This window comes from Calidris pugnax, unplaced genomic scaffold (assembly GCF_001431845.1).
Source record: "Calidris pugnax isolate Ruff unplaced genomic scaffold, ASM143184v1 scaffold57, whole genome shotgun sequence".
In the NCBI taxonomy this organism is placed as follows: Eukaryota; Metazoa; Chordata; class Aves; order Charadriiformes; family Scolopacidae; genus Calidris; species Calidris pugnax.
Window position 1 is genome coordinate 252,690 of NW_015090813.1, and position 71,860 is coordinate 324,549.

At 39.7% G+C, this 71,860-nt stretch overlaps 2 protein-coding genes and 1 long non-coding RNA gene across 13 annotated transcripts in view; 1 reads left to right on the forward strand and 2 right to left on the reverse strand.

Moving 5' to 3' along the window:
• Positions 1-2,571: 2,571 nt before the first annotated feature.
• LOC106886531 lies at positions 2,572-15,599 on the reverse strand. Its single transcript, XR_001411670.1, has 4 exons — positions 15,474-15,599; positions 11,589-11,700; positions 8,796-8,934; positions 2,572-4,608 (listed from the first exon to the last, which is right to left on the reverse strand). It is a non-coding gene; the product is annotated as an uncharacterized LOC106886531 (long non-coding RNA).
• Positions 15,600-20,355: 4,756 nt separating this feature from the next.
• CCDC28A (coiled-coil domain containing 28A) lies at positions 20,356-29,632 on the forward strand. 5 transcript variants are annotated; one of them, XM_014939579.1, is made up of 7 exons: positions 20,356-20,438; positions 21,542-21,741; positions 23,504-23,667; positions 25,058-25,212; positions 25,810-25,832; positions 27,152-27,223; positions 28,698-29,632. In XM_014939579.1, the coding sequence occupies exons 2-6, from the start codon at positions 21,581-21,583 to the stop codon at positions 27,204-27,206; spliced, it is 558 nt and encodes a 185-aa protein (XP_014795065.1). In that variant the 5' UTR covers positions 20,356-20,438; positions 21,542-21,580; the 3' UTR covers positions 27,207-27,223; positions 28,698-29,632. The 5 variants fall into 5 exon arrangements, with proteins under 5 accessions (XP_014795065.1, XP_014795066.1, XP_014795067.1 ...); XM_014939580.1 differs by having other exon boundaries at positions 28,739-28,779; XM_014939581.1 differs by lacking the exon at positions 28,698-29,632 and adding an exon at positions 28,632-28,649.
• A 9,101-nt stretch (positions 29,633-38,733) lies between these two features.
• REPS1 (RALBP1 associated Eps domain containing 1) overlaps positions 38,734-71,860 on the reverse strand; it is a 64,457-nt gene continuing 31,330 nt past the window's right edge. The window contains exons 4-20 of one of the 7 annotated variants that reach the window (XM_014939563.1): positions 70,397-70,550; positions 63,701-63,828; positions 63,058-63,220; positions 62,605-62,668; positions 61,539-61,693; positions 56,587-56,726; positions 50,949-51,026; positions 47,792-47,879; positions 47,095-47,196; positions 46,762-46,834; positions 44,663-44,781; positions 43,901-43,965; positions 42,646-42,831; positions 41,273-41,368; positions 40,578-40,726; positions 39,843-39,948; positions 38,734-38,972 (exon numbers count right to left, since the gene is read on the reverse strand). In XM_014939563.1, the coding sequence (XP_014795049.1) occupies positions 39,849-39,948; positions 40,578-40,726; positions 41,273-41,368; positions 42,646-42,831; positions 43,901-43,965; positions 44,663-44,781; positions 46,762-46,834; positions 47,095-47,196; positions 47,792-47,879; positions 50,949-51,026; positions 56,587-56,726; positions 61,539-61,693; positions 62,605-62,668; positions 63,058-63,220; positions 63,701-63,828; positions 70,397-70,550 (1,860 nt within the window). In that variant the 3' untranslated portion in view covers positions 38,734-38,972; positions 39,843-39,848. Of the gene's footprint in view, positions 38,973-39,842; positions 39,949-40,577; positions 40,727-41,272; positions 41,369-42,645; positions 42,832-43,900; positions 43,966-44,662; positions 44,782-46,761; positions 46,835-47,094; positions 47,197-47,791; positions 47,880-50,948; positions 51,030-56,586; positions 56,727-61,538; positions 61,694-62,604; positions 62,669-63,057; positions 63,221-63,700; positions 63,829-70,396; positions 70,551-71,860 lie in introns of all 7 variants that reach the window. The other 6 variants (XM_014939566.1, XM_014939562.1, XM_014939565.1 and 3 more) reach the window with 6 other exon arrangements.

A 71,860-nucleotide genomic window follows, 5' to 3' on the forward strand; every position in this document is an offset into this window, starting at 1 on the left:
GCTATCAGCTCTCCATGGAGATGACGGCTCTAATGGGCTATTCCCCACAGAGCCAATTTAGCCTACTAGCAACTGTCAACAGCTGCTATTTAATTTTAATTGGAAAATGGCCTACTGGCTCCGGGCTCCTGCTATATGATAAAAGAAAGGAACCCAATCCCACTCTTTTTGTGGAAAAAGGGCCCTGGGGAAAAGTGGTTATATGGTCCCTTCTCGCCCCGCTGCAGCTGATGAATCTGTGATGAAAGAAAGAGAATCAGCTGGAGAAGGGAGGACCCAGGGACAGATACAGTGTGCCCTCCCATTAGCATCTTGGGGATGCATAATTTATCACCAAATATTCTGCTTTATAGTAATTCTCATATCTAGCGTTAGCCTCGGTCACTTAAGGGAAATCTGAAGAAGACAATTCCACACTGGAGGAGTTTGGGGACAAGGACACCCCTGTGCAAAGCAAAGGTTCAAAGGCCCACAGAAGAGTTAAGATCTACAAGAAACAGTTAGGGGTGATGCTCATACACCAAAAAAAAATGCAAGTCACTAAATCCTCTCGCACATTAAGCTAAAAAAGGCTTTCATCTAGGTCCTTGGGAGAAAAAAAGGTCCTTGGTTTCCTCAGGAGAAAAAAAGCAATGCAATCTAGTGTTAATAAAATAAAGAACAAACTGAACAAACCCACTTTTCTTCAGACCTCGGTCCAAACAGGTTACCAATGGATAACATTCCAACTTGGAAGGCTCCCACTGGTTTTCCATTACAGACTGAGTGCACATGAGCAGTATTTGTAGAGACTGATGAGAAGAACATGGTGCAAACAGGCTAAATGGTGTTTCATCAGGGTTTTCAGCACGTAAGGAGTCCTAAGGAATAGCGTTGCAACAGGGAAGCTGTCAGGATTGATTAGCAGGGGATGGAAAGCACTCATTTCTCTCCTATTGAATTCTTCTGGTTTTATTTTGGGACATAATGTCTTCATTAGTTCTTAGATGTGTTTGTTTGGGATAGTCGTTTGATAAAAACTACGGCCCGTTCACAGGCATGTTTGAATTGAGAAAGTATCTTCGTATGTTTTCTTTAAATTATGGGAGCATCGTGGAGAAACCAAGTAGGAGGTGGACTTTAAATATAAAGCACAGTAGGAAGAAAAGAAGCCAAGAGCTCAGTTCAGGTGTCAGCTGAAAAGAACCCACAGCAACACAATGTCATAAGACCGTGAGCATGTTTGTTTGATTGGAAATTACTCATGTTTATTTTGAAGTTTTAGTAATAGGTGGATTTGAAAAAAAAAAGATATATTTACCAGTCTAATATCCTTTCTGAAAATTCAGGTCAAATCCCGATATTGCAAGTATTTTTGCATGTTCTTCTCTGTGAGCAGGAAAAAGCGTTTAAAACAGATTTGAGCACAGGGAGAACAATGAAGAGAAACCTAAATTTTAGACATCGCCAAAATGTGGTAAAGAGCCTCAGCTACTGTGAGTGGGTGGAAATTCACTGCCAGTGAAGCCTGCTTTCCCTATTTCACTGGTTCCTGTGTTTGCCAACTGTGAAATGAACTACTGTGACAGCTTGAATAATTCCGGTGGGAATAATGTCTCATAAAAAAAAAAAGAAGGTCTTTTTAGGACTGACAGTTAAACCAAGTTAAGAAATAAATCTGAATTTTAAATGCACTGAGGTTCCTGAAACATTCAAACTCTGTATTATTCCAGAACAAGACTTTTTTCTCATTAATTTACTGGGGTCGATTTTTCTGGGATGGGCTGTTACTATATGGAATATTCAGAAAAAGACAGATGTGAAAGAAATGTAAATATTGAGTGACTGAAATATGAAGATTGGTTAACTGAAACCAGTAAAGGATGGTCTCAGAGCTTGTTTCTTCCTGTGCAAAAGGAAGGGACGTAGGAAGGGAAACGGAGTTTAAATACTGACACAGTTGGAGATTTAAAGCATTCATCGTGCTGGAAAGGAAGCATTTAAAATTTCTAAATTTGGTGGAAAAACTGACTTTCTTAAGGACACACAGATGCCCCCCAGCTACCTATGCATATTTTCTCCTTCAAGTGATTATAGATGGAAAAGGTTTCCTTTTCTGGCGGCACTGTGAGGATGCTCCTGCCCCTTTTTTCTACTCATGTGGGCACAGCTGGTTAGGGGGCAACACCTGGCAGGGCAGTGGTTGGTGACTGCCCCTGTGCTTCTCCCTGCTGTCCATCAGGCTGCTGCCCTTGGGTGAGCCTTCTCTGTGGCTCATGCCATGTCCATGTCAACGCAGTTTGTGGCAGTCGTGGTGTGTAAGTGATGGGATTGAGGGGCTGTGTTCTGTTTAGCCGCAGGGAAGGAGGTCTGCAAGCTCAGTGGGCACCAGTCGCACCTGCAAATGACCTCAGTCAGGTGTGGGAGATCCTCTGAGAGGAGGAACAGAGCCTAGAAAACCAAGATGCAGAGGAGGAAGGCAGACAAAAGAACAGTAGAGACTTTACTAAAGATTGCAAGTCAATATTGATTTCATTTTTAATGAAAGTTCATTGGAAAGTTCGTTACGTCCGAATCGTCGCTTTCTTCCTTCAGCGTTTTAAGCCTCAAGTTAAATTACCACATTAAGGACCTAGTAACTTTCATGTTCTATTTCAAGAAACAGAAGAGGAGTCTTGTGGGAGTTACTCATCACCTATTGCGGAACGAACGCCGCGCTTCCCTCGGGTTGCTTCTGCAATCCGTGTGGGCTCTCAGAAGCAAAGGGCCAGCAGTAGTACAAGAACCACCTGGTCAACCATGAAACACCAAGCAGCTCATCCTGAAACTGTAGTTATGGGCCAAGAGGGTAGTTTAGATGTGGTCAGTTTGGGATCACCAGGCTCCTCCTTCGTAGTTTAGCCCACAGATTCCATCTCTATCCATGTGTAGGCCAGGAAAACCCAACCATGTTGATATATAGGAATAACCAACAGTACAGCTTGGGGGGATTGGAGAAGGCCATTTCTTGGTTGCTCCCAGAGCAGTGCTAATGAGCTCTGGTTTGTAATTTAAAAAGCAAGCTCAATATTCTGGGCACACAGTCAGCTCCTGTATTATTGAGCTACTTTGGCTGTTGAGGTGTAGAAATTTGGTGTAGGCTGAAAATAAGAGGCAATTCTGCAAGAGCAGGATGTTTTCTGACATGTGGATGCTCTCACTCTTGTTGGGGCACTGGGCTCTTTTCATACGTTTAATTTCTGTTTTCAATAGAAAACTTCTTTCAAAGAACTTTGCACAAGATAGGCAGAAAATGGGAGTGGATCTGACTCCTGACAAACTTAAATGGTACCAGATTTTTACCCATTTCTTTAGTGGTCTATCCCTCATGAGTGCATACTTTTTGTGCTTTATATAAAAATTAACAAATCATCAAATTAATAACCACAGGAAAAATGATACCTGTTTTGCTGGGTTTCTTTAAATTTACACGCCACTATGTTAGACTGAAGATCACCTTTGCCTGATGACACAGCAGAACTTCAATCATCACTTTCCTTCCAGCTTGCCAATGCCAGGAACTATTATTATTGTACCCAGCATGGCCCCAAATCCTCCTTTCTTGTCCAGAAATGGAATCCTGTGGATATTCTTTTAAAACTAATAGCAGAACTTCTCTGATGATGACAGGTGTTTGCTTACAAAGTCCTATTTTCCTGGACATTCATTGTTTCAAACTCCTGCCAGCCCCAAGTTCTCCTTGTCTGGCTCATCCCTGGATCATGCACCTGCTTGAAGCCTGGAGCTGAGCTCCCTTTTCCGTTTAGTTCTGTAATATGTTTCCTGATTTTCTTCACCGTGTCATCTTCACCAGTAAACAAAGACAGCAGTGTAACTCCAACACCTTCATCCCTGCTATTCAAAGTACTAGCAGATATATCCACGCTTTCATAGTAGGTGAGTTTAATATTTTCTTGAGCACTATCTTAAAGGTTAGTGGTTTGTTGCACCGGTCCCAGTGATTTTTTCTGTCCCTGCTTTCTTTTCTCAGTCTTAAAATTAAACTAGAATTTATCTTTCGAGTCTGTCCAGCTTGTGGCTTAGACCTTTGGTTGGTCGTTCTGCTGGCTGGTGCCTGAGCTTTTCAGAGCTCCAGAGCTCTGCGTATCTACACAAGTGCAAGAGTCAGCACACTATGTTCTGCCAGCTTAAAAACTCCCAAACCCTTTCTCATTTTTCTATCTTTACACAGTTGTCTTTGGATAAAAGCCACGCTAGCAATGGTGCAGTGGGACAATCAAAGCTAACTGCTGCAGGAGTGACACTGTGGAGGAAACGGTAGTTGTGATGGCCTTAGGATATGATTCAACAGCACACCGACCAGGCGTGACAGCTCTTTGCCACTAAAAGAGGAGCTCTTCCACCCCTGCTTCCTTCCTTCCATTCCTGCTCGCGGATGCACGGTCTGTAGGTTGCTCTGCAAGCAGCTGAGGTCCTCCGTGTGTAACTGCTGCAGCTCTGCTGAATAAAACAAGGCAGCTGACACGCTGGGAAGAAATTGCAGGAAAATGTACTCTTCTCATTATCTGCACCTCAACACACAGCAGCTTGTTGTGCCGTTCTCAGGGGAGCAGAATGGCAGAGGGAAATCTAGAATGAGAATAGGAAAACGAGTAAGAAACTATAAAGCCTATAAAAACGACTATAACACTGCAGCCCCCTCAGAGCTAAAGGCACATAATGATCATCACAGAATAGACCTCCGTGTGGAACTGCTGCAGCTCTGCTGCCTAAAACGAGGCAGCTGACACGCTGGGAAGAAATTGCAGGAAAATGTACTCTTCTCATTATCTGCACCTCAACACACAGCAGCTCGTTGTGCCGTTCTCAGGGGAGCAGAATGGCGGGGGGGAATCTAGAATGAGAATAGGAAAACGAGTAAGAAACTATAAAGCCTATAAAAACGACTATAACACTGCAGCCCCCTCAGAGCTAAAGGCACATAATGATCATCACAGAATCTTCTAGGTTGGAAGGGACCTTAAAGATCATCTTGTCCAACCGTCAACCTAACTGACAAAAATAGACACCCACACAACAAACAAGGAGCATCATCACTAAACCATACCTCCCAGCACTACATCAACCCGTCTTTTGAACACCTCCAGGGATGGTGCCTCAACCACCTCCCTGGGCAGCCCATTCCAATGGCTGATAACCCTTTCAGTGAAAAAATTTTTCCTAATATCCAGCCTGAACCTCCCCTGGCGCAACTTGAGGCCGTTTCCTCTTGTCCTGTTGCCTGTGACTTGAGAGAAGAGACCGACCCCCACCTCTCTACACCCTCCTTTCAGGTAGTTGTAGAGAGCAATAAGGTCTCCCCTCAGCCTCCTCTTCTCCAGGCTGAATCATCAGAGGCTTTTGATCCTTGTGTTCAGGGCAGAGCAAAGAGAAGACAGTCAGTCACTATGGCAGCGTGGGACTGAGGCACAACCCACCTTCAGGACTCCAGTTCATGGAAATGGAAACAACCCCAAGCTGAATCTCCCTCAAGAAAAACCAAGTTGCTGGGAGATTATCTCAATGGGTCGATAATGCGTCTGTTGGAGCTGCTGTACCAATTTGCTTTATTTGGTTGAGTCATTTCTGTGTCTGTTGACACAGCACATTCCTCACTGCCACTTCCTTCTGGCAGAAAGGTCTTCCGATACATTCCTTTTTTCTTGATTGATGAATTTGTTTAGGTTTCTGCTTCACAACGACTTCAGTCATCTAAATATCATGGAATCATAGAACCACAGAATGGTTTGGGTTGGACGGGACCTTAAAGATCATTGAGTTCCAACCCCCCTGCCCTGGGCAGGGACACCTCCCACCAGACCAGGTTGCTCAAAGCCCCATCCAGCCTGGCCTTGAACCCCTCCAGGGATGGGGCAGCCACAGCTTCTCTGGGCAACCTCTTCCAGTGCCTCACCACCCTCACAGCAAAGAATTTCTTCCTAATATCTAATCTAAATCATGTATAATTATTAATTATCACTGAGTTACATAGCTACAGGTCTGCATACAGCCTGTGACTGTAGGACAGGAATATGGGTGTCATCATTTGTGAAAGAAAAATTGCACTTGGAAAAACAAAGGCTGGAGGAATTATCAGCTGAAAATCAGACTCAACAGATGGAGATTTCAGAAATGCTGAGCAAAGTCTTTTGTTGCTGTCCCCAGCTTTAATGAGAACAGCTTGTGTTGAAAGCTTTTGTAAATTCCATATGAATTTTTTTATTTATCTAAGACTATGACCACATTTGTCTTCTCTAATTGTGTTATATGTGGTCTCCTTTGAAGTAATTACACAGTTTACATTTTGATTCATGAACTAAAGATCGTAACAAAAACCCTAAAAGAGTTTGCAAAACAATTCAGTCAAACAAGACTTGAAGTTGTATTTTTTTAACAAGGCTGATTATATTCTCAAATGAATTCCTCAAGACTTGGGGCAAACAATACACCCAACGGATGGGAGCAAAAACCAACAACCCAGTTTTTATCTGAGATAGCAACCACCCTGACAGTCCCCATCCTTTAAACAAGTTGTTCAACCAATTCCATCCATCATTTACTTGTAATTTCTTCACTCCATCTTTCAGAAGCTGGATACTTTTATGTAGTGATTCCGAGCGATCCGATAAATTCATACAACACATTCCCTCAAAGTCTTCACATCCATGTCCTTGGGCTAATAACAGAAAATCTATCACGGCTCTATTTTGTAATGTAGCATGTCTAACACCATCAACATCAGTCAACAAGCCACTCAGTGCAATCGACGTAGCGTTGGTTTGCTTACTCAACCAACATCCCAAGTTCATCAGCTTTCTCAAGGTGGCCGCAGCAGCAACCTCAGGTGCCAATCCTGGGGCAGCTATAATTTATCCAGGTCCCCAAAAGGTGACTGTATCCTCACAGTCAACCTCAAATTGATGGATATATCTTCTGGTTCGTTTTTTGTTGTGAATCCTAGTAAGGTTGGGTGTTAGTAATGTAAGCTGCCCAAGGCTACATGGCCCACCATTAAGTTTCAATGGAATTCCCCCCCATGCTCTAGCCCCACAAATTAAAAAAAATCCCTGCAGGCAAAGCAACTGGAACAGAAAAAGAGCGTGATATATTGGAGGAGGTGTAATTCATAGAATAGAATCATAGAATCATAGAATTGCCCAGGCCGGAAGGGACCTCCAAGGGGCATCTAGTCCGACCCCCCCGCAGTCAGCAGGGACCCCCCCAACTAGACCAGGTTGCCCAGGGCCTCGTCGAGCCTCTCCTTGAATATCTCCAAGGAAGGGGCCTCAACCCCCTCCCTGGGCAACCTGTTCCAGTGCTCCACCACCCTCACAGTGAAGAACCCTCTCCTAATCTCCAGTCTAAATCTGTTCCCCTCCAGCTTGAAGCCATAATTACACCAGGCTGTAGCATTTCTATACACAGGCAAAGTAGCACTTACATTCTGACCCATTCGAGTGGTGTTATAGGTATAGTTAAACATCACACAAGCATCCCTTGTGACTGATCCCAACAACTCCAGCTCTTGAGGTTCTTGTGTTACCTGAGGCAAATGTGCACATACACCATCCCAGTTATCAACACAGGAGCGTGGATTATCGCAAGGGCTGGGAAACCCATGAGACAGAGATGAGTTCGTAGAGTGTTGAGTTTCTCCTTCATCTGGAGGAGGAGGAGGAGGTGGTGGAGCCGACGGCTCTACTGGAGCTGAATTATAGGTGTCAACCGAGGGCACTAGTTCCAGCTCATTTAACAGCTCTGTGGGGGTTTTATAAGCTCTATCACGAGCTGCCAAAGAGCATTTTGTGTACATCTCATCATCAGAATCTGCCCAAAGCTTCACCCTCCTCCGCAGCTCACGGGTTTTAGGGCATACTCCGGAACCTACAATCTTTTCTCCTTCTGGCATTACATTCCCCGTTGTTCCCTTAGCATCCATCATTTGTTTATTCCCCTCAGTCTGTTCTTCTGAAGGAAGTGGCACGGGGGGTGTAAGACTTTGGAAAGTATTAGAAGCAGAGGTGGTGCCCTCTGCCTGATCTCGCTGGGCTTTAAAGTCTTTCAGAGTCTCATAAAGCAGACGCCACGTCGTTAAAAGTTCTGCAGCATCTTTTGCCCCCCGTGTGGCACCGTCAAACAATTTATCACCTAACTCTTTCCAAGCAGAAACACTGAAAGAAGTTACGGTAGTTGCCTCATATCCTTGTTCTTTACTCCACAATAGCATTTTTCGCAATAACAAGTCACAGAATCACAGAATCTTCTAGGTTGGAAGGGACCTTAAAGATCATCTTGTCCAACCGTCAACCTAACTGACAAAAATAGACACCCACACAACAAACAAGGAGCATCATCACTAAACCATACCTCCCAGCACTACATCAACCTGTCTTTTGAACACCTCCAGGGATGGTGCCTCAACCACCTCCCTGGGCAGCCCATTCCAATGGCTGAGAACCCTTTCCGTGAAAAAAATGTTTCCTAATATCCAGCCTGAACCTCCCCTGGCGCAACTTGAGGCCATTTCCTCTTGTCCTGTTGCCTGTGACTTGAGAAAAGAGACCGACCCCCATCTCTCTACACCCTCCTTTCAGGGAGTTGTAGAGAGCAATAAGGTCTCCCCTCAGCCTCCTCTTCTCCAGGCTGAATAACCCCAGCTCCCTCAGCCGCTCCTCAACTCCAACTTAACTCCTCGGTTTTGCAAAATCGTTTTCCATGTAGAAAGGATCATAGTCTCTTCTTTACTTAATGAAGTACCCATGCTCCCGGCAGCTCACCTCATCCAGGTGTCTCTTCCAAAGCCACCTCCGGCAGCTCTACCCGCCGCTCTCTGGGATGTTGGGCTCCGTCTCTGCGGCTCTACCCACCAGCCTTGTAGTCCAAGTGCTGTGATCACCTCGGGATCACCAGATGTCGCTGTTGAGATGGACACGACACACACGGAATTACGAGCGAAAAGCCCAAAAACCCCAAAAGAACCCATTTATTGTTTAAACAAGCCCTTTTATATCTTTCTTAAGAATGTGTGTCCATATACGATTGGTTCACTCAAAGACCAACCATTCACGATTGGATGACTTTGTCCTCTGTTGTAACTTCGATAAGCTTCTTCAGCTTGCAGTCTGACAGTGCCTTTATCTTGTTTACTCAGCTCTTCTGGGGACTGTCTGGCCTCTTCAAGGATACACGGGTATCTGCTTAAGGTCAATGTTAAACATCAATTCTGATCCCTCACACCAGCCGAGGTCTTCCATACCCGAGCTGGTCACCTGAGCTGGTCATCTCCTCCTTAGTGGCTTCCCCCCATCAGTCACTACAGCAAAGGGCTTGTTTAAAATACATATATGTATGTAAGACTTTTTAAAAATACACCACCCTGTTTTGTTTCAGTTGATGGACACAGATCATGGTACACCAGTCAGTCACAAATGATTTTTGACATGTTTTGGCAGCTCCTGTCTCATAAACAAAATACAGGCTTTGGTCACTCAAAAAAAGGCAGGGTGTGATAAACCATCCATCAACCAAGGGGGATTTCCCCATCCTCTTCCTTCTGAGTGACTATGGTGTGTCACTCTCATCTCCACCATGGATGAACCAGTCGCTGGTGAAATGACAGCGGGGCCGTGTCTAAAATCACCTCTCCATTTTTTTTAGAGGATTTGGATTTTTAGCACATCCCACTCTCTGAATATTCCCCAAAAGTTTGTGGGTACCCAACACGTGATTAAAGAGTGACTGTAATAAAGGCAGCTGTGTCCCTTTCATTGAGCAGATCAGACAAACTGCACAAGTTCTCTTGTTCATAAATCAGTAAAAAAAATGCAGCAGAGTGTGCAAGACTTAGACCTTCTTTCTGTTCCAAGTGTTTTCAGACTTGGCAGAGTGTGTGTTCCTCGGAGGACTATGAATATGCCAAGTCTTAAGTATTTCTAGCAAAATAATTTTTTAGTTAGTTCAAGGAAAAAACCCATATAAACAGTTTGCTTAATAGCATCGGAATCAACTTTTAAGTACAGTGAAATACAGCTAAAAAGTTCTGGTTTGTTTTTCTTAAAAGTAGGGTGAAAGAAAGTGTTAAAAAATCCAGCCCAAGGAAGAGCTTCTTTGGAAAAAAATATGCTGATTGTACTTCTGCCTCCTTCCAGGAGCCTCCCTTATCTCCCTGATGGTCTCTTTCAGTTTGCAAATTTAATGCCTGGTTGTACATATTCAGAAAAAAAAAACAAAACACTTTCACAAATATGCCACTTTGGAGCTTCTTTGGAAAAAAATATGCTGATTGTACTTCTGCCTCCTTCCAGGAGCCTCCCTTATCTCCCTGATGGTCTCTTTCAGAAAAGTTTGCAAATTTAATGCCTGGTTGTACATATTCAGAAAAAAAAAACAAAACACTTTCACAAATATGCCACTTTGCTTCTTTAATGTGTTCATTTTTCTATGCTTTTATATTTAATGGCAAGCAAAACACTTTCACAATTATGCCACTTTGCTTCTTTAATGTGCTCATTTTTCTATGCTTTTATATTTAATGGCAGTTATGACTGCAGATTTGAATACTGATACAGTTATTGTGAGCCACAACCAAAACTTGTAAATACATATAGTTACCTATTTTCCACTGAAGTCTATAACTTTTTTACTACACTTTCCTTATAGTTGTTTTTTTTTTCAATATACTTTGAAAAGGAGGGCTCATTTAAACCCATTAAGATCAATTTAAGAAAACTTCAAGATAAAAATCTTCTCACTAATATCTATTGTACCATACTATAATTAACTAATAAGCTTTATTCAGTGAAACAGGGATAGTCACATGCCCACTGTATTTAACCTTAAATGTTTTGCTACAGAAGCCATCATTATTATACAGGAATATATATTATAGAGGAATATATGTGCACACAGTCACAGGTGTCCTGTTTGAACCCGAGACCTCTTGCTGCTATTTCTTTTTAGTAATTCCAATGTAAAGGAAAATGCTTTGGATGTTTAACTTCTTTGGTAATTAGACTTACTGGAGCAAAATCCTATTAAAAAGAAAACTCTAGCATACCATTTAGCATATGCATTGCTTAGATTTCTATACAAACACTTCTGTGTACATTTATTCTCTTTAGGGAAAGGATTTTTGTTTGGTATTAGTTCTGTATTTGTATATGTCTAACAAAACAGAGGCTGAAATGACAAACGTGCTTTTGGATGTCTGTTTGGGAGAGCAGAAATGTAATCAGTGGAACTTCTCAGCAATGTATCTTCCAGCCTGGAAAAAAATATCACTTGATGCTTTTAAAACTTTGTAGCAGTTGTATTTATACTGAGCCACCAAGTGCTAGAGGGGGCAGGGGATTAAACTCCCCCAGCAACACAAAGAACTGACTTGAGGCCAAGTACAAATCTGACCAGGCAATATCACAGAGAGCAAATAACTCACCGTCCTATTTGGATATTAAGACAAAAATCTGAGTTATATATATATTTCTAGAATAGATTTCTATACTATAACTCTACAACTGTAACAATGAAAGCTATATTTCATGCTCTTAACCCATTCAATAAAGGAAGGCTACCTGAGTTCCTGCTTGCCTTCACGGTTCTTTGCAGGCATAATCTTCACAAATCTTCTCACTTCAAAAAATGACTGGATTTTTCTTCAGTTGAATCGAAGTTTCTAAATGAGGCCTATAATTTTGCATATGGAGTTTAAAAAAAACCAAAAAAAGTATATTCAAGTTAGTTTTACATTGTGTGGCTCAAGAAGAAAGTTATAAGTTTACCTGGTTTTCTTTTAAGCCAAAGGATCCATCGACAAAATTCACCTACAAATTCTTTCCTGTAAGCTACAAATTCATCCTTGCCCATGATGCCAACAGAACCTTTGACAAAAATTAGGTCGTTGCCGTGCTTAAACTTTGGTTGATCATGTAGATCCAGGCTGCCTGATTGTTTCCTTTTTCCTTTTCCTCTCTTGTCTTGTATCCATCTGTTGTATGATCTTTGTGGTAGGAATTGCCTCTATCTGCTCCCTGAGTTTGCAGAGTTTGGTGCTGCTGGGGTTCTTGGCCACACCTGAAGATTCAGAGGTGTGTGCAGGTGATTATGTCCACCAGCCCATGTTTGTGCACACTAGAGGTGAGGCTGAAATGGCTTTGAAAGGTTAAACTTTATTTACTGGACCTTTCCAGGCATCACTGGGTCACTCTGTACTAGCAATACTGCTCGGTGGCATTTCATAGAGAGAATGTGAACAGTAGTTTCTCCTACTGGCATTAAGTGTAAGCACTGGCAAAGAAAATAAAACAATTTTTGTAGGCACTTAGCCAAACTATTAAAACAACAGAGCAAGTATTTTATTTCAATTGCTACTTTAAGACTGTTTTGTTTTTGTGTTTGCTTTCTTTTTCCTTCAAGGTCTTACTCCACTATGGTCCTCTTGTCATAAATTGCTGAACAGTTTAAAAAGCAGGTTACAGAAAACAAAAGATGCACTTTGGTTCTTTGTGATATGAGCTGCACGTTCTGTCTTGTACTAAATTAATCATAAACATTATTCAATTTTTAATTATTTAAAAAGGGAAAAGAGCAGGTGCCTGCCAAGAACAGGTGTTACAAATTTAAGGTTAAATAAAATGCAACAATCCTTTCCACGTCTTATTTCCAAAATATACGTCAGAAACCACACTCTGCACTAATACATCCCCAGCTGCGCAGAAGAAAACCTTTTTGCCACTCGTTTTCTGATCTGGTCTTGCTTCTAGAATTTACTTCCCACTTGATTCTCAAGGGTTCAGTTTTGCTGACCTCGATGGGATTCTGTAAACACCGTGTTGCCGAACTGAGAGCGAGCGTAAACATCGTTAGGTTTACACTGAGTAGCTCCATGAGTACCTTCAAAAAGCTTGGCAGGCTGCCCAAGGAGGAAGGATCTGCCCAAGGTTTATTTTGATTTCTTTTAAAAGCAGATATGAAATTCATCACTGTCTACGGCTGAACATGCACGCAAGCATTTGAAGGAGCGATGACGTATCACCCGAGCCTTTCCTCAAGCCTGTCAGTGGGTCATCTGAATACTTTGAGAAAGGTTAGTTATGATAAAATTAGTGAAACACTTTGGTAGATGGAATAATTTGCTTATAATGTATTTTAGGATCTGAACTAGCAGTGTCTGGGGGAGACAATGGTGAGAGCTGGAGATCAGCAATCATCCTGTGCATCACTGACCTCCTTGCTTTCCCTCCACATTTCCTTTAAGTGATTCACAGCTTTACCTTCAGAAAACCCTACTCTTTTTACAACATGCCAGCTTCTAAAAACATAGAAAATGTTGTGAAATAATTCTAAGGGAGAAGGTGTTATACTCTAGCAAACAGCCAATGCATTTCTGGCTAATCTCAGTTTTGCATCCCTGACAAGAGTCTGAAGAATTGTATTAAGTTTGGGAATACACCTGAAATACTGGATATGCTATCAGAGCCAATGACAGAGCTTTTCTTCCTCCAGCTGAAGTATCTGGGTTATTAAAATACCTAATATATAGTTCCAAAGCACTTTTTCCTTAGAGGATCTTAATGCACGTTACAAATATTTAAACCAAATATTTAGAGGAAGGTAAACAGATATACAATCACTTGTATATCTATTGAACAAATATAGAATATTATCATGGATTTTATATAACTAAAAATTGTATAAGGAAAAACTTTTCTAGGACTGTAATGCAGTACTGGAACGAGTTATCTGCAGGGCTGGTGGAATCTCCATTCTTGAAGGTTTCCAGGGATGGGGCATCTACCACGTCTCTGGGTAACGTGTTCCAGGGTTTCACCACCCTCCTCGTAAAACAATTCTTCCTTCTATCTAGTCTAAATCTTCCCTCTTTTAGTTTAAAACCATCACCACTTGTTCTATCACAACAGGCCCTGCTAAAAGGTTTGCCCCCATCTTTTCTGGAGACACCCTGTAGTACTGAAAGGCCGCTATAAGGTCTCCATGGAGCCTTCTCTTCTCCAGGCTGAATAACCCCAGCCTGTCCTCATAGCAGAGGGGTTCCAGCCCTCTTGTCATCTTCGTGACCTCCTCTGGACCCACTCCAAGAGGTCCATGTCCTTCCTGTGCTGAGGTCCTGGGGAGACCATCAGAGTCTTTGAGGGACTTTAAGAGCAAGGGACTAAAGCAGGGGTGGAGAGAACTGAAGATATATTTAAACAAAGAGAAGGAACTGGGGCACGACTAGAGTGGACACCTCCAGAAGTGGTGGACTTCTGGCTGGAACAAAACTGACCGTGAAAGTCCCAGGAGGACATCAGCAAGGAGCTAAAGAGGTAGGAAGCTGGGGCAAAATGAAGGGAAAAGCTTTGAGCAGCCATCCTGCTTCAGAGGCAGGCTCACGTGTAACTGAAAAGATTCTGCTTTCCCAGTGATTCAACAAGTCCCTTCTGTTCTCCCTCCTTCCTCCCCTCGTTACCACATTGAGGGTGCCCAAATTATCACCCTGCTGACCCGAGGAGGCAATTTATTCAACATCCCCATTCTGGCAAAAGATGTGTTTAGTTTTGAAGCAGGTCACATATTTAACGTTTTGGTAGCTAACCAAGAATTGATTTTTTTGCAGGAAGCTGACTCTGGCCACACACATAATACTGGTGGGGGTTTTAAACTACTTGCTCTCATGTGTAACAGCGCTGACTTCAATGGGCTGAATTTCACTGAATTTCACTGAATTTTAGAGTTGGAAGGGACCATAGAGATCATCTAGTCCAACTCCCCTGCTGAAGCAGGATTGCCTAGAGCTAGAGCATGTTACTCAGGAGCATCCAGGCGGGTCTTGAAAATCTCCAAAGAAGGGGACTCCACACCCTCCCTGGGCAGCCTGTTCCAGGGCTCTGTCACCCTCACCGTGAAGAAGTTTCTCCTCATATTTGAGTGGAACCTCTTATGTTCCAACTTGTGCCCGTTGCCCCTCGTCCTCTCACTGGGAACCACTGAAAAGAGTCTGGCTCCCTCCTCCTTCAACCCTCCCTTGAGATACTTGTCAGCATTAATAAGGTCTCTTCGTGTTAGAGATGCAGCAACTGATCAGTAATAGTATAGAAATCTAAATATTTATATATGCTTGTATTCATCCACTCAGCCAAATCATACATCCATACATAGAGATAGTGTTAGAGATGCAGAAACTGATCAGTAACAGTATAGAAACCTAAATATTTATATATGCTTGTATTCATTCACGCAGCCAAATCATACATCCATACATAGAGATACAATGTAATTCTACATGTTGACACATTTTCAGTGACATTTCTTGAGGGCATCTCTGTCGTTACTCTGTAAAGCAGAACACACATGTGCCTAACCCACAGCGTCCTACATCCATATTAACCCCACGTTAATTGATTGATTTTCTTTAGATTCAACTCCGCTGCATTGTTCTGCACATTTAGATACACACGCACCTCGTTATGCTGCTGGTGATAAACCAGAAAGAAGTCCTTTCCTTCCTGGGAAAAGGTACATTCCAGGCTTTTTGGGAAGGTGATGGTACAGCAATGTCATGCTTCCTTGAGTACAAGGTGCCACCCTGTGAAATACATCTGAGATTAATTATAGAAGCGAAAGAACCGGATGCTTTCATCACTTTCTTGGAAGTGTTTAGAACCAACTTGCCATCTCATGTTACCTGAGCAGGGGTTTCAAAAAGGAGAATCTGATATCATTTGCATGCATATCTCAATACAAAGTACAGACAAACTTCTTTGAAGTTCTTCTTCAAAGCGTCTTCAAAGGTGGGCCTCTAGTTTGTAAGGAGATACACACGTAAATAAAATCAGATTCAATTAACTTTTTAATTTGCTTCTTTAACAATAACATTGTTCCTATTAAAACACTGTTACCCTCTGGAGAACTTCAGTCAACAAGTACATACAAACACTACCACTGTAATGCTTGTTGGTGGTGTCAGAATAAAAAAAAACCCTCCTGAAGGAAGAAAAAAGCATTTTCTGAACTGTGAATCATTGCTACAACACAAGATTATGCAAAAGCTCAGCTAAATGGAGATAATCCAAAACACACTTCTTTTTTTTCCCTGGTGAATGTATGATATCTTTATTTGATTCCAGGCCACAGCGTTATCTGCAATAGGATTTGTAGTATCAAATCAAGACCATGTTACCTTTGATTCTTTGCTCTTAACTTACTATTATCTTTTATAAGAAAATAATTATTCACTATAAAATTACTTTAACTATGAAAACATACGATAAAGTCAGACGCTTTCCCAATTATCTGCCCTTGTAGGCTCTGCTAAATCTGATATGGAAGTGAGTAACAGAGACATTTTAATAATAATTCTAATATCATGTAGTGTACGGTGATAACAAATGTACTTGGAGCAAAACTGACTGTCGGCCTTTTCTGGGGTGTCTCAGGGGAATCACACATTGTTTTTATGAAAATAACTAAGTCGGTGTATTTGATACCGAGAAACTAGACTGCAGCAGGATTGACTGTGGAATCTAATTGCTTTCTAATATAATTTTATCTTAAAAATACTTGCATTAGTGATGGAAAATTTTCCCTTTATTTAAAAACAGCCCATAAGACATTCTATTTCAACTGCTTTGGTCGAAACAAAGGATACCAATCACCTTCCATCTCAACTGTCAAACCTCTTTGCTTTATTCTGCACACACAGAACACCATTAATCACTGGGGGAAAAACAAACCACACCTCTATATGCAAACTGCAAGGTGGGTACATCCACTTGCTCATATAGTGTGCAAGAAATGAGCTGAATGAACACAAATATTTCTGAAGTTACCCTGCAGAAACAGTATTTCTCTCATTCAAAAGTATCTACGTTATTATTATCTCTCTGTAAATTTTGCCTTTTCCAGTTTTTGTAGCCCTGAAATATATATATATATGCGTGTGTGTGTGAATGAGAACTCTGCTTGGGCATCCCTGTGGCTGAGAATTCATGCCTGGCTTAGAGCCTGTGTGAATTTCACTAGCTCTTGTTTCCCTGTAACACATGCCAAACTAGATATCAGAAGCCTTTTGTATTAAAGAATCAAACAAATGGTAAACAAATGGTTCTGCTTCTCTACCTTTCCCTTAAATCTTGTACCATCACCTTTTTGTTTAAGGTATTTCCAATGTTAGAGTTTTTCTTTTTTTATTTCTTTTTCTTTCTTCCTTCCTTTCTCTTTCCTTTCCCACCTTTTTGTTTAAGGTATCCCCAATGTTAGAGTTTTTCTTTTTTATTTCTTTTTCTTTCTTCCTTCCTTTCTCTTTCCTTTCTGTTTTTGTTTTTTTTTTTTCTTTCTTCTCACTTGTGCCTTTTTCCCTACAAGACTTTTATCTGACATGTAAAAACCCCTGGACTGTTTATTCCCACGAGTGAACTGCCAGCACATCACTGGCACAGATCTCAGAACGGACTCAGCTCCTCAGACCCAAGCTGTGTCCTGCTACGAGGGATTGCTTTCACTGCAGAATGAACCTTCGGTGGACATTTAGTCCTTGTCCTTCACCTGAGAGTCACTGCAGATGCAATCACCCCGTGAGAGCACCCCTTTTCAGACTCAAAGAGGCCACCGAGTCTCAAAACTGCAATCTCACAGAATCACAGAATTATCTAGGCTGGAAGAGACCCTCGGGATCATCGAGTCCAACCATCTACCCTACTCTAAAGTTCTCCCCTACACCATATCCCCCAACACCACATCTAAACAGTTCTTAAACACAGCCAGGGATGGTGACTCAACCACCTCCCTGGGCAGCCCATTCCAGTGTCCGACCACTCTCTCTGTGAAGTTCCTCTCGATGAGGAACTGTTACACCCAATAGCTCCTTAAGTCTAATTCGAGATCCATAAGGCAGCTCAGGGTCAGGGTAGTACAAATGGAGAATCAGTTTTTTGATATCACGAAAGGTCTAGACAGATGCAGGCAGGCACCTCAGCTGTACATCTACCCATTAAACCAAGCAATGGCTTTATACTGGAACACACCCTTGCAAGTGCTTTCAGCCTGGGTGATGTGGGTTGTACCGCCCTTCACAAGCTGGTGTGTAAGCAACGTCGGAGAGTTTTCATCAGAAAACATACAAATTATGAACAACATGATTCTTGGGTAAACACTAAGCTCTCATTGCAAGTAGAAAAAATTCAAGCTGATGAATTGTAGAGAGAGTCGCTAAGTTCATCTCTCTAAGCAACAAACTTCACAGAATCACAGAATCTTCTAGGTTGGAAGGGACCTTAAAGATCATCTTGTCCAACCGTCAACCTAACTGACAAAAATAGACACCCACACAACAAACAAGGAGCATCATCACTAAACCATACCTCCCAGCACTACATCAACCCGTCTTTTGAACACCTCCAGGGATGGTGCCTCAATCACCTCCCTGGGCAGCCCATTCCAATGGCTGATAACCCTTTCAGTGAAAAATTTTTTCCTAATATCCAGCCTGAACCTCCCCTGGCGCAACTTGAGGCCATTTCCTTTTGTCCTGTCGCCTGTGACTTGAGAGAAGAGACCGACCCCCCCTGGCTACACCCTCCTTTCAGGGAGTTGTAGAGAGCAATAAGGTCTCCCCTCAGCCTCCTCTTCTGTCACACGGGGGAAAAACACCTTGAGCGACCTGCCTTGGCTGGGAAAGATGTGCCAAGCATTCAAGTCCACAAAACCTCAAAGCCAGGGAGCACCCTGACAAGAGACAAGTGATGACCAGAAATGCAATTGAGTTTCTTTACAACAGAAAGCACCAGGAAATAGACTGGGGAGGGGGGAAAGAGCTGAAATTACTAACTGCTAAGGCTAGGTAGGCACGCCTTGCCTTGAAAATTCAGTTCCTGCAAGCCAACTACTCAAGACTGGAACAGAGGTTGGAAAAGACAGAGCTGCATCAGGCTAATTGTGGCAGGAAGGTCCTCCTCATTTAATCTGCACCTATAACCCCCCCGGGAACACCCGTGGCGGGGAGGAAGCTGTATGACAGAAGTGTGGGTCCTTGTTTACCAGACCTGTTATTTCCACCCACTGTTATTTCTGAACAGAGAGCTCAGCCGCGAAGGGAAAGGTGAAGAACAGCCGAGGCTTGAGGAGCTGCGGCCTGCGAAGCCGTGCTGCCACCTGGAGCGCAGGGCCCGCCACTGACGAGAATCCCTCTGGCACCGAACCTCCAAATACCTTCACGCTGGAGCTCCTGTACCTCCGCGGGGGACACAGGCAGAGCTGCAAAAGTCCCGCTTTTCACGGAATCACGGAATTGTCAGAGCTGGAAGGGACCTCTAGAGACCATCTAGTCCAACTCCCCTGCCAAAGCAGGGTTGCCCAGAGCACATCACTCAGGGCTACATCCAGGCGGGTCTTGAAAATCTCCAAGGAAGGGGACTCCACACCCTCCCTGGGCAGCCTGTTCCAGGGCCACCCTCACCAGAAAGAAGTTTTTCCTCAGATTTGAGTGGAACTTCCCATGTTCCAGCTTGTGCCCGTTGCCCCTCGTCCTGTCAATGGAAACCACTGAAAAGAGTCCACTCCATCCTCCTTCAACCCACCCTTGAGATACTTGTAAACGTAGATAAAGTCTCCCCTCAGCCTTCTCTTCTCCAGGCTGAAGAGCCTCAGCTCTTTAAGCCTTTCCTCGTAAGGAAGGTGCTCCAATCCCTTCACCATTTGAGTTGCCCTACGTTGGTCCGTCTCTCTTGAACTGAGGAGCCCAGAACTGGACGCAGCAGCGTGAAACCCACTACTGCCCTTGAGTTGCCCTACGTTGGTCCGTCTCTCTTGAACTGAGGAGCCCAGAACTGGACGCAGCAGCGTGAAACCCACTACTGCCCGGGAGGAGACAACCCCTTTCCCTCTCCTTCCGTATTTCACGTTTCAGCGCCGCGGAACTTCCTATTTTATCCGCGCCCAGCCCGACACGCAGGCGCACACCGCCGAGGGGTGTGTGTGGATGAATGGAGGGGTGGTGGTGAATGGAGGGGGGGTTCCGCAGCGGCGATACGGCCCCTTCCCCCCCGTGGAGGCGCCTAGACCGTAGGCAGCCGTCCCCCTCGGGAGCTGCCATGCCGAGAGAGACCCATACTCCTTCCTCCCCCAGCCACCACCGGGGAGCCCCTCGCCCGTTAACGGCCGAACAGACCCTCTCCACCCCTGCATAGGCCTCACCGGAAGTGTATGTGGGGGCACTCCCACAATGCACCGGGGGGCGGGCCGCAGATCACGTGACCTCGCGCGCCGGCACGGGCCGTTCCCGCCGCTTCCCCCGCGGGGCCGGGGGTCCGCGCGCGCGGGGGCGGGGCCTCCCCACAGGTAGGGGTGGGGGGGGCGGGGCCTGCGGCTGGGCGGCCGTTGAACGGCCCTTCTCCCTCACGGAGCCACGGGCGGTGTCTGCAGCCTCCGGGGTAAGAAAATGCCGGCGTTTAACAGGGGCTGGCCGGGCCTGAGGGCGGGGGGAGCGGGTAGAGCGGGCAGAGCCCCTCCAGAGGGTCGGCCGTGGCGGGGCCTCCCCTCACAGACAGCCTCTGCCGCCTCCGCGGGGCCGTGGGTTGCGGGGGAGGCGTTGCCTCAGGGGAGGGGGTTATCAGGAGCACCCCGTAATAGCAGCGATGTTATTATTATTATTGAATGGCACCCATCGATAGCGGGTCCAGAGAAGGGCGACAAAGATGGTGAGGGGTCTGGAGAATAAGTCTTGTGAGGAGAGTCTGAGGGAACTGGGGTTATTCAGCCTGGAGAAGAGGAGGCTGAGGGGAGACCTTATTGCTCTCTACAACTCTCTGAAAGGAGGGTGTAGAGAGGTGGGGGTCGGTCTCTTTTCTCAAGTCACAGGCGACAGGACAAGAGGAAATGGCCTCAAGTTACGCCAGGGGAGGTTCAGGCTGGATATTAGGAAAAATTTTTTCACTGAAAGGGTTATCAGGCATTGGAATGGGCTGCCCAGGGAGGTGGTTGAGGCACCATCCCTGGAGGTGTTCAAAAGACGGGTTGATGTAGTGCTGGGAGGTATGGTTTAGTGATGATGCTCCTTGTTTGTTGTGTGGGTGTCTATTTTTGTCAGTTAGGTTGACGGTTGGACAAGATGATCTTTAAGGTCCCTTCCAACCTAGAAGATTCTGTGATTCTGTGATTCTCCCTTCAGAGGAGGAGGAATGGCAGCATCCTCACACCACCCGCGCTCCTCAGTGTTTTGATTGGTGTGGACTTGAGCGGACATAGGGTTATTTTCTTAGCAATACTCCATGGGGTGCAAAGCTTCAGATCGTTTTGAGGTACCTGTCGGGCAAAGCTGATGCAGAAGATTTTGATTCCTGTTTGTTCTGCTGATCAGGCAGGCCTGGGCAGCTTCTCCAGAAACTGGATTCCCTTGTTTGAAGAAATGAGTGACTGCTTGTCTTTAAAGAAACTAACGCTGTATTTTCATGCACTATGACCTGTTTTGTCCCTTGCTTTTATTGTAAAAGCCAGTTTTAATGGCTGTTTCTTAACTTTTTTTGCTTCCCGTCAGAGGACGAGGAACTAGTCTAAATGCAGTAAACTGGAAGAAATGGAAGAAAGAAAAATCAAGAGGAGGAGCCCCAAATCATCTACCAGCCACCCCGCTCAGGTTGCGAATTCCAAGAAAAGCTCGGTGCCAGTCAGTAAAAGCACAGCCTTTTCAAATCCCGCTGCACCACAGCCTGCGGTACAAAAACCAAAGCTAAAACGGTAAGTTTGGGAGCATCTTGTAAGCTCAGTGGAAGTGAGAGGCAGAAAACAGCCAGTTTAAAGGGTGTTTAGGCTGGCTGGGGCAGAGTGAAGTGCTTCAGGCTCATGAAAATTTTTGATTACCTGCCTTTTTTTTTTTTTGCAAAGCAATTTGTGTTTAATGCGATATAATGGTTATTTTACAGAAAAGGAAGGTGCTTGATACTCTCCTTGTAAGCTTTATGAAACATTACACGATGCTGTAGCTCATACTGATAATGATTTAGCTGAAGAGATGATAGCTGGATACAAGTGGGGAAAGGCAAGAGTTGGGTGATCAAATGGTGATCAAATATGGGGAACGTAAGCATCGTAGGGGGCTTGACAGAGCCCCAGAAGCACAGCTGAGAGGAAAAAATGAAATATTACATTGCTACAAGGTTGGAACTGACAAGTAGGGCAGGAAATGAAGGATGTAAATTGAACAGGATGAGCTACAACTGGAATTTCCGGGTGTTTTTTTGTTTGGGGAGCCAGCAGTGGTAACTCCCAGGCCATACTCATGTGTGCAGAGAGGCCTTCAGCTCTTCAGAAAGTACCTATTTGGAATAGTCTGAGTGTTATTGATGACATGTCTATTTCAGTTTGAGAAATATATTTTCTAAGGTGCAGGAAAATTAACAGTCTTGGCCGTAGCAGGTACAGAAGATGAATGAGTGAAGAGGGATTTTTAAAGTGAAATGTTAGCAGGGAGAGGCAGCTGAGTTTATTGACCCCTAAGTACTAGCTGAAGATTAAATGCTGAACTCTGCTCTTTGGCTCAGTCTCTTTGAAGGATCCAGTGATCCTGATGAATAATAAATTTCTGCAATGTAAAGCCTGCCTGTATGTTATTCTTCAGGGAAAATGCATTCACATTTTGAGGGAAATAATAATAAATACTAACGTGCTATGAATCGGTGGGTTCTGCAGTTGACTGTACAGTTTACATAAGTCTCACACCATTCTGGAATGTGCTAGAAATTAATTTCCTGTAGCCCACTATATTGGCTAGAGAAGAAAAATCTCCTTTTTTGCCTTAAGTTTTGGAACTTCTAGAGAAAAATGTGTGGGGAATCCAGGAATTTTGATGGTTTTGTTGCAGAGGGGGCGGTAGAGAATTTTTAGCACGTTTAACATCTGTTCAGACAGATGTGTTAGGACTGGGAGATTGCTTTTGATGGTGAGTTTTACCAAATGTGGATGCTACTTGAAAGTGGGAAGAAAGAGCTCGAGGAGAACTCATCTGGAAGCAAGGTCACCTTCCTGTCTAGGTTATAACGGGTTGTTTTTCACACTGGTTGTAGGTGTTTGTGCCAACAGGGGCGTCTGATGGCTGAGGGGTTTTCTCTCTGGCTTAAAGAGAGTTTGCAGATACTTTTTGGGTGCTGTTACGTAGATAATGCCCCATGTGCCATTGCTGGGTAATGATCCTCTTTAAATTATGAAGATGGCCATCACACGCGTGTGCTCCATTGATGTTTCCCACTGTTAATAGGAAAGCAGATTCCTGGAATCCTTTACTTTGCAGTATCAAACTGTCAGTGTAGTGACGTTGTTCTCTATTCTTAGGACAAACTGGTCATCCATTTTTTAACTTAAAAGGAGTGACTTAAAATATGTATTATATATTTTCCATTTCATTTTCAAGACCCAGATGTAGACTCATCGTACATTTCAGATTCTCAGTGAAAATGAAAGCGGGAAGTAAGCTTTTTGTTTTGTTCATTAATTGTTTTTTCAGTGTAATAAAAGAGAAAGCCAAACCTCCAGGAGGGGAAGCGAAGGGGGCACAGGCAGCACCCATCCAACATTCTTTTCTCACCGATGTCTCAGATGTCCAGGAAATGGAGAGGGGACTTCTGAGTCTCCTGAACGACTTCCACTCCGGCAAACTTCAAGCATTTGGTAAATGCGTGAATTGTCTGTATGCAATAATCATGTTTATAGCCATAGGATGGTAACATTTACAACCAGATGTGCTGTATGGACAGTCAACTGGTTTGTTATATCGGTCTCTGCCGTGTGAAATTAAGTTTAATATAAATAATAGATCTTTAGTGCCTTTTAATTTATAGTCCTATTGTAAGGTCTTTGGTGTGTGATTACTCAAATACCATTTCATTGTGCCTTCCAGCGTTGCTCACCAAAGGCAGTACCTTAGTTTATGGATTTAAGATGCCAAATTTAATGCCACTTATTTATGATATTTAGGAATATTAAGAAGCAACTGTATTTAGCACCTGGTTTTGCTGTGTATTAACACTTTAGACTATTTGTAACAACTTTAATGGAATCCCATGCAAGTCACGTTTTCCCAGCTTGCTCTTCTGTTTTAGCATCTTACTATTCTTACTACATCACAGTCGATGGAGTATGGAATCCCATGCAAGTTGTGTTTTCCAGCTTGCTCTTCTGTTTTAGCATCTTACTATTCTTACTACATCACAGTTGATGGAGGTTTCAGAAAAACCCTGACATTCTTCTGCTTCCTTTTTCCCCCCCTGTGCTGAGTAGAAAGAGGCAGAGGTGCTTTTGCAAGGTTAGTGTTAGGTGAGACTGTTACGTTAATTCCACACCGATTTTACAAGAGAACCTGAAACATCTGCATTATATAAAGCGTCAGTTACAAGAAAGAAATCCCTATTCTTACTACATCACAGTCGATGGAGGTTTCAGAAAAACCCTGACATTCTTCTGCTTCCTTTCCTCCCCCCTGTGCTGAGTAGAAAGAGGCAGAGGTGCTTTTGCAAGGTTAGTGTTAGGTGAGACTGTTACGTTAATTCCACACCGATTTTACAAGAGAACCTGAAACATCTGCATTATATAAAGCGTCAGTTACAAGAAAGAAATCCCCAAGGTTAATCAAAATTAGAAAGAAGGCTTATTGTGATCATATTTAAAAATACAGGGGATAAATTCAGAATATAGAAAAAACCACATCTATTCTAAAAAATGAATTTAGTACATTTGGTAGTTATCCCAAGTTCAGCACAACTTAACACCAGACAGGACGGCAGAAACTTCAGTCTGTGAAACAGGGAGAAATGACTGACCACATCTATTCTAAAAAAACAGTTTGGTACATTTGGGAGCTATCCCAGGTTCAGCACAACTTAACACCAGACAGGACAGCAGAAAGTTCAGTCTGTGAAACAGGGAGAAATGACTGAGAAAGCAAATGAACTTGTAAATCTGGTATTTAAATTCCTCTTTTCTGAGGTGAAAAAGCCGCATCTTCACACCTTCCTTTGCTCCCTCAGGTTCCTGTGTCTAAAGCTGTTACTCATCCTTTTAGGAAACGAATGTTCCATAGAGCAGATGGAGCACGTGCGGAGTATGCAGGAGAAACTTGCTCGCCTCAACCTGGAGCTCTACGGGGAGCTGGAAGAACTTCCTGAAGATAAAAGGAAACTGGCCAGTGACTCCAACCTGGACAGACTTCTGTCAGATGTGAGTACTGGGAAGGCAGAAAACTCGGAAATTTGCCCGCAGAACTCAGCTCTGCCGGGGTGGGCAGTGATTTATAGTTGAGGAGAACACAATTCTGTGATGAACCAAGACATAAGCCCTGCCCTCATCTTGGTTCTGAGAAAACACAGCACCTTGCTCCCTTTTTTTGTGGGCTGGTGCTTGTTTTGGTGAGTGGGGCAGCCTGGCTGGAAACTGCCCGAGGATGGGGGCCTGTTTGGAGACCGTTTTCCCTGTGGTCCATCCTCCTACATCTGAGGAAGCCCATACATAACAAGGAGTTTAGAAACTGAAAGTGTAGAATGTATAGATCGCCTTTCTGTAGTGTATTTCCATAAACACCAAAACTAAAATTTCTTAAAATTTCCCGAGATAAGCAGATCTAAATTTAATTTGGGACTTAGCTCTTTTGGTGTAGAACTCAGCACTGGTTTGCTTTACAGAATAAAAATTATACATTTCAGCCCAAACTATTAGTGATTTGCTTCAGTGTTGCAATGTATTTATTTCAGCATTTCAGCATAATGGTTGCATTTGACTGAAATGCCATTTCTGATGCTTTCTACATTTATATTGCAGCTAGAAGAACTGAATTCATCTATGTATCCTTTTCCTTAAATGTCTATTTTGCACTATAATTATTAACTGTAATCATGTTACACTGTATTTCCCCGGTAACTGGTGTCTTTACAGTCAGATCACTTCAATAATATCATTTATTTTAGAATAGCACTATGACACTATGTGGATTTTGGGTTCTTACAATATACAAGTGACTGGATCTTACCACTTTTAATTCCAGGCTGGAGCGTTGTGTTCAGTTTATTCTGCAGTCTAGTTATTCCTGATGTTACACATTTTGTATACGTTGAGGAAGGTGGGACTCTGACTTGGGACTTGAGATACTGCACTGGCACATTCATCCTCTGTGTCTGTGGAAAGTAGTTTAAAGCCAGGTCTCATATAGAACATAAGTGGAAAGTGATAATAATACCAGGTAATAAGACCTGGGAGTCATGATGGACAACAGGATGACCATGAGCCAGCAATGTGCCCTTATGGCCAAGAAGGCCAGTGGCATCCTGGGGTGCATCAGGAAGAGTGTGACCAGCAGGTTGAGGGAGGTCATCCTGCCCCTCTGCTCTGCCCTGGGGAGGCCCCATCTGGAGTCCTGTGTCCAGTTCTGGGCTCCCCAGTTCAAGAAGGACAGGGAACTGTTGGAGAGGGGACAGCAGAGGACTATGAAGGTGATGAGGGGCCTAGAACATCTCTCTTACAAGGAAATGCTGAGGGACTTGGGTCTTTTTAGTCTGGAGAAGAGAAGGCTGAGGGGGGATCTGATCAACACCTATAAATACTTAAAGGGTGGGTGTCAGGAGGATGGGGCCAGTCTTTTTTCAGTGGTGCCCAGGGACAGGACAAGAGGGAATGGGCACAAACTTGAACAGAGGAAGTTCCATCTAAACATGAGGAGGAACTTCTTTCCTGTGAGGGTGGCAGAGCTCTGGAACAGGCTGCCCAGAGAGGTGGTGGAGTCTCCATCTCTGGAGACATTCAAAACCTGGACACGTTCCTGTGCAACCTGCTCTGGGTGGACCTGCTTTGGCAGGGGAGTTGGACTAGATGATCTCCAGAGGTCCCTTCCAACCCCATGTGATTCTGTAATAGTGATAAAAATAATCTGCCATCCCCCTTGATCCACCAGCTCATTCTGGATGTCTGTAATGCTTAAGTCTCATCGAGGAAGATTAGTCTCCTGGTTGAGAAGTAGCACAGGACTTAGGAGAACCAAACTAGTCTGGACTGGTGTGTACCCGTGGTGTGTACCCGTGCCAGGATAAGCACCGTTCTGTCTGACACTGCTCTCTCGTTTGTACATCATCTGTATGTGAAAGTGTTATTCCTTGATGGTTTGCTTCAGCCAAAAACTGCATTTAGCAGATGCTCAAGATATTCCAAATAGTGCCACGGGCTGAAAGAACAGCTCTGTCAGGTTGGATTCTTTCGGAAGCTTTTCTTTTGTTTTTCCTGACGGTGGAATCTGGAACAGTTGGTGGTTGGGATTTTAATTTTTTTTTTTTTTTTTAATTTTACACAATGCAGAATCAAAGTGCAAATCCAAGTGTTTATTTTTGCACATTCCTTTTGAGTGCTGCATTATGTCAGGACTCGGATCTAGAGTTTTAAATAGGTTGTTGTGACGCTCTGCTTTTTATTATTGCCTTATTTAATAGAAAAATTGGGGAAACGTGGAAGTACATTTCTTCTGCTGAAACGTTCAGATGGTTGGAAATGATATATGTATATAAAGTTCATCAGCATTTCTCCAATTTTTGTGAAGGTGATGATGACATTGCCTTTCTGATCAGTACATGGACAATCTGCACACTGTTTCTTTAGTGTTTTGTGCAGAATCAAAGTGCAAATCCAAGTGTTTATTTTTGCACATTCCTTTTGAGTGCTGCATTACGTCAGGACTCGGATCTAGAGTTTTAAATGGGTTGTTGTGACACTCTGCTTTTTATTATTGCCTTATTTAATAGAAAAATTGGGGAAACGTGGAAGTACATTTCTTCTGCTGAAACGTTCAGATGGTTGGAAATGATATATGTATATAAAGTTCATCAGCATTTCTCCAATTTTTGTGAAGGTAGCGATGACATTGCCTTTCTGATCAGTACGTGGACAATCTGCACACTGTTTCTTTAGTGTTTTGTTGATCAGTGATACCACAGATTAATTTATTGTTATTAAAGTGAAACATTTGAAATAAGCCATTCCTTTGATCAGTGATACCATGGATTAATTTATTGTTAATAAAGTGAAACATTTGAAATAAGCCATTCCTTTCAAGAAGGCGCTATCTGTTCAGCTGTGTTAAGAAGCTACAAATTCTTGCATGGTCTGAATGTTTGCAGAGTTTACTTTGATTCATTACTGTGAATAATCATGTCACTAGATTAGAACTGGCACTAAATTTAAGGATTGTGAAATTCCCAAATTGGGTAAATAGTTATTGTTCAATAAATCCAGTACCTGCCATTTTGTACTCTTTCCTATGTTATAAGTAGTCTGGTACTAATTAGTGTCATCTTTGTGTTCACAGTCAGAGAAAAAAGTGTTTTAGTGTAAAATCAGGCTGGTTTCTATCCTGCTCCATCAAACTACGCTTTTGGTTCCAGGCTGATTTTATATTCAGTTTTTAGGCAATAGATTCAGGTTCTGTATTGTGTATACTCACTGTGCAAGGAGAGAAACCTTCATCCTTCCACTTGGGAGAGAAGCTGGTACCTGTGGTGTGAAATCCAGAGAGGGCTCAGGACAACTGGAATACGACACAAAACCACATTTTATTTTCCACTCTTTGCCTAATTATTGGTTAATTATCCTTGTCTGCACAGTAACTTCTCCCCATCAGCACTATGGCCTTGTTTCCCTGCAGAGTTCTGATCATCATTTTTGCACAGTAACTTCTCCCCATCAGCTCTATGGCCTTGTTTCCCTGCAGAGTTCTGACCATCAAGCAAAAAAGCAGCAGTTTTAGCCTCACGTCTCAAGGTGTGTCGAGGTGTGACAGTGGCTGAAGCACAAGTAAATAACACATTGGTGTAATTCAAGATATGGACATAAACACCTTTCTCCAGCAGCTGTTCAGAATTATATAGAATTAGCACCTTTTTCTTCAACTATCTAAAGCCCACAGGCAATTGCAAGTCACCAAGAATGCAGTAATTGCAAGTAATTAAATTAAGACTCTCTTATCTCCTCCTGCATACACATTTGCATCTTTTAAACAATCCATTAATAGCACACGCCCATTATCTTTTGGATTCATACAAGAAAATTTTGTAGCAAGATCTTAAAGACTAATAAATAAAACACCAGTCACAATTCTAGGCTCTTGCAGGAAAAGAAGAAAATCTACCGTGACACATTTGTGGAGAGCCTTTTGTAATTATAAAAGTACTAAGTGGCTGCATAAAATGAGTTCCTTTCCCGTTACCTTGTTTCCTGAAGGGTTGTTTATGGAGCTAAAAGTGTATTAATTGTGAATGTTTCCTGGCCTGAACTCACACTGATACATGGATCTGGTGTTTGAAGGACGATGCGCTTTCCTGCCTCACTGCTCTGGATCACCCCACGCCGAGAGACATCTGTGGAACCTCAATGAACCACAAAAAAGAAAATAAAAAGTCAGGATGAAAAGCTAAAGGAAAAAAAAGTGTCTCAGGAGGATTTGGGAGAAAGGCGGCCAGTGGGGCGAGGGAGGTGACTCTGTCCCTCTGTTCCACTCTAGTGAGGCCCCACCTGGAGCACTGTGTCCAGCTCTGGAGTCCTCAGCACAGGAAGGACATGGACATGTTGGACAGGGCCCAGTGAAGGGCCATGAAGATGCTCAGAGGTTTGGAGCAGAGGGCCCAGTTGAAGGGCCATGAAGATGCTCAGAGGTTTGGAGCAGCTCTGCTGTGAGGACAGGCTGAGAGAGTTGGGGTTGGTCAGCCTGGAGAAGAGAAGGCTCCGGGGAGACCTTAGAGCCCCTTCCAGTCTCTAAAGGGGCTACAGGAGAAATGGGGAGGGACTCTTGATCAAGGAGGGGAGCCATAGGATGAGGGGGGACAGTTTTAAACTGAAAGAGGGGAGATTTAGATTAGATCTGAGGAAGAAATTTTTTTACAATGAGGATGATCAAACACACTCTTGTGAGAAATCAAAACTCGTTTTCATGTGGATAATTTCCTCAACCACTCCCTTGTATAAATCACAGAATGGCTTGGGGTGGAAGGGACTTTAAAGATCATCCAGTTCCAACCCCCTGCCCTGGGCAGGGACACCTCCCATCAGACCAGGTTGCTCAAAGCCCCATCCAGCCTGGCCTTGAACCCCTCCAGGGATGGGGCACCCACAGCTTCTCTGGGCAACCTCTTCCAGTGCCTCACCACCCTCACAGGAAAGAATTTCCTCCTCAGATCTAACCTAAATAACACCACCTGCTGTAGGTGTAACAGGTGCTTTGAGGGTACCTTTTTCTAGACAGGTGTTGCTCAGATGTTCCTGTCACAGGGAGGACAGTGATGATGGCAGCCAAATTTGGCCCAGACGATCCCAAAGCACATGAGGACACGAGCAGCCTTACTGCGTCCTGAAGTTGTTTCTTCTCAACACACTTGGGTTTCATCATTCCTCATGACATCAAATCTGGCACTTTGTGCCAAATGCCACATACACGATCCAGTTCTGAGTTGAGAGGCTGTTCAGGGTTACTAACACAGAACATGTATTTAGCCAGCAATACTTCCTTTTTAATTAATTTAATTTGTTCTTTTTTAATTACAAATAATTAAATTCACTGTGGGTGATCTGTGCCTTGAGCAATCTGGCTGTCATCATCGCAAAATGATTTTTTCTCGCTATGAAAAGATGAATTATTTAATGTAAGTACCTACCAAATCCTCCATTGATGTCCCAAAAGAACCAACCAACACACAGGGGGAAGGAGACACCAGAGGAGGCCCCACGCAACGACCACACTGGAAATGGAGAGAAGTTTTTATTGTTAGAGCTTCATCGATAAATTGGAACCATCTAAACAGAGTTCTGGGCCTCAGCTGGCTCATAGTGAGGGGTCATCATGGGCCATCCCTCGTTACAGCGAACACTAACGAGCTGCTGATCAGCTGGTGGGTTTTAATTTGTAGGTACCAACCTAGAAAGACTAGTTGCATGTTGGCTTCTTTGTTCTGGAGAACATTATACCAGAATGTATTATATCAGTGCTTTAAAATCATTAACAGGAGAAATTTAAAATCATTTGCAGGAGAAAAGTATTCCTCCAAATCACATCCTTTCAGCTCTGCTTTGGAAGAAACAAAGGAGACAGCCGAGTCCATCTGGCAGCAGAGAAACCCATGGCATCACTCTACAAAGCCAATGCTCTAGATGTTCCAACCACTGGAGATGATTTCACCACAAAATACAAAGCAACCCTCAGAGCACAGACTGGGTATATGGACCATAAGAAACAGCTCAAAACAGCTCAAAAATGCAAACACCTGTGCACTGGTGATTCACCTTTTGGGGCACAAACACCTTCATGGAGGAGCTCAATTCCCCTCCTCGGCCTAATTAACCAGCTGAGACACCTGTGCTCTCTGCTGCAGCACTGATTGTCTTCTGCACCACCAGGACTTGCAGTAGACACACCGTGAAATGTTAATGGAAACCACGAGGGGTTTATCCCAAGAACATGACTGAAGTTTGAAGTTGGCAGGAGACTGGGCTTCTAAGGCATCACAACATCTGGAAGTCCAGACTACAGAGTTCCAGCCTGGCCTGAAAGAACCGTTCCCAGAAGCTCATGAAGCTACCTCAGCACATGTAATGTAAATTTGGAAATTTCCATGGAAATTTCCTTGCTTCAGCACTGCTTTATCCCCAAAGTGCAGAGCCAACCAAGGAATACATTCCATTTGAGGACCCTTTGCAGCAAAAGGATCTCTCGATGCTTCTATGACCTCTTCGTTCCTGCTGACCAGAAGGCAGGGGACTACATTCCTTCAGAGATATATGACAGAAAAAACCAAGTCAAAAGTTAGAGGTACATCACTTCTGCATTTTCTGACAGAACACACTGAATTACAACTTCCTATAAATTCCTTTTGTATTTTTTTCCTGAAACACACACTGTATTTTCACACTTGGACTGAACTCAAGCTTCGTGTCGGTTCCAGATCTGCAAAATAAGGCAGAGCAGGTACAGAGCCCCGAATTCCACATCAGTTTAATTAAACAGGCTCCTCAGGTACCACAGAGCTTCCTTCCCAAAGCATCTCCTTTGCCTTCTGCTGAGAAAGCCCACGTAGCTGAAGCCCCCACCACACCTACCTTTCTGCCAAGCCTGACACAGCCCATCGTGTCTGCTAGACCTTCAGGAGCCCCTCAGACCTCTGAAGGCAGATGATGGAAGGCAGAAGCCCCCGTTGGTGCTGTATGGGCCACATGGAAGAGTGCACGTACGCTGCAGAGCAGGAGGTATCTCCACCTCCACCAGCTCCTCCGTGGGCTGGGAAACAAACGCTCCAGTCACGTAAGGGTCAAACACAATGTTGCTAGAATTGGGGTTTTCATCAATACACCACCAAATGTCAACTTAAATCGCTTTCACTACTGATGTTTTGTTCATTTCCTACATCACTCATGACCAAGACCAGTCAAAACAAAGTAATTTCAACTAACTCACATTAGATGCCTTCCTGGGCTCTGTAAGAGGGAAAGCATCGAGAACAGGTTCTACCAGAGATGGAAGAGAATTCACATAATTTTCTGTGCTCCAGCACCCTGTCAGAACGTGACAAAGTACTAACAGTCACCCTAAAAGTTTGGATCTAAGCTGTGAGATCACAAACTCAGCATTTCGTAGAGTCACAATTCTGAATTTTTGAGTATTACGAAGAAACAAGGGCTGTTCCTGACCCTAAATGCAAGACACTGAACACGTGTATATCAGTAAGCTGGAAAAAAAATACATCATTATGTTGGAAAAAAGTACTGTAAAAATCACTTTGGAGGCCACTGTTAGTGTACAGCCAGGTACAGAGTCCAATCAGTGTGTAATTTAGGTACAATTAGTGTGTCCAATCTAGGCTTAAAGCAGGAATTGCACCTTTCAAACCCATTTCGCCAATTTAAAGAAATATTACTGAAAGGAAATTACACAGTATTAAACCTTCCCCCAAAAAACATAACTGAATTTTGAAAAGCAATTAATTCAAAGACTCCTGTGAAAACAAGAAAAAAAAGGTTTATAGTTTGCTCAGGTACTAATTATCAGGACAACACTGTAGGGACTCTTTAGTTATTAGCATATAGACTTTTAAACATTGTTCCTATACACATTCCATTTGAGGACCCTTTGCAGCAAAAGGATCTCTCGATGCTTCTATGACCTCTTCGTTCCTGCTGACCAGAAGGCAGGGGACTACATTCCTTCAGAGATATATGACAGAAAAAACCAAGTCAAAAGTTAGAGGTACATCACTTCTGCATTTTCTGACAGAACACACTGAATTACAACTTCCTATAAATTCCTTTTGTATTTTTTTCCTGAAACACACACTGTATTTTCACACTTGGACTGAACTCAAGCTTCGTGTTGGTTCCAGATCTGCAAAATAAGGCAGAGCAGGTACAGAGCCCCGAATTCCACATCAGTTTAATTAAACAGGCTCCTCAGGTACCACAGAGCTTCCTTCCCAAAGCATCTCCTTTGCCTTCTGCTGAGAAAGCCCACGTAGCTGAAGCCCCCACCACACCTACCTTTCTGCCAAGCCTGACACAGCCCATCGTGTCTGCTAGACCTTCAGGAGCCCCTCAGACCTCTGAAGGCAGATGATGGAAGGCAGAAGCCCCCGTTGGTGCTGTATGGGCCACATGGAAGAGTGCACGTACGCTGCAGAGCAGGAGGTATCTCCACCTCCACCAGCTCCTCCGTGGGCTGGGAAACAAACGCTCCAGTCACGTAAGGGTCAAACACAATGTTGCTAGAATTGGGGTTTTCATCAATACACCACCAAATGTCAACTTAAATCGCTTTCACTACTGATGTTTTGTTCATTTCCTACATCACTCATGACCAAGACCAGTCAAAACAAAGTAATTTCAACTAACTCACATTAGATGCCTTCCTGGGCTCTCCAAGAGGGAAAGCATCAAGAACAGGTTCTACCAGAGATGGAAGAGAATTCACAGAGTTTTCTGTGCTCCAGCACCCTGTAAAAATGTGACAAAGTACTAACAGTCACCCTAAAAGTTTGGATCTAAGCTGTGAGATCACAAACTTAGCATTTCACAGAGTCACAATTCTGAATTTTTGAGTATTATGAAGAAACAAGAGCTGTTCCTGACACTAAATACCTGTATATCAGTAAGCTGGAAAAAAATACATCATTATGTTGGAAAAAAGTACTGTAAAATCACTTTGGAGGCCACCATTAGTGTACAGCCAGGTACAGAGTCCAATCAGTGTATAATTTAGGTACAATTAATGTCCAGTCTAGGCTTAAAGCAGGAATAGCACCTTTCAAACCCATTTCGCCAATTTAAAGAAATATTACTGAAAGGAAATTACACAGTATTAAACCTTCCCCCAAAAAACATAACTGAATTTTGAAAAGCAATTAATTCAAAGACTCCTGTGAAAACAAGAAAAAAAAGGTTTATAGTTTGCTCAGGTACTAATTATCAGGACAACACTGTAGGGACTCTTTAGTTATTAGCATATAGACTTTTAAACATTGTTCCTATACAACCCCTAGCTAGTTGTTTTGAAATACTATCAAAAGAACATATTTATATTGTAATAACAAAAATAATATTTAAAGTCCTTGGTTCTCGTGCCTTTTCTTCCAGAGAGCTGCATTATAAATGAATAGCTATCGATACGCATGGAAAAACCTGCTGGAATTCTGCTTATGAAATTCAGTTTAGTCTCAAAAAATGGGGCTTTGGGGAGTAAAGCTGAATACTCCACTGCACATGGGCTGCTTTGTAAAATATTTAAGCAACTTAAACATGCAAATATTTTTACCATACACAAGTTATTTTTTAATCTGCCACAGAGTAAGAACTGCATTGTTACTACACACTTGGGAGTAACATGGTTTTGTGACATATTCCCATTTCATGAAACTACCTTCTGCTTGAAAGTAAGACTAGAATGAGTCAGGAGACAAAAATATATATATATATATTTAAATATCACTAATGAATTTTTGAAATGAATTTATGAAGTGATTCAGACTAGGTTATCCACAGAGCTACATTTAGAGACAAAATGGCCTCAAGTTGCCCCAGGGGAGGTTCAGGTTGGATATTAGGAAAAATTTCTAGCCAGAAAGGGTTATGAAGCTTTGGAATGGGCTGCCCAGGGAAGGGGTTGAGGCACCATCCCTGGAGGTATTTAAAAGACGGGTTGACACAGAGCTTAGTGACATGGTTTAGTGATGGTTTCTATCAGAGTTAGGTTGATGGTTGGACCAGATGATCCCTTCCAACCCAGACAATTCTATGGTTCTATGAAAATCTGAACCCAGGAGAGTAACTCAACTCTGCCCGAAGTGCAGAGCACACACAGCACACCCCATCCGTAAGGGACAGAGACATCTCACACAAGAAACAATGCTGCAAATTTATTTTCATTAGTTTTTAAGTTTTTATATAACCTCAACTTTGTTTACCCCACAGAAGACATTTTCAGCAAGAAGAGATCCTCTAGTTCATGTACAATCGCAAGTAAAATGAGGGGCATGTGAAGTACAAAAAGACTTGAAAAGAGTAGCTTACATTGGGTAGACTAAAAATACTGCTCAAAAAAAAAATAAAAGTGGCTTTTCAGCTTTTTTACCTTTGCATTTGGGAAATCTCTGCAGTCCAAAGATAGGCAACGAATGAAGAAAAAAGCAACTCCAAAGCAGGTGGAATGAAGAAAGAGGCACATTAGTAGCAGAAACAAAGGAAAACGCAAATCAAAGGAGAAAAGGAGACACTTCTCCAGTCACAGAGTCCAAAGGAAGGGGGTGTGGGGGTGTTTCATCCCTCCATCCCGGCCGGGCGCGTGCATCACACCCCGCACTATTTAGTAGTCTACAGTGAAACTTGCAATACAGAAAGCACATCTCTCATACAGTACATAATCCCTTGCCCCAAAGAGCTTACAATCTAAATTCATAAAAAAAAAAACCAAACACATATCCAGTAACTGGATCAAGATCAAACAAATGGAGAAGGTGGGGAAATAATTCTCTAAGGGATTAAAGTTGGGTGACGTTACTAAGTGAGGTAACTTCGGAACATCAGTTCATAAAAAAAAAAACAACCAAACACATATCCAGTAACTGGATCAACCAAACAAATAGAGAAGGTGGGGAAATCATTTTCTAAGGGATTAAAGTTGGGTTCCGTTACTAAGTGAGGTAACTTCGGAACATCATCGGCAGTGATGCTCTTAAGACATAAGTAACTTTTCAGTCAGAAGCTCTTCTGGATCATGAAAAACCGGTTTAAAAGGTACTGAATGATGCATTATTAGCAATCCACAAAAATTCTTAAAAACAGACTTGTTGGCAAGACACAAAAATGTGCAGGTTGTTTAAGTTCTTCACTTGAGACACAACACTAACTCCTCACTCTACGGGCGTTACAGAAATCCGTATGTACACGTCACATTTGAATGCAAAAGGCTTTTTACATTTAAGCTTAAAATGTTAGAATCTGATTTAAGAATCCCGCTGCTATAAACATAGGCTTCATACTTAAATATTAATATGAAAATAGTTCTATTTTAAAAATGTATTTTTTAAACTTTAAAATAACTATGGACAAGGTACAGTTGGTTTGAAATCAACATTCTTCAGCTCCAGTCAGTGACCCACTTCTCTCCCTCCTTTAAACACCTTTCTTGCTACTTGGCAGGTATGACAGAAGTTCTGTCTTCTTTTTTGAAGTCAAAGCCTTGCATTATATCTACTAATTGGCAAGGCATAGTTGAAATGTAATTTAAATGTAACCGTTGTGCCCATTTAGCTACCACTTCTTAATCCCTTTACGTGCAAATAGGCAGCACCACCTTTCACACAGCCACGATATCGGTGTCTTTCCTCCCAGGGAATCTTGCTTTGGGTTATACACATCAGCCACCTGTAACACTGCCAGGACATCTGACAAAAAAAATCTTGGAATAGTTATAGTAATAACAATTAGAATCATAGAATGAATGTCAAATTCAAGGGTAGCCTCGGCTGCAGTGATCATGAGATAAAAAATTAACCATAATTATCCAGTCTGTGTAAGATAACCAAAAAGAGAAATACTTATTTTTCACTGTAACAAACAAAAATGTGACTTGAGCCAGGCTTTTGTAAGGGCTTCTCATGTAAGCACAGAAGACAGAGAGCAAAGATAGGAACTGGTAACAGGAGATCCATTTAGTTTTGATTTGGAAAGGTACTCGAGGAAATCAAACCAGAACTGAGAATTAAAGAACTATAAATTTCTTTGACTCAAGTCAGTACTTTGCATTTACTTTTTATAAGTTACAACTGTATTAAATTTACTTATAGGAGGATATAAAAGGAGTATAGCCACAGATTACCATCAGAATTTGATCACTTCTGATCAACAGCTAAAAAATGAAGGAAGAAAATGGCCAAAGGATTATGATCAACCTTTTCTCGTACACGCCACAAAATGACAAAAAAAAAATCCCTGCAGACCTGGAATAAACCCCTCCCCCCTATTTGAATTAGTTTCAATTCCCAGGTAAAGATGAATCAACAAAATTAAAATATTGTGCTGTTTTATTGGTGTAAAAATCACACAATTGCTAGTTCTGATTCTGCAGAGATACATCCATGCAGTTAAACATCTATGATCCCACAGCCAGAAGAAGCCATTAAATAGAATATCTGCTGTTAGTCAGCAATTAATGCAAATTTACATATGAGATCAAAAGGTGTGTATCATACAATATACAACAAATCCTAATACAGTACATCAACCTGAAGAGCAGGATACACTCAAGGAACTCTGTTAATAGTGAAGCCTGTCTATATGCCAGAGAAATAAGGCCTGGAAACAAGATGACAGCAGGTACCCCAGAATTCCTAAGAAGCAAACTGTTCACTTTTAATTTTTTTTTAATTTTTTTTTGTTTTTTTTTTGCTGGGAATTAGAAGTTCATAGAGGTATTGACACATTACTTGACAATACAATTTGTTAGAGTGAAGACCGGTGGATGTGATCCGTTATTAAAAGGTAAGGTGTGAAACATGCAATTACAGGTGGTGCTTAGGTAAATGTGCAATTAACACGTTGGGGCTTTACACCCAACTCTTTTCACAAAAGGGAGAACTGAAAAAGGGCTGTTTGGACAGAGAACCAATTGTACCATCCATCTTCCTGCTGGATCGGGGTGAGATGGGAACACCTGGCAATCTGTGGTTACACACTCTGTAATGTATGCAAATAAACCACCTAATCAAATCCAGCTGATGTGGCAAGAGAGCTCTGTCAACCTGAACGAGGTGGGTTTTATTGCAAAGAGGCAGGTTTTCCAGAATTGCAAACAACTTTCCAATCGTGAAAGGCAGCTCGGGACGTAACGTTGGCTGATGAGGGATTACTGCTTTTTCTCTTTTCTGGCACAATAAAAGAAATGCCACAGATGAAAGAAAAAGTGTATGTGCTTAGAGTCAACCGATGAGCAATCCTCTTCTGCAAAGATGGTTCAACGGGCAAAAAAAAAAAAAAAGAAGAAACCACTAAAAAAATTCCAGTTGGAAATTTTAAAGAAAAAACCACTAAAAAAATTCCAGTTGGAAATTTTGGCGACAAAAATCTGCAAACTCAAGTCCAACAAAGATCACGGATGCTCACAGAAAATGATGTGAGAGGCAGTGTCACATTCCAGGAAAAAGTTTTTTTGTTTTGTGTTTTTTTGTGTTTTTTTCTCTGTACTGAAATTAAAATACTTAAATACAAAAGTGGACAAACTGACAAAACAGAACCACAACATTTAATGTAGAATAGAGTGCACTGAGCTAGATGCATGGATCTTTAAATAGGCTTTGAAACCAATACCCCTTTCAAAATTAGTAAATTCACAGTTAACGGCAGTAGGCTTAGAGGTGAGAGAAGGGTCGAAGTTGTTCCAGTTGAACTTCCAGGGAGATTCTCTCTTCAAGAACATCCTACAAGAGAAAGATTTTCTACTGACTGTCCACAGAGAACAGATATTAAAAATCTCCTCACACGATCAAAACTGCTAAAGGTCAGCTTCAGTTTTGAGAACTAATGTTTAAGTCTCTTCTAGAATCTGGAGAACTCTTCCCATAATCTGAACAGAAACCTGGCCAAACCAGCAATATCTCATAAAAGATAAATCAATACTTTACTCAAAGGTGAAGCCATTTAGTATTTCTTCCCTTCTTTCAAATCACCCAAAGCCATAAAATTGTAACCAACCAGCTGCAAACCCTACCATAATATTTTCAAACGAAGGGTAAAAGCTAAGACAGCCAGCCAGAGAAGGATGTTAAGGTGGTGCCTACAGATAAATCCAAAACAATAACAGCTGACCTAAATAAACAAATGACTATTTGCTGTTCTTATTAAAATGCAAGTTGTATTTTGGATTATAATATTTGTTTAAAAATATTTATAATTTTATTAAGACTTGAAGGTTTGTTTTTTCCTTCAGAAGCAAGCCAGCCACTTCAGCTGCTCTTCTCAATACTGCATTACAGGTACCTGATGACCACAACAGCTACCTCAAATTTGTAACAATAAGTTAAGATTTCTGCTTTCTGATTTTTTTGTATCACTGAAAGCAAATCGATACATTGAAAAGTATGTTTTCTTGTAGTAAGAGTATCCTTTGTAATTTCACAAAGCTTGTCAAAATTAGATCTATTCTATGATCTATAAAAACAACTAAGTTTTTTACATCAATATTCTCAACTATGTCCATCACTGGTTTGCAGAGACACGTGTTACTGTGCATCACTAACATCTTGCCCTCTCAGGCTCTTCTCTTAAACAGACAAAGATTCAGGAATTACCTTTAGTTACTGCTGTAGTTCACTATTCAATCTGGCCAGAACAGTGTTGGTTTCCTTGTTACGTCTGATTGATGCCTGAATTGCCTTCTTGTCTTTCCCCACTGATCTGAGAACATATTAGAAGTATGGTAATAAGTAATTTTGTCAATTAGCCGAATTTCTCATTTACAGTCCCTTTTTTTTAAATGAGGGGAATCCTCTTTTAAAACGTTTTTAACTTGTAACACTTAATTTCCCCTCTTCTGCCTGGCCTGATTAACCTTGTTCACATGGAAGCCCCATGTTCTTGGTTTCAATGAAAGAACAAGCAGCACGTTTTAAAATACGAGTCATAATTAATTTTCTGAAGTCCCAACACACCATAGCACATTAATTTACCTCAAAAGACTAATGTACCAGTCTACTCTTATGCCAGGACACAAAGACTGCACATTCTGGACTGTTCATAGTGATTTAAAATTAATCACTGCATCTTAATACTTCCACCACTTCTTTCCAACATACTTGCAGAAGTTAAAAAGAGTTCATACTCCATAGTTCAAGATCTCTAAAACGTCTCCCAGTAGCAGGGGCTTCAGGATGATCTTGTTTAAAAAAACAAAAACCTTTAAACTGTTAAATTAATCTAACTCAAAACACACTGAACTGGTTTGCAACTCCTAGAACAGAAAGCGTGTATGCTGTTTAAATGTAAACTTTCCAGAAACAGATGTATTTATACACTTCTTGGGTTACCTAGGAATAGATGGCTGTGAAGCAAGAACAGCAGCTATGACACCTGTTTTCTGTGTATGTTCCTCAGCTTCAGGTCTTAGCTCATCTTCTGATTTTAACCTTCTGCGAATAGGCTTTGGTGGTGGAGCAAGTGGGGTAGTGCCTTTAGCCTGAAGGGGAAAACACCACCTGTTAGTTCTCACAAATGGCATTTTACCTCAATTATAACCTGAAAATTTGTTTGTTAGATATTCTTCGAACCAGTTACTGAGCCAGCTGAATTGACAACCCATCAGGCATTTTCTGATGGATACCTAGCTGCCTTCTCCTATGGTCTGGGGAAAAAACCACGATCCTACCCCCTGGTGAAAGGGCAGGAAGTTGCTACACACTGACAAAGAACTGTGCAAGCAGAAACACCAAGGTACAACTCATAATTGCAAATACACAGCATCTCAGAGCACACTTTTCCCCCAGCAATTATGTGTCTGTAATAAAAAAAAGCTACTGTTGACCAAATTTCGCACTAAAAGTTTGGTGAGTGTTCAAATCTGCTGCAAAAATTCACCATACACGTGTCTATTTCAAGCACATATTGGACTTAAGGAAACAGGGCTCAAGTGGAAGCGTATAGAATTGCTGTTGTAAATCGAAACAGAGGTATAATTTCATATACATTCAACAATTGTGTTCTCCTTTCAAGAGTACTTTCATACCGCACTAGTGGGGACATTAGCAGGGGCTTTGTCTTCAACTCTTCCATCTGCTTTGGCACCTCTAAGAGAACTTGCAGAATCAGAGGGCTTTTCAACCTGAAGGGATAAAAACTATATTTAGAAAACTGCTTCTTAACAGATATTAATTCAGCAGCAGTTGGAATAAATACAAGTATGCTGCATTTCTGATACATGGATACAATTAACACCTAAAATTCCAGTTCAAGTCTTCTCCAGAAGCACAAACTAGAGCAAAACCACCTAAAACGATCTTGTTTTGGCCTGGAAAGGCCTCTTGAATCAAGTCAAATCCCTGATGTTACGAGACACTGTATTGATCTTGTTTTGGCCTGGAAAGGTCAAATCCCTGATGTTACGAGACACTGTATAGTACAAAAGAGGCTGTGGCCTGATGATCAACTGTTCTTACATTACCACCATTATCTATTGGTTACTGCCAGAGATTAATCCCTCCAGGGGAACACAATGAAGCTGTTCCACATCCACCTCACAGCAAAACCACCACCAAGCTTAACTTAAGCAGTTTTCAGTGGCAGCTTAAACTAAGGGAGCTCATTTTGCTACGAGGTACACGGAGAGCGCTCAAACGGTTCCACGTCGCTGACCTTCCCCATTAAAGGAAGCAAGAACATGCTGCTGAGAGTTGGGAGAAGTTTAAAGCACCACAGGTACTTTTGCAACTGAAAATACAGAAGTTCCCCCTGAGAATTTACACTCTGGATGAAGGCTACAAATTACAAAAGGAAAACGTGAAGTAATTAATACAATAGGGGTAAGTTATTATGACATTAATAGGAATAAATCTTGAGGCTTTCAAACTTTGAAGTCCAGTGTCTGTAGTAGGAAACAGTTTTGTAAACATCTCCAATGATCTATTACAGGAGGATGTCAGAGCTCTATTCACTTCAGTTGCTTGTCCAATGGCTTTGAACAGAACCAAATTAACGGAGGTTTAGCAGATGTTTATGATACTTGACAGTCATCTCATTTATTAAGACACTACTTGAAAACTCGCCAGTGAGTCCTTTGGAAGGCTGGCAAGAGCAAGGAGAAACTTTTTGCCTGTGTTAAGTCTTAAAAGCACCAACACAATTATGTCTGTGCACATATATGCTATTAAGTACAAAAGCCTTTGAATTACAATCAAGAACTGAGAATAAAGGAGTTTCCCCTGCCAAGGTGTTCATTAATTACTAAATATGTGCAGCAGTGTGTGAAGTAATTGCTTTCTAGCAAGGGACTGGGACACCATAAATAAAAAAAACCCTGAAAACAAGCAGAAATAGGTTTAAACAAAGTCTTACACCTGTTGGTGGTATTACACAGTTGACAAGACCTTCACTTCTGCTCACCTGCAAGACTTCTGAGTGCGTTTCAATTTCATCTTCTTCCTCTTTGTTTACACCTGAAACAGCAAATGCCTCAAACTGGCTGAAGTCTGCAAAATTTGGCTGTTCTGGTATTTGTTGAGGTGAGGTACTGGTATGAGCTATTAGACCTTCAGCATCTACTGGGCGATGCACGTGAGGACCTGCACCCTGCAATAAAATAACAAAAATATTTAGTAACATTGTTCTTATGATAATTATCCAATACAAAGAATCTCACCAAACAACAGTCTGTGACAGACATTAGAGATTATTTGCTCTTTCAGTGGACAAAGATTTTCATGCAAGGCACAGACAGATCAATCTGTGCTTATAAAACCAGAAATATTTAAGGGAAAAGGAAGTTCAATCGGATGTACTATTATCCAGAGAATGAGATTAAGATGGATGCACCCCAGGACTATCTAGACTCAGACAGTAGATGTTTCTGCTGGAACAGTCCAGCTTGGCTCTGTCAGGCTCAATACAGATTTTTAGTCCAGTTCCACAGGGAAACCTGCTTATTTGATCACACTGCACGGACTATGTCTGCCACTGTACCCTCCTTCCTTGCAGACAACTTCTGGATCCATTGACTGACTTCAATTTCTGGGAAATCAGATTCTAACAAGTAGCAGCTACTGAAAAACAACTGAAAAGCTATTTTATCTGTCCCATATCAGATCTGCACAGCAGTTAAAGGGTTCAGATGGTTGAGAGCAAGGAAAAAACAATTTTTGCAGGATTGGTTTTCTACCAAATCAGCTAATTGAACTGAGTCAGGCCAGGACTGCAAAGATCCCCAAGTCTATGACAAAGGAAGAAGTGGGATTACTCCTTTTGGGAGTAGCCTTGTTGTGCCAGACATGGGTAGAAAATAAACACCTACTTTATAAAGCTTCTAAAGATTGCTCTCATGGTCCGTGTTGCAGCTTATACAGGGACAGATAAAGAATTGCAGAAGTGTAATTTTCCTCTTTCCTGCAACTCAGAGCTCCAGAGCCACTCATTCCTCCTCAAGCTCTACTTTAATACATTTCCATGGTTCCACCAGAAGCAATTATTTATTCAGGAAAGGCTAACATTTGGCTATAGTCTAGATTTTGCCATCATTCACATCCTGGCAGTTTCAAAAAATACCAAGCAATACTACTCATTTTAGAGATAAGTTAAAATTCAGAGTTAGATAAAAAAGATAGACCAAGTTAAGAGTGTGATTTTTCAGAAATGACATCACCACCTGTGAGGGCTGTGGTCTCGGAGGCACTGCAGGGGGGTAGGCAACAACTCCAGCCTGTTGCTGTCCTGTAAAAGAGACATCACGTTTGGCCAAGATTATTACACTTCACAGCACTGTCTAATTTTTTTGACTTGTTAACATGAAGAAATCTTGCATTTTGACTATATATTAACCTGTCGTGTTGAGAGCCACAATTGTAACATCATCTCAGACAAAACAAGGAATCAGAACATGGGTCTTGTCCTTTGTTCCAGCTCAAAGTACTGACATGGTCATACTTTTCTGATCTTGGTCCTTTTTCTCTTTTACCCTTAGTATTTTCTCATACTTTGTGATCCTGAACTGAAAAGTACTGACAAGTCAGAAGCACAATAAAAACCCTTAAGCAGAGCATCAGAAGAGATCTTTAATAACTTCCTCTGAACTGAAATACTTAACACCCATCTCTAATACACCTGATACCAAAAGAACTTGAAAATTTCCCAGCAGATGCAACGTGGGCACTACCAAAATGTTATTTCCTGACTTCGCTTCCCACATTTGTCTACCATGCCAGCAGCCAGAATTTGCTTCTAAATTATCTGTTTAAGCAAAGTGGAGTACAAATTTTAATACAAACAGGAGAAGTAACAATGTTTTCACCTTTCTCATTCCGAAGCAGTGTTTTAAAAACACACTCTAAATCTTTCTTTAGAGGAAAAAAAAAGATTCATGTCTGCTTCAGGAATACATGTGCTGAAAAACACTAGGAACACAGCATACCTGGAGTAACTGAAAAGGATCTGTTCATATCCAAAGATGATGATCGAGAATGGGAAGGATGAGGCCTCGGAGGGGGTGGTGGCGGCGCAGTGTTATCTGGAGATGTTCCTGAATGCGATCTGCAAAACATATAAGCTTCTGTAGTGATTTTTAGGCAGCTATAACAAAAAAATTTCTAAAGTTCTTCAAATTATACAATTAAAACCATAAGGTTTGACAGATGGAAAAGAGCCCGATTGCCATTGATTTTGAAGATTGCAAAATCAGTTGTAAACTTATGGTATTCTTTGATTTCACAATTGTTTTTATATTTCTATTTACTTAAATCCCCATTATCCCAATTATTCTTATATTACCGTGAGCAATTTATCTTTGGGAAACCAAGAACATCCCACACATCCCAAAAAATCATAGTTCAGGAACACAGAATCCTAAATATAGTAATTCCATCCAGATGGTAGTCACTATAATTTGTAAAGTAGTCAACATCCTGATTAGGTTTTACATGGGTTAAGTTCAATGTCACTGAAGAAGAGTATTATTAAGTTTCTGTTGGATGTGCCTCCATGGATACTGAGCTTAAGGAGTATCTCATTGTACAAGATAGCTATTGTATTCTCTGAAATGTTCCAAATCTATACACTTGGTAGCATCCAGAAATTGTAAGTCTTTCTTAGGTGGGATCACCATCTAGTGGATACCTGTTGTAAGTTCATCGAGCACACATGCAGAAAGGAGAGAAGGATGAAGTACTGCACTAAGTGCCATTTAAGTGCAATTTATTGCATAAAGAATTTTTGTACAGCTTTCATTTAAGAACAGCTTGCAGAAACTAACTAGTCCAATTTGAGCAAGACAGATCTGCTGAATCACTGATGAATACAGCTACTCTTTTATTCAACTCATAAATAAGTGATACAATCTTTTTTACAACTGAATTCTGTAATATTCTTTTATAACTATCATAAGATATAAAACTAGGAGAGGTAAGAGGTAACTATAGAGATGACGTCCTTAACACTACCATTAGTCAAGAGTACTTTAAAGTAGTACTTGAAATTGTATTTAAAGTTGCAACTGGTAGAAGATGTCAATGGAAGGAAATAAAAGAAGTAGGAGAAAAATTTCCTGGGTGGACACTGCCAGAACTGCCAGATCTGGACAGAAGGTACCTGTGCTGTAAAGCACATCATCAGAAGGCTTCACTCATCTACACAAGTTCAGCAAAAGAACCCAACACAAAACCAGAGATGAAAAGAACACGTCTAAACCCTCATGTTGATAGTGCAAAACCATATGTAGAAGCAGGAGAGACAATCAGATTTATTATTAAGTAACAATGGAGGAAAGAAATTTTCAAACTGCAGTACTGAGAGGCAATTGCAAATCTTTCTCTGCTATTGAAGTCACCCTGATTATTTTTGTTTCAAAACTTACCTCTGAAACTGATTGTAAGTTGGTTAATGGCGTAGCTGGTTTTTAATCCTATTCAGGCAGATTTAATGGGAACAATTAGCACCAGCTAGTACAGCACATTCTTTTATGTCAAATGATGCAGTTGTTGGTTATGTGCTCGCATAGTTTCCTCCAATCCTTTAATTTGTTGGGCCTATGACTACCCTTCATTTTATAAAAGCCCCTTATTAGAGACTGAGTTACTGCCGTGATATTTCTGATTTACATTATCTTCTCTCATGCTACAAAGTCACAAGGTCCTTCTTCATTAATGTCCAATGGACATTTTTAAGAATAAAAAAAAATGGTTTCAAGTAACACCATGATCTCCTGTGCTTACCTTCCCTTGTGTTTAAGGAGAAAGCCTTCATCAAGATTTCTTACTGAACGTGGAGTTTCATTCGATTGGCCAATCCCAAACATCTTTCCAGACTACATTATTTTTTGAATTTTCACTTTACGCGTTAACAGAACTGCATACATTGTTAATGCATTAGAAAACGGACTGCCTCCAGACTTCGAGTCTTAAAGTTAAGAATCTGTTTAGCCACCATTTTACAAGCTTCTTGTCAAACAACCAGAAGCTCAGAACAGGCTTCTTTAAACACCTTTTATTTATTTTTTCCAGTTCCTACTCTACTGACCGTTGCCGCGTTACAGTGCTTCCAATTTGCTCTGGATCTGAAGCGTAGGAGTCCGAACTGCTGTAACCATCTGCTGGTAAAAGAAAGTACATTTGTTTTGCATCATTAATATACTCTAGCAGATATAGAAATATCCATTTTTATTTAAAAAAATAAAAATAGGAATACTTCTTGGTATAAGTACAGCTACACTCAGATAAGGAAAATGGAGTACAGAAGGGCTCTGAATTGAGATCAACTTATCCTTTGCAGCAAGTTTTCATTCACTGAATATATCAGAACTACATTCTGTGTAATGTAAAAAATGAGATTAGAAAGTTCTTTGATACTTACTAACTGTATTTCCAGCTGTAAATTTTACAGATGAACTCATTTTGTTTTCTTCTGGGAGATCAGGCGGTTTCACAAGTAGGGGGCTAGTAGGGTTAGCGTGATCTAGATGGAAAAGCAAGTCTAAATAAATAAATGTATTCAAATTCACATTTACTTCTGATGCCAAAGCTTTACATCAGTTTTCTGCCCTTATCTGAAGTGCTGCACTCAAGACTAAAATTGTTGTATTTCAACACTTTTGATAGTTCTGTTTCTCAGTACTAACAGCTGGGAATCTTCACCTATTTATATGGGTAAGGAAAATTTAAAAGAAATGTATTGTGGATAGTTCTTTATGCTCATATGCTAAAGAGTGTGCATGAGTTACCCGACTTAAGGAAATATTGGTATATTGGGACACACAAATTGAGAAACCATTTTTTTCTTTAGGAAAATTATCAAACCTGAAGAAACCTACTTATTATTGTCCAGAATATTAAAAAAATAAAAAAACCCCAAGTCCTGCCAATATTCCCAAATGCTGTCAGGTTTCAAAATAATATTTCTGATCACAGTAGAACAAGTTTTATCAATGCAGGCTATGTTACAACTCCAGATATATTCATCTAAAGAGAAGAAAAAAGCCTGCATGTTTAAGGAAGCAAAACCAACTCTAATTGTACAAAACTGTTCTCATTAGCAAGAGAAAATATCCTACCACTTCCAGTTCTTTTAAGCTCCATTTCCTGCATGTGGATTTTGCTTGGAGTCATTCTTATGGGAACTGGGTGCACAATTGCAGTGTCCTGTGGATGAGATCAGAGTTAAGCAACATTAATTTAACTAAGAGTCTCTAACACCATGTTAAATGTAATTTCTAAATAGAGGTTCATAAATTTAATGATTTTTTTTTTTTTTTTTTACACAGTTCCAGGGAATTGAATATATCCATAAAACAAAAGCTCTATAAGTTGAAGTTTCTCTAACAATTATTCAGGTATAACCTAGCACTACTTTAAAAGGGCACTAGAAATGTTTCCATAGATTGTAAACAGGACCTGAATTTTACCAGCTTTCCAGCATTTTTTGCATACCAAGTAACTATTACTTCAAGCACATCTTAAAAAACACCGAAAAAACCCCCAAACTTAGAATTTGAAAACTAAACCTTGACTTTACTTATGATACCTCAGACAGTTATGGCCTCTTTAAATAGCATAATTCTCTACGAACTAGTACAAAGTACCTATTTTAGTAGGTAAATAGATTCAGAAGTCTTTAAAATAGTAAAATATGCTAAACTTTAGGTTAATAAACCCTATGGAATATATCTCGAGATAGGTGTTGGCCTTACACTGAAGCATTTTCTTTGTAGTTCAGAGAAGAGACTCCATTTTAAGGTACTTTACAGACAGCCCTTTCCATCTAGTTTGGAGACTGAGTGTAGACAGTTTAAAAAATAATAACTCAAAACTTATGTTTGCTCACGAGTAACCTAAAAATACAGACATACCTGACTGAGTGTTTTTCCTGTCATCTATATTCAGAATATACGTAGACATACCTGAGTTTTTTTCCTGTCATCTATATTCAGAATATACGAATGGGTGGGACAATGACAGCACCCAAAAAAAAGCTTCCCAGATTACATCATGTCCCAAGAAATAACAAGAAGTTTCAAAACTATCCCTGTATCAGAAATTTAATCTACTCTGACTACTAAAGTAGATCAACTTCACCAAGCATAATTCACATAAATATTTTCTAAAATGGCTAAAACTGACTTGTACTACTCTTGTTGCAAATATAAACTTTTAAAATCACTTTCTAGTCGCAGTTCAAACATTCTTGTTGCACCAGGCTTTTAGGAACAGTCATGACTTTAAAATATATTACTTTTCTCTCCCCCCCGCCCCATAATGAGATTATAATGCAAAGATCACTCCTGCTGTAGCTACTTCAGTCCTCTGCTGTAAATTAATGTGCAGCTACTACAAAAACCATGTCTCAAGTAGTTAAATGGATTTTTTAATAATGTATTAATTCATAATTCAGGTCACGAATCTAATTTTACACAAAACAACCTTAACATATTACCAACTTTCACTCACAATAGGCAAATTATGTTCCCATACTGAGGGATGAATGTATTGTTTTACTCATTCCACTTATCTTTTGCTTCCAAAGCAGCTGTTTTTCCAACAAAAAGTAAAATGAACTGGTCTATGAATTTAGTTTTTATTCAGTTATTAACAAGTGCTCGAGAAAGCTGTTTCTCTTCTCTGGGAAAGCAAATGTTCAATAAATCACTGTTGAGACTGTTAAAATAAGAAGTCTGCACACTCATACTGAAAACTTGCTGTAATTGGTTCTTAATTGCATACAAAAATAAAGACTCTGAAGTATCTATTCCCAAAGCCTGTTACCTTACCAAGCAGCAAAGATGCTCACCAGTCTTTAAATTTTTTCTCAACTACATGTACTGTAAGCAAACGACTCAAGGATGTGATCTCCCAGTATATTTTGTCTTTCTATTGATTTTTCTATTTATACACACATGCACACACACACAAATCTATGGCTATACATGAGTTTTCCATATATCATTACTGTTCTACTTTTTACATCATCAACATATTGGAAAAATTTTCAAACTTTACATTTCTGTCATTTACTAATTATGTGTAAAAATTAATTACTGTCTTATTGTGGAAACAAGACTGTGATAGCTCTTTACTCACAAGCAATTATACACAGGAAGAAACAACTATAAACTGACTTTCACCATGTTTAGTTCATTAAAACATAAAAAATACAGTACGTTTAAACTAAAAGAAGTCTCTCTTAGATGAAAAAGGGCTGGTTTTCACTTTAAGTGTGACTTTATCATTTCTTGAGTGTTTACTAAGGGCAATTCTGAGGACAGGGAACAGTAGTTTGAATTCTAGCTTCCACCATCTAGAAATGCTATTTCCACATAAATATCAGTGTTAACTCTGAGCATGAAGCACTGATGTATTTAAAATATATGTATTATATCTTTTCAGAAGTGATCTTTTTAATACCCAAAGCAGTTAAACGCATATTATGTACACCTATTATAATTTGTTACATAATTATATGGATGCTAACACCATAATTAATTAAATTAAAATGGACACTAACAATGGTAATTCGTCAGAAAAGCAGAATGAAAGCAACAACTAAACACTGAAATAATTTAATGAATTTCAGAACTGCTTCAATGTCACATGCTGTGAAGTTTAAAACCAGCAGAACTTGAAACACTGTAGTGAATTTCTGGCTCCCAAACCTGGCAAGATATTTAACTACATAATCCTTCAGAGCACTCCTCACCGAGTAAAGCAGTAGAAGAAGCACAGGTTTAGCTGCAGAAATACTAAAAGCCTTATTAATAAGTAACTTGGTGAAAACTTTAGGAGTATGAAATACCACACCCATTAAAGGCCAGTAGTTTTTTCAGTGAAGTTGGTACTATAAGCTTCTAAAAGTTTGTGCAAATCAATCTCTGCAACTTTAAAAACAAAACAACACTGAAGACAAATCTAAAAAAAGACTGGTTTATCACTGGGAGTTGCCCTTGTGTTGACTTATAAATATTTTGAAAAAAACATTATAGCAGTGTTGTATTCTTTCAAAATCAAGGAGAAAAAAAAGCATTCATTGCACTCAAATTTTAAACAGGAGGAGTACTAGAAAATTTATATTCTGAAAATAAGCACAAAAATTAAGAAGCCTGCCACCATTCCCCAAAAAGCAGTCCATGGAATCATGCATAACAGCTAAATACAATGAATGGAAATTCAGTGTTAATAAAATTAATTTCAAACAAGCAAGCTAAGTGATTGACTTACAGGATCAGCTGGTGCAATGTTAGAATCAAATTGGGTCAGAGTTTGTGAGCTTGAAGAGCGTTCGCTAAATGTCTCCCACTGCTGAACAGACAGAGGAGAGAAGTCAGCACGATGAGAAAGATGGGAGTAAAAGATCACTGAGGAGATTTAGCATAGAGGTTGCACTGGAAAGTACTATATTTGCACTGGACTTGCCCTGGAAAGCACATTCATACATGCTAAGTATTTGACATTTCAGTCTGAGATTGTTGTGCGACCAACTTTGTTATCTGGCAATATTCACCTTTACATTTACATCTGATAATGAAGATACAGGTGCACAGTCAACACACGAGTACCTTCAGAGTTCACCTTTGCCAATGAAAATCAGACAAGTAAAAATCTGATTAAGCCATTCAAATACCGTAAAGATAAAAATCAGTGCCAAAAATTGTGTCTGTGAAATTATAAAACCCACAGAAAGGTTCTTCAGCTTTGTAGCTGCTGAGTTTCTAATGTATTTTGCAAATGCTAATTTTCTTACAAAATCCCAGACAAATCCACAGAGAGCAAAATACTCCAATTACACCAGTTGAGCTTGCCAGTGCAACCCCTGAGAAGTGATTCTATGCTGTAAAAGAGTATTTTTTACAAGTCTAAATCACTGAGGAGAAACGTATTTTGTAAATGCTAATTTTCTTAAAAAATCCCAGACAAATCCACACAGAGCAAAATACTCCAATTACACCAGTTGAGCTTGCCAGTGCAACCCCTGAGAAGTGATTCTATGCTGTAAAAGAGTATTTTTTACAAGTCTAAATCACTGAGGAGGCAAAGAATTAAATTCAAAAACACTATTGATTACTAAAGAGCAAATAAGTCAATCTCTGAACAATTTTGTAAGATATAGGCATGCTGTATCAATACATGGTTGTCAAGAGTCCTCATGCTTATTAAGTCAAGCTACAGCCACAGCTGGATCAACAAAGTACCAAAGGACATAAAATCAGCCAATTATAAAACCCACAGAAAGGTTCTTCAGCTTTGTAGCTGCTGAGTTTCTAATGTATTTTGCAAATGCTAATTTTCTTACAAAATCCCAGACAAATCCACAGAGAGCAAAATACTCCAATTACACCAGTTGAGCTTGCCAGTGCAACCCCTGAGAAGTGATTCTATGCTGTAAAAGAGTATTTTTTACAAGTCTAAATCACTGAGGAGGCAAAGAATTAAATTCAAAAACACTATTGATTACTAAAGAGCAAATAAGTCAATCTCTGAACAATTTTGTAAGATATAGGCATGCTGTATCAATACATGGTTGTCAAGAGTCCTCATGCTTATTAAGTCAAGCTACAGCCACAGCTGGATCAACAAAGTACCAAAGGACATAAAATCAGCCTTTGATCCAGAAACAAGATCACAAGTGACAACAGGAATTGCTAAATTTGTTATACTTTGGTAAAATAACAAGTAAATATTAATCAAGTTCCAAACACTACAACAAAAATTACAAATACAAAATTTTTAGTGCTCAGAAAATTTGACAAAAATTAAGTTAGTGTAGTTGTAAAAACAAATCAGTATTCTTGTCCCATCTCTATAGGCAAATAAACGTAAATGATCCAGAAGATACAGGACAAACAATATGGTGTTAGTTAACCTGCACCCACATGCTCCTCTACATCAAGCTATATTCAGTGAATAGCCTGTATGTTAACCTGGTCTAAACCAGTTATTTCCAAAATAACTCTTTCTGGAAATTCCTAAATAACTGTTTTCAATCAGCAGAACGTTAACTCAGAAAAATATTAAATAAATGTCTAAGTGCTTTCATGTGTGGTGCTGCTCCTTGTAGAGACAGAGCCTTCTCTCCTCACTTCAAACATTAAATTAAGGCAAGGATTGTGGGATAATGTTCATATGAGGTTTTGGGGTAGGTTTTTTTTTCTTGTTTTGGTGGTGGTGGGCATTTGGTGTTTTGTTTTTTTTTTTTTTTTAAAGTGTTAGTTAACCTGCACCCACATGCTCCTCTACATCAAGCTATATTCAGTGAATAGCTTGTATGTTAACCTGGTCTAAAATAGTTATTTCCAAAATAACTCTTTCTGGAAATTCCTAAATAACTGTTTTCAATCAGCAGAAATTTAAACTCAGAAAAATATTAACTAAATATCTAAGTGCTTTCATGCGTGGTGCTGCTCCTTGTAGAGACAGAGCCTTCTCTCCTCACTTCAAACATTAAGGCAAAGATTGTGGGATACGGTTCATATGAGATTTTGGGATGGGTTTTTTTCTTGTTTTGCTGGTGTTGGGTGGTTGGTGTGGTGGTTTTTTTTTAAAAAAACACAGAAAACTACCTCCTTCATGGACAGAATCTAATGAAAGCTTTTTAGTAGGGATGTAAGGTTTCCCTAACTGCTGTGTCCCATTCTCTGTATTAAACTTCATCTCTGTGTCACCATCCCTTCAGGAATGGGCAGCGCTGCAAGTAGCTCAGAGCTCTAAAGCTGAGCAAGCCAGTTTTTACCAAGGCAGAAACTGGCCAAGTTCTGCCAGCCCTTCCCCTGATTTGGCCTCTTGCATTTACACAGCTGCTCGTTTTCATGACACATGCATTAATATTTACTTTAGGACTACTACCCTTTTAAACTTGATGTGGCCAGTGGCTTCAAAGTTACCGGTGAGACTGGCAAACAGACCGCTTGGTTACAGAAGTATTGTTTCTTAATATTTCAAAACTTCCATAAAGGCAAACAGCATCTATATTGTGAGAGGGCTGGGGCACCTCTCCTATGGTGACAGGCTGAGAGAGTTGGGGTTGGTCAGCCTGAAGAAGAGAAGGCTCCAGGGAGACCTTAGAGCCCCTTCCAGTATCTAAAGGGGGCTACAAGAGAGATGGGGAGGACTCTTGATCATGGAATGGAGCCATAGGATGAGGGGCAATGACTTCAAACTGAAAGAGGGGAGATATGAAGAAGAAATTCTTTCCTGTGAGGGTGGTGAGACACTGGAAGAGGTTGCCCAGAGAAGCTGTGGCTGCCCCATCCCTGGAGGGGTTCAAGGCCAGGCTGGATGGGGCTTGGAGCAACCTGGTCTGGTGGGAGGTGTCCCTGCCCAGGGCAGGGGGTTGGAACTCAATGATCTTTAAGGTCCTTTCCAACCTGAACCATTCTATGATTCTATGTTATAGTTCAAATCTATGCTAAAATATCATTTTTTAGATATGATGCTGAATTTACCTCTTATTCTACTCCTCTGAAGCCAAACTGCAGGACATTTATTACTTGTCCTCAGGCTCCCTAGCCAGGCACAGACAAATGAACACCGACACCTCCTGACTGCTGTCAGGAATATGCTATTTGTGCTCCATCTTGAACTACTACCAGCAACTAGTTACTGCTGATTCCCTGGTTAATAGAAAGCTACTTATATGAAGGATCTACTGGACTAACTCTCAAACCCTGTGCAAAGTTTAAGAGGGCTGACAATACAACTGATTTGCTAGGATAAAACTTCTACTAGCTGAAATTAAAATAGTTATCTTCTAGACTTGCAAAAATGTTTCAAAAATACTTTCAAAAGTTTAATTACTAGAAACTAAAACTCACAGCAACCTGAACTGTTACTAAAAGAACACCAAGACACTAGAAACAAGGTGTAACTGTTGTGAACTCAGAAGCAAATCTGTGTCAAAGCTAATATGGGCCATTAGATTTTTTTTCAACAAAAATTTATTAGGGTTTTCTTTTTTTTTTTAAGCTCTCAGAACTTACTGCTCAGCCTTGAGACTGGATGGAAAGGATGTCTGAAGAGAGAAGTGAAGGGATGAGAGTGTGAAGCATGTAGTATCCAGAGCTAGGTGAACTGTCATGGTTCCTTTATTCTGAAGTTTGAGATTGAGATCTTGGTCCAGATCTTGTGAGCTCACAGTAACCGAGCCCAACAACTGAAGCCTAAAATTCAACTATGAACTATAACGAACAGTGTAACCAACAGTTTTGAAACTAATGGGGATGAATCTGCTTGGAAAGGAAGATGATCCAAAGATGCAAAACTTTTTCAAGCAATTCATTTGTTGATGACCGTTTTAAGAGGTTCAGTTAGACTGGTGCCTTCAGTAATACAGAATTTTTTTCATGGCATTAAAACCTTGAGGACTTTGACCTGACTCATGCTGAGAAGAAAATGCTGAGGAGCAAGAAGCAAGCAATATAGCTGAAAGATAACAAATTCCTTTGTGTTAGAACACAGACTCCTAACATTTAATAACTGTTTAACTCATTTTAGTATAGTTAGTATCTGGTAGTATATTTAGTGTAAGAACTTTTCCAAACCTTTTAAAGTTTTAGATTTTCAGAAAAAAAATACCACATTGTCTATCTGAATGGACAAAGTCAGTTTTACAAGCTTTTGACCCACAGAGAATTGTCATTAACTTTGTTCCATCAGTGCAACTACTTTATTCAATTGCTGGACACTGTTGCCCTGGACCCTGAAGGAATCTGTTCAGTTATGATGCAATTTACCAGATTATTAGATAATTAAATCTTCATTGCAAACATGAGGGAATGTATCAATGCAAATTTCAATACAGTTGCAGATGTTTATAGCTTGTTATCAACCACTGATTATCTGGTCTCCTCCCTCCTAAAGCATAGCTTTTTACTAACAGTCTAAGAGTCACTCTTTGAAACAGAACAACTAAGAATTAATAAATCATTTCCAACATTTTTTATTTGTTAACGACAACGCTGTAAGGCCAGCATTGGCCCTTAAGAGGAACAGCAGACTTCAAAGTCCTTCCACCTAAGAGGAAAAAAAAAGCTTCCTCTGCTCCTAACTGTAATCCTAAAAATTTGCTTATTTTCTGTTTCATACTGACTCTCCTTTGGTTTGTCTAAATCTTTTACTACCAATCTCCTATTCACTTGAAGTCTAACGAAGAAAGAAGCAAGCAACAAAAAGCTCTTTCAACACGAAAAGCAGATAACACTCAGCTACTGACAGAACTACCTTAGACATTAAAACAAGTTTTAGGTTCTTTTTGAGAGTCTCAGATTAAGTGGAAAGAGCTTTCAAAAAATAATTTCAATACTTTTTCCCTTCCCTCCCCCCTCCCCAAATGACAAATAAGCCTACATCATCTTTGTAGTATGGTTACCATCAGGAACTCATTTGAATCTCTGAGGTAGCTCTTAGAATAAAACATTGGTTTATTCTAAGTCAAAGGCAAAAGTGTTACAACAGAGCAACAAGAAAAAACTCCAGGAATCAACCTCTTACAGGCTTTTTAAACAATGGGCATTTGTGAAAAAAAAAAATAAATAAATCTTGTTTGGTAACTTCAGTTTCAAATTCTAACAAAACATAGCTTTACTGTCTAAGACTGCTTATATAGCACATGTGTATGGTAAAGGAGGATAAAGCATAAGTACATAACAGCAAAAATGTAAAATGTAGCTTCTCTCACAATGAGACAGAAAAATCAGATGGAAAACATTACCTTTTTTACAATTTAACACATGTAGAACTTTCCTGTGTCTATTGTACTGATAACACTTTCACAGTTTGCAATCAACAGTCCACATATGATGATTTACCGATTCACACACAATTTAGTTAATGACTGGCAATGAAATAACTCAAAAGTGCTGACCTCACTGCTCTGATTCAGTTCTGGCCAGGTCTGGTTTAGGGATGGCATTGATGGAGACTTGCTTGGAGGTGCTTCTGCTGGAGAGCTGGAGTAACCTACCTCGCCAGTCTGTTCCCCAACTTCTGAAATGACAGGAATCACTATAAACCACAATCACAAATTGCATTCCGTTCTCAGAAGAGCTGCTCACATCTCATGGAAAATGCAAAGTATGTTTTTGGTTTCTGCTCTTCCAAGGAAACACTTCACAGCAGACAAAAAATCCACATTCAATTCAAATATACTACTTATCAGACAGCTACTCTTATTTTGAGGATCTTCCTGAAATTTGGACTACGAAGATTACTCTGTACCACCCCCTGTATTTTGGCTTTTAAAAAGCATTTTTAGATTTAGAAAAGAATTTTAGATGTCATGAAGAAATAAATAATTCTTTCTTACATTATGAGAAAATGGCTTCACACTAATGTTTATTACACCAAATCCAGCACTGAGAAATTTATCTTAGAGAATACCTCCTTATATGAAAGGTTAAAGCAAAAGCAGTATTATTGATGCAAACACACCCCAGAAATATGAAAACAGATGAAGAAAACCATTCCTTTAGATTATTGTCCAGAAAATATTTTAAGTTTTAAGCCTCCTCACTAAAACAATTGTGTTTCCATTGATTGCATTTTGCAAATTGAACACGTAGAGCAACTGTCAACGTTGCAACTCCACATTCTTACTGTTATTTCAGTTTCCTCTGAGCTTTCAGCAAGTACAGTGTCTTGCAGAAACATCCCTCCTTCAGCACTGTACACATTTTCATGATGCAGCAGGCTTATTTTTGTTTTGTTCAAACTATTAGAGAATTGGGTGAAGTAAATCCAAACAGCAGATTAAGCCTTCTGCATAACACAGTAAAATCCTACTTATTGTGTCTTCTATTTTACAATATAACAATGCAAGCTAAAGCAATGCACTGAATGCCTCAAAAAGCTGAAGTTCAGATTACAACTGTGTAATGTAACAGGAAGAGTTGAGCGAGTGACTGATAAGTAGCTGGACATTTTAACAAGATGTTTGCAGAATTAAAACCCTGAACAAGACAGAATATTGCACAAGAGAAAAGATGGCTTAATTAAATTACCATTTAAAAGGACTACTTGATAGAAGTTTAATTCCAGATGACTGCCACAAGAGTGTGTGACACACTGTACCAAAAATTGATTAAAATTTATATAAAGGACTGGTTTCAGGCTCTGCAGCCTGCTCTTCTGCTACGCCAGCTTAATATTCTGTCTGCTGTCCTCAATTCAGAAGAAATTCCTAACAAATCCAGTGTCAAATTGAACTGGAAACATCTGAATAGCCAATGGTGACCAACTGCACCTTTAAAAACTGGGAACAAGCCATTATTGTCTCCAAAGTGGTGCTGGGGCCAGCAAGAGGCACAGTTGAAAAAGAACAACCAAAACACTGAAGTCCAGAAATTAATTGTCCCATCTTGAGGCCGGGGCAACTGAGGTGCTACTGACATGAAAAAAGCCACACACAGAAAACAAAAATCTCATCAAATTTTCAAATGTCCTTTAAGCTTCCTGTAAATAGTCAGATATCAGGTTGAGACTTGATGTTCCCAAAATTGTGCTCGGCACCTAGCATCTTGCACTACCATCCTTTAGGGAAAATGGCTTTACAAGTTGTTCCAGATAGAAACTGTATCCAATACCCGCTTCAGGCAAAAAGCAACTGGCAATAAAAAATAATCTACATCAAGCTGATACTTACAGACGGAACGATGGCACCAAGCAGTCAAGATGACATACTGTGGTCATAGTACACAAAATAATATACTAAGTTCAAAATATGCCTGTGGTAACATTTTGGGAATGCATATTGTGTATCGATTGCTCTGAAGTGTAATATGGATTAAAATTTTTTAATGTGTTAAACACACACTCAATTCTCATTTCAGCAGTGGAACACTCCATAACTGAAGTAACTACTAGTGTTAAACACAAGGTCAAAGGATAAGGCTGAGAACTGCTGTGGACAGACCACGCAGATACCTGTAATTCAAGGAATTTTGCAAGTATCTACACAAAACGTGCAGAAGGCACCTATGGAAGACTTCAGAGTTCAGGTAATTAAGTTGTGTAAAGCACACAGCATGGCGGATTCTTTTTCCTACAAAGAAATGGCATTGCTGCAGCAGCCCAAACAAAAAAACAATTTCACAGAAAAGGAAAAAAAACTTGCTTCAAGTTTCGTAAAGGGTTGGGAGCTTTAATGGAGATAAAAATCTAGTTTAAAGGAAAATATTTACATTTATTTACATAACAGGAAGTGAGATTAGTACTCTTTTCAATTGCAGACAAAATTCTGCCAAATGCAGAATGCAGATGCTATCAAGAGCATTCAATTCATAAAATAAATCTATAAACACTTAGAAAAGTATCTGTACAACTGCATGACTTCATGCTCCCATTTTCATTCACTGCGGTTGTCTTCTACAGTCACTCTTACGCAGACAGATCTTGCTCATCCTGAAGAGCTGACATTATCTATCTACAAATACCACAACACAGCGTTAAATCATAACTGGAACTGCTGCAATCCAAATAATTCTTTGAAGTGTACGACCCAATTAAAAATACTGAGGTCATTCAATTAATTGTATTGTAGATTTACCACATGATTCTAAGAACTTAAAACATTTCTCTCCTGAGTCAGCAGAAAGACTTTAGCACCTCATTTAACTTTTTTTCTGTAGAGGTGTAGTGCTCTACCAGAAAAACGACCAACTCTATGAATGCTTTATTATACAATAGGTCTATGTCATGTGAGAGAAATACAAATCCCTGGTCATGAAATCAGATGTAGGACAAGACCAACACATTAACAGGTTTGGGAGACCTCAGTTGGTCACATAATAGATTTACAGGGGCTGATGAGGAAGAGGCTGCCAGAGCAGACCATGAGAGCTCTTCCCTCCGTCTGATGGAGACACAGAGAAGTATCAGGGGGCTCCCTGCACCCTTATCTGCTGGCCACCAGTTCAAAAATCAAAATGGAAAGAGACAGCAAGTTCCAAGCCCAGAGCAGAAGCATGGAAGACCAAAGGGAAAATTTCTAACAAAAGGACAGAGTTAATAAGAGTACTGTCAACACTTTTGAACTAAGTTTCTCATCTTGCACACTGGTTTAAAAAAAGACATTCAAGTAATTCACCTTGAACACTTTGAAAGTACGTTATTCACCCTGAGGCTTCAGTCAGCAGGAGATGACTAACAATCTCTTTACAAATGAAGTTGTATCTCATAAAAAAAGTGCACTCAAAAAGATACTCTGGTGCCGTATTTTTCAGTTTCTATTTCTGAGCAGGCTGCAGGAAGCAAGCTTTATTAAATACAGCTTTTATGGGAACCAAAAAGAAAAAAATATTACAGAATTTAAACTGGTTGATCTTTCTGGGCTGATTGTCAGTCTTTAAGTTGTCATGCATATTAGTCTGCGCATACTAGCTATGAATAACTTAATTTAGACTAAAATAGTAAATGTATATTGGTGAACTGGATTATTGTAACTGCAAGTAAAATCACATCAATAACTCCTCCTAAGGTCTTTTATTCAACATACAAGCTTCGGTGATAATTTGTGTTAGATGCTATAAAAGACAAGCTATTTCCAATACTAGTGGCCCAAATTAAGAAAAAAATGATACAAACCCCATTTTTTTACTACTTTTATAAGTAGCTTTTCTTCAAATTTAAGGACCACTTTGTACCCCATGAAAATAAGTTAATATTTGATATTAACAAAATCGCCTGTAAGATAAGAGTAATAAATAGACACGTGATACTTTTTGGTTTAATGTCTAATTTATAAAGTTTCCAGACAACCTCATCTAAACAATAAAAGCCTTGAAATCTACTACCAATAAAGGCAGTAGAAGATCAGGTACGTGTTTACTCATACTGAAAACACTTCAGTTGGAAAGGTTCTCTGAGGAGCCAAGATACTCCCACAGAAAATGCTTTAATAATTAAAGCCGAGGTAGTAAGAGCCACAGTATCTAGCTGAAGAACTCGTCAATAATTGCCAGATAAAAGTCTTTGACATCCTACAAACACAGTATGAAGAGATCCCCTTTGAAGTATTTAGTAAAAAGAAATAAAATTCTAGGAAATCATAGCAGCTGTGCACCCACAGCATAACCTGACTTTCCAAGCAAAGACTGATTGTTAAGTAGTAATCTAAAGCAGTTTTTAAACATTCAGATTTGTTTATCTGTTCTAAATAAAAAAAAGGAAGATGGCCACAAACACGCTGTTTTTAAGCGCCACTTTACATGGAACAGTAGTTTGCTTTTCGGAAGATGGCCACAAACATGCTGGTTTTAAGCACCACTTTACATGGAACAGTAGTTTGCTTTTCAGTTCTGGGACTGAGGTTTTGGTACACATTAACAAGCAGAACTCATACATTCAATGGTTTATCTGGGAGCATTCAAAGGTAAAGGACTACTACTTTTACACTACACAGTCCTACCTCTAGCATTGAATCTGGGAATATTTTCTAAGAACCTTCAAGACTTAGAAACTTACATCATATTTTCAGACATGAGGGTGAACAGGAAGCATATTCATTTGAAAGCAAGTTTGAAGTATAGCTGGATTGGGAATTTTGAACACAACAAGTGATCATGAATAAAATCCATACCGTGGCAATTTTGTTTTCCTTAACCTTTAAAGGACACAGGCAGCATTTCCAAATGCAATGGTCAATATGTGTACTCTTCCCAGATAACTCTTCCTGCACAGAAACAAGTACTACAGTTCTAAAAATTCCACAGTGCTTTACTGACTAATGTGTTACAGAAACCTTTAAATATCTGCTGGTATACTTTAACAACTACACCATGATTTGAAAATAGCAAAATTTATGTTGAAGCATGGTCTTACCCGTTGAGTCTTCCAAATCAATCAGTTTGGGCATTAAACTTTCAGGTAACTTTTCTGGCAAGTCATACCCATTTTTCCTAGCAACTACCAGATGAAATGCAGCACAAAACTCATCCAACGTCAGTGCACCATCTTTATCAAAATCTGACAGCTCCCTAGGAAGGAAAACTTAGTATAAATAAAATTTCTTCAAATTATTTTATTTCCAAAATACATACTTCTACTTGGAAAATCAAAAAAAATGCAGTTTATACTCCATTTCACCCTTTTAAACACTTTATATTAGCAGTCCATGCTTTACTCTTCAAAGATGAGCCTTCATTAATGCCATTTCTTAGAGCTTAAAGACCATTTAAACCTACTTTTATCTCTCCAGGTTTTTAATTCATTTAAGACAGCACTACACAATACATTTGGCCTCAGATTTTTGGCAAAGTCTACTCAAGAAACGATAATGCTGAGGCAAGGTGATTTATTTCAAATGGGAAAATACCTGAAGTAGAAATCATTACACTGAAAGAAATATCAAATCTGCCAAAGTGAGTCATTTAATGACAGCATGCAATGATGCAGAACAAATTCCAGAATCCAAAGAAAAACAAGCTTTGCACCAAGTCAAAGCTAAATTTGTCACCAAGTTCCAGTAAGTACATTTGAGAACATTTGCATCTGTACATTTAAACTAAGATTCAAATAAGTAAATACAGCATTTGAGAACATTTGCATCTGTACATTTGATTTAAACTAAGATTCAAATAAGTAAATACAGATAAGGAATTATTGGAATGTAAATGTATCTTCAACAATAAAAACCTCAAATTGCTTCTCACTCTGAAGTGTTTCAAAATTCCTCAAAAGCTCAAAATGCCTTCCAAATTGTGCCAGCTGTGACCCACTGAAGCCCACTAAAGTAATATTGGCATAAATATGAGTAGGACTGAACATATTAGAGTACTAGTGAAATTTCTCTTAATAGCACTTTCTAGTAAACAGATTATTAGACGACTGCTAGAGAGCTGTCATCTTTCCAAATAATTATCCCAAATAAAGACACATTAACACTTACCAAATATGAGAAAGTTCAAGAATAGGTAGTTTTGACTTAGTGAAAAATTCTTTAGCTGCAGATCCTGAAAAATTACAATAACAATTTTTCATATTTAAAGCAAGTTAAATCATAAGACTTAGAGCTATAGTAAAGAAGATGAGCTATTTAGCAAAAGTTTTGGGAAAAATGACACTACTGGGGTTAAAGGAAAAAGGCAAATTGGTTTCAAGTCCTTTCTTGGATTACACTGGAGTTTAACTAGACCATTATCAGTGACACTACTGGGGTTAAAAGAAGGAAAAAGGCAAATTGGTTTCAAGCCCTTTCTTGAATTACACTGGAGTTTAACTAGACCATTATCAGTAAAATTTAGAACTTCCTTCAAAATGGTATGCAAACCTCAGCACACAACAAAGTCTTTGTAACAGAACTGCTGCACCCACAATTATATTTTTTTAAAGAGTAACTTACCTGGTATAAATCCATTTAGATCAGGTTGAATGGTTTTAAACTGATTAACATAATACTGCCTTTGTTCATCAGTTATTTTCCAGGGGTCATCATAACTACTTGATTGCCTACGAATTTCATTTGCTGTTGTAGCTGATGCTACAGTTCGTACTGTTGTCTGGTCCTGAAATGAAATATTTTTCCTCAGTATTATCTACCTAAAATGCTTCTATGAATTCTCAACTTCTTGCCTTCAAAAAATAAAGCATAGTTAAATCTCACAGTAGTTTAACAACTGCAGGAAACTATCAGCAGATTGCATCTACAGGATAATGGCAGGGGATTTTTGCACACTGATACATATGGATAGGAATGACTGCAGATATGTAAGCAGGAAAAAAAAGGTACAACAAAATGCAAAAAAGCTAAACACATGTTTTAAAGCCATAATTTTTGACATTTTTTAAAATTAGTAGCTTTCAGTTAATCATTTCAAATGAAATCAACTCAATGAAACAAGTATCTGTTGGGTAAATAGCACTGAACACACTACAGCACAGATACACAGTAAACATTGGCAATGAAAATTATATTTAAAAAATAAAAGAAAGGATCGCAACATCAATCTGAATGAAGCAAATCAAATACCAATAAAGTGTCACACCTGGACAGAAGCAGGATGCATGGCTAAAAGAGCACTGGTTGGTGGGGTATCTGCAAAACTGACCCAATTTTCTTGATGGGGTGGTGGTGAATGGCCAGACCATATGGGATCACTAGAAGTAGATGAGCCTGAAAGTAGAAGAAACATTTCCTTTTCAAAAGACAACCTTGAAAACTGAGTAAGAACTATGGATATGGAAAGCCCTCAAAACCAAAATAATCCTGAAACACACGCTCCTGTCAGGGAGATACACACTTGTAGAACAGTGAAGAAAATGAAAACCAAATTGCACCAAGTTGACAAAGCTCACCTCCTGACAACTCACTCCTGTAGGTTTTTACCTTAGGTCAGCTTAAATCTGTACTAAAGAGAAGTGAGGAACAAGCTGATTGCAACATGTATAAAGTGTATATTGGGTTTTACCCATTTAATATGTTTTGAATGAGTTAATTAATACTCCACATTTTCACTTAACTGCACTGAGCAACACTTGTATGGACAAATTTAAAAGTGGCATACAATATTAGTATGCAACTGTATTATTAAACTTTTTTCTTTTTTAGGTTTTAGTTTGCCATTCAAAGAACAAAGCCTTGGAAACTCCTCTTACAAATCAGGCTTTTTGGCACAGATAATTTTTTTTTCTAAATTATTTCTAGACTAACTTAACTCAGTTGCTTAAAAACAGGCCAAGAATAATAAAACACATCTGTATAGAGTGCTGACATCTGCAGTGTTTTAACTATCTGGAACACAGTAATTGAGATTCACCCAGTCCCTTGTCACAATCTACTTCTGAAGTACTGCTGATGTTCAATGTCTTAATATTAAAATAACAATGAAGCAATTATAGAAAGATTTGGCCACCCACTGCTCTATGTACAAAGTCCTCAAAATTCTCTTCAACTGCACTTGTAAATTAAAAATTTAAGGAATTCAGATCAGAGGAAAACAAACCATCTAGAACAAGTTTAGAAGAATAACTCCATTCTCCTCTTTGACTTCTGAAAGAAACGCTGAACTCCTTAAATCTAAACAGCAGCTGTGACTGATGACTTTAATCTACTCTTCTTGCTCAACTAAATGCTTTCTCTTGAAATACATTAAATAAAATCATACTTAGATAGGAATTTCTGCCTCCTATGTAGAAGCAGATTTCCTTTTAAAAGGCAGGTCAACAACTTCTGAGTTTCTCCAAGCCCTCCACGCAATCCACAAACAAGAAAGATGACATTAACATCATCATTTTAATCCTACCACTAAGACCTAAATCGAAGCAATGAAACACAAGTATTGTAGACTAAATACCATCCCTATCAGAAGTCCACTTATATTTAAGCAAACTATTTATTAAGCTGACAAATATCAACAGTTTCAGGTTCGTGGAGACTGATGACACTACGAGTACACAATCTGCAGTGAAGGTAGTGTGAGAATCAGTGAGGCACACAGAGGGCTAACATCTAAAGGAACAGTAACATTGTTAGCATACAAATTGCTATATAGTATCTTCCAACATGCAAGTACTCTCTAATTCCATAAACGACCTTTTTCATAGGAGAAGGTAATGAAAGAAATGCTTATGACTGCTTTATCTTTGCTCTTCTGCTACATACAATAGCTGTAATTGTGCACAACACATTTAATCTTGAGTTATACAGAATAAAAATTGATATTTCCAAGGGGAGATTTTCTGAAGGAGCACTAAGGTCAAATATACAAAATTGAAAAGTTACATTATTTCTGAATTTCATCAAAATATGATAATACCACCAAGGGGTTTTAGGGGTTTGTTGTTTGGTGGGGTTTTTTGCTGGTTTGATTTTTGTTTCATTTTGTGGTTTTTGTTTATTTGTTTTGTTGTTTGGTTTTTTTTTTAAATTTGTCAGGGTTTTTTGTTTGTTTGTTTTCAAAGTTAGCTTTACTAGGATAAAAAGCCACTACTAACTACTCCTTTGTTCCTAAATACGCCTCCACTTCTGGAAGCCCCTGATGTGGCCTGGAGCTTCTAGTGACTTTATCCAAAATCGATAATAAAAGCCATGTGTTTGACAACACTTTTTACCTTGGGACTATTCATCAGGAGCTGCCCTAACTCTGAAACACTGAAAAGCTCTGTCTCCCTTGGGACAGGACCACAGAGAGTAAGATTCAGACAAGTCCTTCCCCTCTCTCCTATGGGCATGGCACACTCATATTTGACTTTTGATACAATGGCTCTCCCCTTCTCTGCCCCTCAGACACCGACATTATTACACTAACTTTATATATATTTACTCTGCTTTGACTTTACCCAACAAGTTGTCTTGGTGCAGCTCAATTTGTACCCCCCGTAGCACAGCGCCTCTTCCAAAGCAGTACTTTGGCAGTGATGGAGGTGCCAGTAGCACCAAACTGTCCCACCTTCAGAATATTTCACAAGTACTATGAGAACCATTTCCTTTCTGTTTAAATCATCCCAAGAAGAATAAACTTGGGATGATTCAGTGCTTCACTGTTCCTGTCACTCACTCTGTGATGCAACATTTTAGGACGTGCAGTGAGAAGGCTGAAGAACACTGAAGAACAATTACTTTACTAGTAACTGTGGACACCTGGAGCTCCACACATACTCATGGGCTGCCACCAGCCAGCAACTTAATTCCCAATCATTAGAACTGCATCTAATTGACATTTAAACTAGAGATAGTCACCACTCACTTTCTTCTCAAACTACAAAACCAGACTGGGAACGCTGAGGTAAAAGGAAAGGTAGAACAAAACTAGGTCACAGAGAAGACTTGGAACAATCAGTGTATTTTTATTTTATGATTTGCAACCCAATGAAGAAACAACCTCCAGTGGTCTCTGTGCATTTTCATCAATGAGAACACCATTAACAGCAATTTATATGGCCATAGACCTCAGACCAATTATCAGCTGGTGAAGTCTAATGCACTATCTTTAGTATGAAGATATAACTTGAATTCCTGTGGCTGCTCTATATCCTTCTCCTCCAGCCTGCCTGAATATCTTGCCAACACACTGATAACTTGTGGAAAACTATCTAGTTTCCTTTGGGATAAAAGTTAAGTCCTCACTTTAAGCTACAAATTTAAGTGTAAGAAATTGTCTATCTAGATAATATTTAAGCTTGTACTTTTCAATAACTGTACAAATGTGGGTTTACTTACAGAGAGGTAAACTTTCAACTAACTTAAAAAAACTAGCAAGAGCTCACCTTACCACCAATATGTGATGAAACAAAATCAGAAGGTAAGTACAATTTTAGCAATAAGACAATGCTGTAGAGCTCTTTCCTCCCTTAATAATCACATCCAGGTAAAAAATAATTTTTAACATGTAATAAGGCAATTGTCAACAGTTACTGAAGCAGTGACTAGGAGACAAAGGACTATTCAGTCCACTGCAAGCAGAGTAAATACCTCAGGACTCTAAAGATGCAAGGGAACTGTTAGTACAGTAAACATGTTCCATTTCTGTCCATCAAGTTTTCTGGCTCTTGATTTCATGAGCTGCAGCAAAATCTCTCCCAATGAGGACAAGAAATAAGTGCAGCTTACGGCTGCAAGTTCTCAGACATCAAAACACAACTTTGATGTAAAGCTAAAGAAATCTAACAGAGGTCCTATGACTGAACAGAATACCTCAGATTTTTTACCAGTTTGAAATCATTATTTGGATACTACCAACGTAAATAGTCTGCTTTGCTTCCAGTTCAAACAGATTACAAGGTAGTAAAAGACAATTTCTAGCCCCTATTCTGACATGCTACTCAACTATCATTTGAAGTGGGGAAGGGATTCTTTCTCCCAACTTTGTCACAGTCAGCATCCTTCCGGCAGCTGAAGCTGTGGTGCAAAATGAGCTGAAAAGGTAAAAGTATGAAGTATTTTTTTCTTTCTCTCTTGTAACTATAGGAACAGAAAGCTCTCATCTCATATACAAATCTGTTTCCTACAAGAGGTTTGGTCATCCACTGCACTATTCTATGAAGACTGATCCAGAGATGCAAGCCAGAACTCAGACATAATATGATTTTTTAACAGATTTATCTTAAACTGTTAAATCAAAGACACACAGAAGACGTGAGAGACTCAGGTTTTAATAGAATTGACTCTGACATTTAAGGATGAGACCTGAAGGAACTATAAACGTCATTCTGCACAGGTGATCAATGTCTGTCACTGAACTTTAAATTCCTGATATTAAAGTAAAATATATGCACACCTTTTGGGGCTTTGTAAAAAGGCTTGAAGAAAGATGGTAACAAACCTTGGATTCTGATTTCATATGTGTAAGCATATGTGTAAGACTGACCTAGTGTTGACAGTCCCTCAGAGTCCAGCTGCTTATGAAGCATCACTAACACTATCCTAACTGAATTACTAACACAGTTGCAAAAGAAAAAAATTGTAAAAAATAAATTCTTTTGCTCTGTTGAGATGAAAACAGGTTTTCTTCCTCAAGAAATTGAACTACAGCTTTAAGTTATGCTTAAGACTTCTGATACAAGACAAAGTGTAAAATATTTTTAAAAACTGCTATTGAGTCATTATCTAATAATTATTCTGCAGCCCAAGTTGACACAGAAAACACTATTTAATTTTGTTCACGGTGGGAGTATGTTGATGCAATAGAGAGTCCTATACATAAGTCAGAATCATCTTTTTTAAACATACCTTTCTCAAAACAAAAAAAAAATGTTGATTTTTGTCCTTCTGGTTTAAGGCAACATGCTGTTTATTATTAGACCTATCAGAAACATTTTCATACTTTAGGTTCCATGCTTTCAGTTGAAGCAATATTTCACATGATGTGAAATACAAGCAGAGAGACCTGGGTTCTTATTTTTCTTGGATCACAAGTGAAATGATGTAGTCCTGCCTTAAACCCCTACTGAAATAATATCACATACTTGCAAGTTACCTGATTTCTCAATAACATCTTGCACTGGAACCAAGACAAGCTTACAAAGCTGATTTTAAGAAAAATAGTCAACAGTCTGTCTGGTTCTACCTAAACGTCAGCAGAACATTCTTCTACAAAATGCTATCCTTAAAAAGTAGGCTCAAGATAGGAAAAAAGAATGATGAACTGTCTAAACCAGCTGAAATTCAAAGGAATAATTAATCACCTGCAGTGCCAAAGAATCACCCACAGTGATTCAGGATGACAATTTTTGTTAAACTAATATATAAAAACCCCACTCTAATCTTAGCATTGGCAGAACAGACAAACCTTCTATAACAGTATCTCCAAATTACTTTAAACACACTATGAATGTGTTTCAGTGTGGAATATAAAATCAATTAATATTGAGCTAGTTCAGAATATTTTCAGACAACTACTGAAAAAAATTATCCACTAGACAGCCCATGGAAAGCACTGCCAAACTGAAATATTAAAATAGAGTTCTAATACCATGTTAAGAGGACAATATTGAACTCCTCAACAGTAAGAATAGTTCACATACTTTCCCGGAATCCCTGACTTCGCAATTTAGAATAACGTCACAAGTTAGAAATCATTTACCAGACAAACTTGTATTTCAGCTTGCATGAAAAGCAAATCAACCAAACTATGCAAGAAAAAAAGTCAAGAACTTGACTGCTGTGAGATTACAATACCTGGACTGAACCCTTAGAAGTGATTACATATGCAATGAACAGACTACTAATATATATTTTTTTATTCTAAATTTACTGTCACTTACCAGCAAACAATGTCCAGGACATTGGCATAAACCCCTGCCTACAAACCACTTCACTTCTAAAATAAGTTTTATTTCCTTATCCAACCAATTCTAACAACAGATTCCCTGGTCCTCCATGGATGTTTCTATCTACCAGACGACAATAAATTAAAAAGGTAACAGATCAATTTTAGAACGTTTCTATCTACCGGACGACAAATTAAAAAGGTAACAGATCAATTTTAGAATATCACAACTGAAATAAACCAACCAAACAGTTTAATCTGAATCTACAGACTACAAAATGCAACATACTATTTATCAGTATGATCAAAACCAGAACCTGAATTAGAATTGCTCCACTGTTCTCATATTTATTGTCTATCAGATATCAGAAAAGAAAATAGAACTTTTTGAAGTATGAGTTAAAGGGGAAAGCTTTTTAAATCCAAATACAGTGATCTCCAACAACAAAGGATGAAAAGCTGTACTGAAACAAGTGGTTCTACCTCAACAGACTGGAGACACAGTAGCTTCAGTTCTGTTTACATAAACTTTCAGGAAAGCTAAAAAAAAAAAACTCTTAAAGAGAATTAGTTCTTCTGACAATTCTAATCTACCAGAAACATAATTCAAACAAACAATACATTATCTGCTGCTTTCCCTTGAGCTTCCCACGTTTTTGGGTATACTAACAGTCCCTGCACAATTTCAATATGATGTCAGTTTTGTATCAGAAAACATTCCACTGGGAAACCTTCATACTCTCTTTCCCTCCCCCCAAACTCTAAGCATTTCCAATACCCCACTAAGAAGCAGATCCACCACGTGCAAGACCACAGATTCCACAGTGCTGCCATCAACGTGAACATTTGAATCTGCAAGAAAGTTTCCAGGATTGGAAAACACAAAGATAAACTTCCCTAAGCTTATTTAATATAGTTATTTAAGAATTCCACAACTTTGGGTTACAGCTGAAGCAGAACAGAAGAAGTTTATACCTGGTTGTGCTTCACTAAATGGAGCCCAAAAAGGCCCAGGTCCAGCAAGAGGTCGTTCATTATTCCCTCCGCTGGGATGGCGGTTGTGCTTCCTCCATGTATGTGGAGAGGTTGGTGGGGATTGCTGTGGTGAAACAACTGGAGATGTGGACTCCTAATAAAACAAAGGAACCTTTTAAGTGCTTTACTAAATAACTAAATACATAAAAGCCTATCTAAAACCATTATTTCTAGGAACAAACATCACTGCAGTTAAAGTCTCATTTTAGAGAGTGAAAAATTTAGTACTTAGTAAAACGAGGGAACAGAAGTCAGGTACAGTATGACTCACACTGGACGCATTCACTTCAAACAACATAATCTAATATATTTTTAACTTGGCATTCTTAAAACACCAGCAATGCCAAGTTAAATGACTTAGCTACAAAGGAAACTAGATTATAAGACTTAGTTTCACTTGTGATAAAAGTTACATTTGAACCCAGGTCTCAAAAGGAAAGTACAACGAATTTTCATCAAGTGATTCACAATCAGTTATTTTCATCTAAAAAACAAATCAGAATTAGACACCAAAAAAAAATAAAATCACAAGACAGGCCACATTACTTTTTTATTTTTTAATACACAAAAACATAGATGTGATTTTTTTAAAGAATGATGCCATCTGGGATATATTTCTCTGCTGTACAAATTACAAGGTAGTTTTGCCCTAACTTTAAGGCTCAAGATTCTCTTTAATCCCACATTGTACTATATTTTCCCTGAACAGGTAGGAAAACAAAATCACATGTGCGATTTCTACCTGTTTCATGAGACATTCAGATGACCAGATTATTCCATTCCAAATAAAATACAACAGAAAAATTCATATCATACAAAGTATCTATACAGTAGAAAGTAATTTCCTCTCTATACCTATGAATTTCCTGTTTGCCAGATTTCTCAGTTTGAATTAAACTGTATTAGTGAAAACCAGTACAAGAAAGCAAAGCTTGAACTCTCAAGTTTCCTGAAAAGTAAAAACAAAGCTAACAATCCCAAAATCCGTTTCAGCAGTAGACACACAAAAAAATGTGGTACTCCATATTAACAACTCTTAATATATTACCAAGTACCAGCAGCCAGACTGTCTGTAAGCTTCCATGATTCCCAAGAGTGAACTGGTTTACTTTGCCAAACAATCACAGGTCATTATGCTTTTTAATCAATATTAAATCTGCAGAAGTCTAAGAACCAATAAGAAAGAGCCATAAACAAGCTTTTCTACATGTAAAGTACATACATGCATCCTAGCAAAAATGTTTTAGGGCCATGATGATTGGTTACTTTCTAATATGTTGATGTAAACCTTCACTTTTCCCCCCTTCCTCTGATCCTCTTATTTTCTGGGACACAGGGATGGCCTGGTTTAATCTACAATTCAAGTATTTTCTGAAAGTTCTGACCATTTAGTCAGATTTCTTT

Bases quoted from the DNA above. Each gene is read 5' to 3' on its own strand.
- CCDC28A (XM_014939579.1), top strand. From the start codon at position 21,581: ATGGAAGAAAGAAAAATCAAGAGGAGGAGCCCCAAATCATCTACCAGC. The intron at 25,213-25,809 runs GTGAGTACTGGG...TTTATATTGCAG, and splicing joins TGGACAGACTTCTGTCAGAT to CTAGAAGAACTGAATTCATC. The intron at 25,833-27,151 runs GTATCCTTTTCC...GGTTTGCTTCAG, and splicing joins GAAGAACTGAATTCATCTAT to CCAAAAACTGCATTTAGCAG.